Genomic DNA, 72,089 nt, shown 5'->3' on the forward strand with positions numbered 1-72,089 from the left:
CACAAACATGTGCCTCCTCTTATTACTGCTCACTCTGTACTGTGAATCGTCAGCTCTGTGTGTTTTCATTAAGACTCCCATAATGAAAGTCAATCTAATAAGGTACATTTGCATCTATTCATTTAGCCGACGCTTCAAAACAACTTACAAATGAAAAAGCAAAGACAAAAACGCAAAGAAATAGTCAAGCAATTCAGAATCAACAGTTTCTGCGATATCATTTATTATTAATTATATTAATAAACGTTTTTTCTTTTCAGTAAACAGTCTTTAGTGTGAACACAATAAATTCACATTGAGATACACTGTGGCATATTAGGCAGGGGTGTTTGTCATCTGTGTAATGTTGTATTTGAAACAATGGCATCTATATTATTTACCTTTTCATTTTTGATGTTCATAGATCTTTGTGTTTCTTTTCCAGTAATTGTTTACATTTTGTCTTTTCCTTTATTGTGACAACTTACCCTGTAATGTGACAAAAAGGATGCTTCTGTGGAATCCTCCCCAAAATATAAAAAAAATGAGTTAGTCAAAATGTAAAACGTTATTATAATATAACAATAAACAACTGGTCAAATGGTAGCTTAATTTAGTGTTAAAGAGAAACGTATTTCGCTTTAGGTGAATGTGTGTGTGGGTTATAGGGAAGGGGGAGTCGCCGGGTGCTGGGACACTTCGCTGCTTGAGCTTGCACTTTTAGCGCTTGCACGAGAATCCAGTCGCTGGCTTTGACGCGCTTTTATAGCAGCTGCAGGTGTGTGAGTTTATCACTGCATGAACCGTACGGCTGTTACCTGTGGAACCAGTGGACTGTCCTGTCCGGCAATGTATGGCGCGTAATGGAACTGAGGAGGGATGCGCGTGGAGAACACAGAAACGACCATGAAACGGACAATAGTCATTCTCGTTTGCATTTTTCCTCTCATCCACAGTAAGTAAAGAAGAACTATTGTGCAACGCTTAATGTACAAAACAGTCAAAGTTAAGATTGCGAGAGCTTCAAATAAAGTAGTGGCGTTTTCGTTATGTCTGTACCCGTTTGGGTTTCTAGCTTGTAAAATTGGTTGTTGCTAAAATTATCTTGAAAAGGTTCCGGTTTAAATTGCGTTTTAGTAGAGTCAGTCTTAGGAGTTTATCGAAGGCTTTAGTCTGCCTTTAAATCATATGTGTCTGTGTGTAATACCATAGGTTTTGAGCAGCGCAAAACTGAGCAACTGAAATATGAACACCGACAGAGGCACTATAACGCACGAGAGTTATACTGAAGGCTGATCATTTATCACACGTTACACTTTTGGCCATTTGTGGGTGGTGGTCGGAGGCCATTTGTGGCTGCTGTAGCATGTGATCCACACTTAAACACATATAAAGTGTGCTGATGTCACTTGCATTTGCTTTTCTGTAAGCCATCAGGAGAATATTGACATCTTATTTCTATAATGGCTGTTGTTCTTAAGCAGGGCCACAACCGCCTTATACATTTAAAGATATAGTTCACTCAAAAATAGAACTCATTTATTACCCTCGTGTCGTTTGATACATGCATATTTATTTTTCTTCTAAAGAAAAGAAAATGTATATATATTTTAAATATCTCAATGGTTTTGTGTCCAATAGAAGTCAATGGGGCCAATGTTGTTTTGTTACCAACATTTTTCAAAATATCTTCTTTTGTGTCGCGCAGATTTGGAGTGACGTATTGGGTGGATCAATGATGCAAACATATTTTAAAGTGTACCATCCTATTTCAGATTAGTGAGTTGATTACTGAGTTGAACAATACATCCTTGGTCCTGATTTCTGGTCTAGACCGTTGATGTTATGGCAGGAAAGAGAAAATTAGATCACGACCATTACTGTAGTTCTAATGGATAATCTGCTTATATTTTGAATCTGTTACATTCATACATGTTGAAACTTATAAAAAGAGACCACTGTCATAATTTTATAGCAAGTAATTAACAAAACAATAATTAAATTTCAGGGCATTCAAATTTTGTATTGTAATACTAGCTATAGAGTCCTTATATAATCACTGTCAGTTGATCTGTGATGAGACCACACCCACAAGTGAGCTATTTGCGACATCCAGTTTCTGCTGGTTTTGATAGGACTATGTTGAAGTTCAGCTCTGCTTGTTTATTGCCTTGCTTGTTGTTAATTTATTATGCCCTATATACAGTATCTTCAATCAGCATTACAAAGGTGCTTACAATGTGGCTTTGGGTGTTTCTGATTAACGCGAATCGGTGCTCATTAATATTAATTAATCACAATTGAACCTTTAAGGCTCAGTGATCCATCCATGGTATGCACACTCTTTTAAAAACCCAAACACTTTACAGGTTAGGGGATGAAAATGGCCCTTTTTCAGAACTGTAACAAAGCGAGGCATAGGGAAAATTAAGAGTCTTCTTTGGCTCTAAAGGAAGCTAAAAGAATGATAACAGTGCCAGACTTGGCATTCCTTAAGTAAAAGCCAATCTTTAGATGCTAAAGTGCATATTGCTGCATGGCTCCAAATACGTAAATATGTTTTTATATAACAGTTGAGACTTTCAAAGAGTAAATTTTGACCCCTCCTTCCGAAAATCACATCGTCTTGTGTTTAATCTTGTTGGCTTCGGGTTCTGAAAGAAATTCTGTTTTGAGGTACACAGACCGCTGACTCAGCAACTAGTGGTCTAGCATGGTAATAAATAAACTTCAAAGTAACAACGTAAACAAACATTAGAAAGAAAGTGATTGTACTTCATGAAAACTGCATTGATAAATATTTTTGGGTTTTAATAATTGTGTTGTGTGGTAACCGTTTTATAAAAGCAATAAGGCACTAGTGGTTTATTGTAAATAAGTCACAGCTTCTCGTACCTTAATGCTTACTTACAGTATATGTTATAAAATGTTAGATTATACTAGAGATATCATTCCCACTTTTCTTATAGAAAAACATGTTTTTGATTCAGATATGAATGACTCAAGGGTCTGATCTTTCTTTTTGGCACTCTATAGTTGGGGTCTGTGCTGACTCAGAGGAACGTTTAATGAATTGGCTTCTGGGTAAGAACCGCTATAATAAGCTTATCAGGCCTGCTATGAACAGGACAGAGAGAGTGACTGTTCTTCTACAAGTTTCTCTGGCCCAACTGATCAGTGTGGTGAGTTGAAAACATTTGAAAGTATGAACAATCGGATTCTTTTGGTAAATTCGAGGATTTTATATGGCACATTTTTGCAAACATAATTTCTCTCTGCTTCCAGAATGAAAGAGAACAAATCATGACGACAAACGTCTGGCTCACTCAGGTAGGCCCATTACTTTTCAATTATGGAAATATTAAGGCCAACATAAACTCAGGGTGTCCTTGCAGTTGATCTTGAATTTACCCATGGACACCCATAGACCGTCCTCTCTGATCATCAGTGCCAGTCGGTACCATTTATTTAACCGGTAATCAAGTGTGTAATTCTGAATAGTCTGACTGAGGGACAGCCCATATACGAAATAAGACAACATTTTCCACATTATCCACAGAACTGGAACGATTATCGACTTTCATGGGACCCGGCTGAGTATGAGGGAATCGACAAGCTTCGGATCCCCTCCAGACACATCTGGCTGCCTGATATTGTGTTGTATAACAAGTGAGTAAAGTCCAAAGATGTAATTCAATTACAATATTTAGTCCCGAGACAACAATAACGCAAAATATTCTATCTGTTCATAGTGCCGATGGTACTTATGAGGTGACAGTCTTCACCAATGCCATTGTGCTGTTTAATGGAAGCATTGCCTGGCTCCCTCCTGCTATATATAAGAGCGCCTGTAAGATTGAGGTCAAGCACTTCCCCTTCGACCAGCAAAACTGCACGCTTAAATTTCGCTCCTGGACATATGACCATACCGAGATTGATCTTGTGTTAAAATCTGAGGTGGCCAGCATGGATGACTTCACTCCAAGTGGCGAATGGGACATCTTAGCTCTGCCAGGCAGGAGGACGGTCAACCCTCATGACCCCACTTATATCGACCTGACATACGACTTCATCATCAAGCGCAAGCCGCTTTTCTATACCATAAATCTCATCATACCCTGCGTGCTCATCACCTCACTGGCCATCCTTGTTTTTTACCTCCCATCGGACTGTGGTGAGAAAATTACTCTATGTATTTCGGTTCTCCTTGCTCTTACGGTCTTCCTTCTTTTGATATCTAAAATCGTGCCACCTACTTCCTTAGACGTACCCTTGATTGGAAAATACCTAATGTTTACTATGGTACTGGTGACATTTTCTATCATCACAAGCGTCTGCGTGCTAAACGTACACCACCGCTCTCCAAGCACACACACCATGCCGGCCTGGGTGAAGCTGGTCTTCCTGGTCAAACTTCCGGCATTGCTTTTCATGCAAAGGCCTAGAGGGAACTCGTCTCAACAGCGGCTGCGCCAGAAAAAGCATCTGCGGGACCCGAGGTCGCTGTTGGGCCTCGGTTACGTGGCTCCTCGCAAATCTGCTATTTCCTCCTCTGCCTCTGTTTTGCTGACTGGGCCGTCAGCGTCTGCTCTCTCTTCACCAGGACACTTTTACAACAACAAGGGAGCAGCTCTTAATTTCGGTTACGGCTCTCGGAAAGCAGATTTACGGCCAACAGAATTTCTGCCCAATTGTCACAACTCTACTCAAGACCTTAGGGGCTGGGGGGCCGACATTCAGGAGGCTGTGGATGGGGTTCGTTACGTAGCTGATCACATGATGGGAAATGACGATGATCAAAGTGTGAGTTACATTTTACATATCTGGTGTAGTATTAACTAAACCAAATTCTCTATGAGTTTACAACATTCGAATTAATTAAACAGTTAATTCATCCATTTTATATTAAATAAGTAAAATTAAAAATACAATTTATAAAGATTGCAAAAATGTGTTCATTTGCAAAAAACAAATTATGTTTCTATTGTGCATTCCAATGAATATAAATCAAACTGCAGTAAACGGCTGGTTTTGATTATGTAAAAACCAAATTAAACCAAATTAAGCTAAGAAGCACAATGAGATTGTAAAAACAAGCTAAAATGATTAACATGAGTTTTTGCAAATAGTCATCATTTATTCCAGTAGGAATACAATTACGTAACAAAGGTGAGATAAAAAGTTAACCCTAATACTTTGGCCAAACCACATTGTCGGACTATCGATTTGTTTTTCTAAATCAATGTTGAAGGAGAAAGAGCAGTGCTGAATAATGGTTGCTATCAAAAAGTGCAGAGAACAGCAATCTAAAAGATGGTTGAGGTACATGGTCAATAGCTGTTGCGCAGCACTTGTTAAACTGAAAATTGTGTACATGGTGTTTTAACCCATTCTCTACACTGCAATTTACTTTTGTTTCCTGCTAAATAAATGTTCCCCCTGTTGGTCTGCTAACAGGTCAGTAGATTTAGTACTGATGTTATCTCTGCCTCTCCCTCCTTAGGTCATCGAGGACTGGAAGTATGTTGCCATGGTGGTGGACAGGTTGTTTCTCTGGATCTTTGTGATTGTTTGTGTAGTGGGCACTTTAGGTCTTTTCCTCCAGCCTCTCTTCCAGAACCAGACTGTTCCTATCCAACAGCCTATTACAGAATCATAGAGACAGGATGGAATTTGACAAAATGTGTAAGGTCTTCTTTAAGTCTACTGGAGCCACCATCACCAGCTGCCAATATCTAAACTATTTCTTTCTATAATCTAACACACAGACATCAAGCATTCATTTATTGTCTTAATATTCATCCGAAATTCTTCTTCCTAGAGTATGGCAGCAAAACATTAAAGTGTTTACCTTCTTATTTTATGCAGCATTACACTACAGACAAGGGAAACTTCACCCAGAAATGGAAATTCTGTCAACATGTACTCACCCTTAGATTGTTCCAAACCTGTATAAATGTCTTTGTTCTGCTGAACACAAAGGAAGATATCTGGAAGATTGTCAGATGTCAAATAGTATCTAATGGTCTTAATATGTTGGTTCAAGGAGTTGACCCGCCATGTAAAATAAAACAGCTTTTATCAGGCTACTGGTATGACTGGAGTCCCATGTGAGTGAAAAGGCCTTCGAATGAGGTTAAAGAAAATGGAAAAGAACAGTGTTCCATGTATGTTTAGTGACTGTGTTGAGTGTGTTTGTTGTTTTCCTAATGAGTAAACAAGGTTTAAACCAGTGCATAACATTTTCAGTCACCTGAGGAAAATTACTTTATTTAGCATAAACATTTACAGCTCGCCATGTTGAATGCCACAGATTTGTAAGTACCTGATGTGTCGGATGTAGAGGGAATACATCAGCTGTCAAATAATGGTGGGAAGCATGCTATTTCTGCAGTCCTTTTCATAATGCTAGTCATGAAGACAATGAAAACACTGGATTAACTAACGACTAAAGTTCTTCAAGCAATGCTTATATTTAAATAAAGACATTTCATATTTTCGTGTATATATTTTGTGTTCTCTTTTAGCCAGATGTATGCTTTTTTTCATGTTTAAAAAAATGCATCGCTACCGAAAACTTGCACAAGCTCATATAGGCCAGACGCGCAGTTGTCATTTAATGCTGAGCTAAGATCAAGTCTTGAACTTTACATATAAATAATGGCCTGATGATATAACTTGCAATGATGTGGCAGGGCAAAAATCATTTTCTGTAGTGTGCCACCTGGTGGCTATTCAAACCATTACTGAATTCTATCTTTACACATGCACACGACGTTGAGTAGCCGGCAAATTGTGCTAAATTTGAATATGATGAGATGTCTAGACCAGATTGCAATGTATCGCCCTTATTCACATTATAAAATGACGTGGCAGGGGTCGAAGCTGTTTAATAATTTTCAATTTCTTGAATACATGCTATAATTTAGTTTTGGGTATATTCAAATCAAGGTAATTCAACTTTAACAACCCGTCTACGTTCTCTTTTATAAGCGTTTAGAAACTGAAGACTGAATGCTTAAGCGCTGTCCGAGGTGCTGAATGCAGGAATATCGCTTTAGACGCGTGGAATGGGAAAATACATTTTTTCAGCTTAAGCATTAAGTTAAATTCAAAAGTATCTCCACAAAGAAGTGTAGTTGTTTTCATTTTAAGCCAGCTAATGTTTTTCAATAAATACCATCGTTAGTGATGAATATCAGGCACCTTCGCCCTGCTTGTTGACCCTGCACGAGGGCTTATTTCCATCCTCCACAGTGACTGACGATTGCGCGCTCCCACCTCACTCTCTCTCTCTCTCTCTCTCTCTCTCTCTCTCTCTCTCTCTCTCTCTCTCTCTATACCACTCTTCATCCGCGCACGGTTATGTTTCCATCTTCCCTTCTTTCTGCCGCTCTGTCTCGTCCCCGTTCGGACCCTTTCGGATTATTTTAAGAGAAATTCACTGGACCTTACAATGGACGCCAGATCTCTTCTCGTGATTTACACTGGTCTCTTTATGCTTTTTGACTTGTTTGGTAAGTAGAGGAAGACTGGAAACGTTTTAGTTTTAGTAGAACTGTACGCTGGCCTGAAGCTTCGCTACTTGTTGCTGTTTATTGAAACGTGCTTTGTTGTTTCAGAAAGGTTTAACTTTAAATCAAATGAATGATTTACATATAATGTTCCGAGTGACGGGGGACTTACTAAGTTGGTCATTTGTTAAAACACATCGTCTTTTCAGAGTTTTTAAAAACCCCATTGTCATTTATGTGTGAAACCAGTTTCTGCATGGCTGAATATAAAGCCTGTTATAATACATGCGATGTTTCAACGACCTGTTGTATCAGTTTTACATGTTACAAATGTAAAAATCAAAGGCAATGGAAGTCAAGATAAGGATTGTATACAAATATATTAGTTTTGACTCATTTCATGTTCTTCTAGCTTATCATTCCAGTGAATGGGTATATATTGTGTGTTTAAATATCATCCTTTTGATTTAGGTGTTACATGCTTTGAGGCGGAGCACAAACTGTTCTCTGGGATCTTCTCCAGTTATAACCAGTACATCAGACCAGTGGAGAATGTGTCTGACCCAGTGATAGTTCAGTTTGAAGTGTCCATGTCACAGCTTGTCAAAGTGGTGAGTGCCTGTCAAGGACAATTTTGTTTGAGATAATGTTTGAGGAATCATGTCATGTTGGAAGTCATGTCAGAACAGGTCTTTTAAGGGTGTCATCAATTAAACAGTGAAGAACAAGGGTTTTGTTTTGGGTTATTTTGTAGTCATTTTATACATTCTTTTGTACATGCACATCAAACCCATAATGAGTTTTCATGCTTTTATCAGCCACACGATGAGTCCAGGTTATCTTCAAAGAAATTGCATTTCAGCATGCTACCGCATGACATACTGAAGCTTGAAAGGCTCAGTGCAGGCGGTTTCGAGCTCTCTCTGAATTCTGGATGGATCTGTCAGTATAAATGACTCTGTAAGCATATGATTTCACTGGAAAGTAAATAATATATGTTTATTTCCCCCTTATTCCTTAGTGATCTCCCCAATATTATTTTCAACCACTTCCTCTTAAGAAATATAGAGCTTACAACAAGAATAACACAAATTCATTATACTCTTTATGACTTGTTTCAAAGTTTTAGATTGCATGAAAATGCATATGAAAGTCTACATTGTTTTAAATGTCTTATTTTAGGAGGAAAAAAATATAGCTGTTCCTGTAGTTTAACTGTTGTGAATGGGGGTTTTGACAACAAGGTCGTGAGTTTAGCTCCTAGGGAACACACATAATAATAAAATGTACATGTTATATTCACTGTATTATACAGTACCTCACTGTGGGAAACTGGGTCTGCCAAATGTGTTGTTTAAATCTGTGGTAAATTGTGTAGTGTAATTCTCTCTAGTCAACATTTTCAGTGAGCACTTTATTTGATTAAAATTTTGTATCCTATAAACTAAGAACAACCGTTAATCAGTTCTATCTCTAAATGGGCTACGTCCTAGAATAGGATACGTTTGGGATTACCTTCATTTCTTTCAGGAAACGTTTATATTTCTTTTAAAAAACATAAAGGTTTAAAGACTCCTAGCTCTACATACTGTCAGAAAATAGGTTGTATCCGTGACGTGTACCTTTTCTGTCACTGGGGTGTTACCTTTAAAGGTTGTTTCTGGAACTTTAAATATATACAGCACATAACATGTTGTACCTTTTTTGGGTACCTTAATTGTACCCTAAAGACTAATTTTGTATCTTATGGACCTATTGCGTAAGTGAAATATTAGGGGTACAAACTGTAACTGTACCTTTAATGGTACACAAAAGGTCCTTAGGGTAAAAATAATGTACCACAAAAGGCACAACAGAAAGACAGGGTACCGCTCACTCGTTTACTTGTTCACTATTCCTTTTATAGCGTATGACATTTGACTCCACTCTATGGGGAATAAAGTGAACAAAACAACCTTCACATTTATTTGCTGGCATCCTTATTTATTGAATATAAAACACTACTGTTTATCTCATTCATTTAATCTAAATTTTCTTTAAAAGTAGAAAAAAACTGTTAACAAGAGGAAACATAAGTGTGTATAATCATACATTCGTGGCATTGTTGGTCAGTGTCCTTCAGCTGATTCTAATCAAGCAGTCGTCTCGTGTGGTATCATGGGAAAGAGTGAATGAGCGGATGTACACTCAATGTGGATTATGGGTAAAAAAGGGTAAACGACTGTTGGGAATGAAGTTGTTCACTCAGGTTTCGGACACCACTACAAAATGGCAGACACCCGATATAGTGCACTTTATAGGAGATAGGGAGCGGTTTTACACAGTTTTTGTGTGCTTTATGGAGAGCCTTTTGGCAAGAGGTCTCAGGTGGTCTTCAGTATCCTTCGGATCAGAGCACATCTGTGAGGACACATCCCCCCCTACCCCCACGCCTGGAGAATGACTGCTTCTTCTTTAATATTTATTTAGGGTGGGCTGGCATTTCCCAGCAGGTGATATATCTGTCCCACTTACAGACTCTCTGTACCTATTTCTGCAGGATGAAGTCAATCAGATTATGGAGACAAATCTTTGGCTTCGACATGTAAGTTAATACATTATTTACTGATTCATTTAAATGCTGGTTTAATCATGCAGTTTATTCATGTTTAAAGTGTTAAAGTGTTTCAAATTCACCCAAAAATGTATCATTATTTTGAATTTTATCATTTTAGATATACATTTCTTTGTTTTGCTAAACACAAATGAAGATAATTGAAAGAATGCCAGTAAGCAAACAGACCCCCCCCTCCATTACATTTACTGCTATAGTAGGGAAAATAAGTCAACGGAGGATGAGATCTGTTTGCTTACTGACATTCTTAAAAATATCTTCCTTTGTGTTAAGCAGAAGAGATGGATTAATACAGAACTTGGACGAGTAAATGATGACAGAGTTTTAATTATTGGGTGAACTATTCCTTTAAATAACCAAACGATTATCAAATACATATATTTTATCAAGTTCAATGTTCAATAGACCTTCAGAACAGATAACAGGAAAAAAATCTGGAACTATTGTAATGTCTATTAAAATGTCCCTTGAAATGGCATTTCCTCCAAAAGTACATTAGTCAGACTGTTCTCTGTAACTGTACTTTTTCATCTGTCCTTTCTGCAATGGCAAAGCTGCTATTTTTTTGTCAAGACTGTGTACAAACGTAATGACCAGACCTTACCTGAGAAAACCTGGAGCATAACAAACACAGCCATGGCTTATGGCCAAGCCATTGAAACGTACATGCTGTATCCTTTGAATACCAAATTCAATCCACTGTTAAACATTTTTACAATTCATACTTCTACATTTTTCAAGTCCGCACTACCATCGATATCCCATAATGCCATTAAAGCTGAACACACGTCTCGTCTATGTATTTTTTAATGAATTTTAAGAGAAACATATATTTCTAAATGAGACCTAACTATGAATGTCTAATGAACTATGATAATCTTTTTAAGATATGGAATGATTATAAGCTCAGGTGGGATCCCAAAGAGTTTGGAGGTGTTGAGTTCATCCGTGTGCCCTCTAAAAAGATCTGGAAGCCAGACATAGTGTTGTACAACAAGTAAGTATTCTCCATTAAACCAAAGACTTGTGTTTCATGGATTGTCTGTTTATAATAATAAACGTTTTTTGTAAACCACAGTGCAGTTGGAGACTTCCAGGTGGATGATAAAACGAAAGCTCTTCTACGCTTCAATGGAGATGTAACGTGGATCCCACCAGCCATCTTCAAAAGCTCTTGCAAGATCGATGTGACATACTTCCCATTCGACTACCAGAACTGCACCATGAAGTTCGGCTCGTGGACCTACGACAAGGCCAAAATCGACCTGGTGCTCATCGGTTCCACCATAAACCTGAAGGATTTCTGGGAAAGTGGAGAATGGACGATTATCGATGCTCCTGGGTACAAGCATGATATCAAATACAACTGCTGTGAAGAGATCTACACGGATATTACGTACTCTCTCTACATTCGCCGTCTGCCTCTTTTCTACACCATAAACATGATCATTCCCTGTCTGCTCATCTCCTTCCTGACCGTTCTGGTTTTCTATCTTCCTTCTGATTGTGGTGAAAAGGTGACGTTGTGTATTTCCGTTCTTCTCTCGCTTACCGTGTTTCTTCTGGTTATCACAGAGACCATTCCATCCACCTCTCTTGTCATCCCTTTGATCGGAGAGTATCTTCTTTTCACTATGATATTTGTTACTCTTTCCATCGTAATCACAGTCTTTGTGCTCAATGTACATTACCGTACCCCTAAAACGCACATCATGCCACGTTGGGTGCGTCACGTCTTTCTTAGTCTCCTCCCTCGGGTCATGTTCATGACACGGCCTGAGAAAGATCCAGAGAGACCCAGCTGTACCGGAGCTCCTCCACGACCTTGCACTCTTCACGCACCGGGCTCCATTACCTCACACGTTCCAACGCAGCACAGTCGGCCGGGAATCCGCCCTCAGCTCCTCCTGTGCACTGAGCTCACTAACCTGGGCGATGCTTCCAAAACAGGGTCCAGCTTCTTGTGTAGAGAAGGACGATGTACGTGCTGCTGGAAGCAGAACACCACTAAACTGTCCATGGAGGGGGGAGCAGCTGGGATCATGGGAAGCAGAGAAGGAGGAAGCAGTCCACGCTCCAGCTCAGAATCTATGGATGGAGGGGTTTTGTGTGTGTCAAGTCTCTCACCTGAAGTCAGAGATGCTATCGAGAGTGTGAAGTACATCGCAGAAAACATGAAGTTACAAAATGAGGCCAAGGAGGTAAGAATGTTGGGGGATTCTCATGAAATCTTGCATATAAAGATATCAAATGTGATTGTTCTAAACACTTGCATCAACCAATTTCCTTTTAAGGCATCAAAAAACTTTTAAAATTGTAGAATTGGCTAATTCAACATTAAGTTTAATGTGAAAATAAAGCTTATCTTATAGAAATAGTTGTTTTTTTCCAAAACTTTATTTTTATTTTACATGAATATTCTGTCAATGATTTTTTTTCTTTTTGAGAAGATCTCGAAAGAATGTGTTATGGTAATATATTTTGGGCAAAAATACAATAATAATTTATTCTCACATTGAAATGATCCTTTGTACATTGTAGAGAACACAACTGTTTTATTATAATTTTGTTTTGTCTTACTAAATTATATGTTTTATATTAAAAATCATTTCATTAGAATTGACCTCTTTTAAATGAAACTCTCACTCTCTTACTCATTGCAAAGCCGAATGCTGTTTTCCCATAGAAACAAAGTAGAGATTTGTAAGAATGTTCATGCCATGAATTCTCATTGACCATGAATTGTCATGCTCCAAAACAAAACCTTTCACTCTGTTCCTTGTGCAAGAAAAACAATGCGGGTTTGGCACAACACAAGAGCAAGTAAAGAGTTTTTGAATTGTGTTTTTTTAGCAATTGCTCCCATATATTTCTATTCTTGAAAAGTTGAATTCTGTTACAAACCCTAAGCTAGGTGTCTTTGTGATTTGCTTCCTCACTTTTTGAACGCCTTGTTCTTTCAACCCTTTAAAGGTCCAAGACGACTGGAAGTATGTTGCCATGGTGATTGACAGGATCTTCCTGTGGGTCTTTGTCCTTGTGTGCATTCTGGGTACAGCTGGACTCTTCTTGCAGCCCCTGCTGGCGGGCGAGGACATGTGATTTCTTCATAGACATTGACACATATGTTTTGTGCAGAGATGATTTAAAATAAATTGCTTTACAGGAATAATCCTGGAATCTCTGAGAGAAACAATGGAGCAATGACTGGCTTCATTATAGACTGTTAATACATGAAACTTATAGTAAATTTGTCACACATTTATGCTTACATCCTTTTAAAAGACTCACTTCAGGGTAACATAATGTGCATATATTTAATATATTTAATTTAATCTACCTGTTAATAGGTTTTTTTCGGTAGTTTTATAATGCTATGTGTTTGTTGCATAAAAATACTTTTCAGTTTTGATTTGAAATGAAAAGGTTGATGTTAAATCCAATTAAAGTATTTTTAACAGACCATCACCATCTTGTGGGTGATTTGAGGAAGTGCAAGCCAACCTGTCATATCCCTAGCACATTACAGATCTGGACCAAGCCGCTACAATCCAGGCTATGTTGGCACCCTAGGTGAGATCTTATACCCACCCCAACAGTTAAACACTGGCACCTATTCTTTTTATTGCAAAGCTAGATGGGATGGCTTGTTGGACAAGCACATCATTATTAAAAAAACTAGACAGCCATGCAGCTTTATAAAAACATCTGGGTAAATAAATAATCATTTTTTAGTTTTTTACATTTATCTTTTAAGGGGATCTAAATGAGACACTTAAATAGCAAATAAACATGATTGATTGATCATTCTTAGGTCTAGATTATTTATTTTCTAATTTCTGGCTACAGTTTGGTAGGGTTTTGACAAAACAACTAATTCATGATATCACACCGTGTTTAGGCCAATATATTGTTGGGTTAGGATGATCATGGTCAGTGTCTAGAAAGTTTATTGTTATTTGACTTTTCGTCAATGATATTTTAACCATTTATGAATGTTAAATATGTTAGTGTCACATTTAGTGCTACACAGTTCTAATTTGAGGATGCATTTTGACAATAAATAACATTTGTGCCTCAACCTCCTGTCATTTTTCACCAACCGCTTTTATATAGCTAAAGCCCTTGAGCTACAGTATCCAGCTCAATCCAGTCAAATGCTTTCTGTGCTTCTACAAAGCACTTTTTTTTACTTACTAAACTGGTTTGTGTCTCAGTGTGTGCAAAATGATGGAAACATTTACACAAGTGCAGTTATTTTAATTACAGCGGTCAGTAAGATACAGTTCTTCAAATGACTCAAGACTTAACGAATAGCTGCCTGTCGCTTAAGCAACAATAAGAAATATCAGGATTTTGCTTTTATTCTTCATGTAATGGGCATGTGTTTACTTTATTGATGATAACCATGATACCAATAACTGTATGGATAAGAGGTACTGTACATATGATAATATCGTAAATAATCCAGCTGCAGACTTGGTTTAAAGGTGGTGGTTTTGCACACAGTTAATATTTGTATTAATAATTTGGCCGAAACACAGAAAACACAAAATAAACGTATTTATTAAAAACAATGAACATATCACAATAATATAGTTATCCCGAATAATTTTGGCCATGACAATAGCGTACTGAGAAGCTGCTGTCTGTAAATTGTCACAAGCCTATTGTTATAACGTGGTTCTGATAATAACTTAAATACACATTTCTCAAAACTCTCAATACTGTGAATAAAAAGCAGGCTGAAGGATTTATCTGTCAAAATATCAATTTTGGGTGCATTTCCATGTCAAAAAAAAGATTTGCCCCTAGCTGCTTTCCCATCTCCCACGGGCAGTATCTGTTTTATAATATGTTGTAAATTATATTTTAATGAAAACTGTCACGCAACTTTATCTGAACATATTACTGAGTGTTAATAACACATATGTATGGATCAAAACAAATCTATAATTTTGCTTTACTTAAACTTTCATGTTGTCAAGATATACAGTAACTGTACAGTGTAACTGACATCAGCATTCTCTCTATTGGATTATCCCCGGGGCTCAGTTAAATAACATCAAGTTTGTTTAAAAGTACAACTACACAGGTTTAGAAATTCATTCACCAGTTGGCTGGTTATTGTTATATAATATTAAATGCAATAAGAATGTAATTTTTATTAAATGCATTAGTTGTAGATTATATGGTATCATTTAATATAAAACATTGTTTTGGCTAATGAGGCACACCTAACTTGGCGTGCTTATCTGATTATTTGAGTATCAGAGGAGTCATGTCAGCACTGGTGAATTAATAGGAAAGCCTGGGTGAAATGTCCTGAAACAGCAAAATGTCTACAAAAATGGTCTGACATGGTTTATGTCATTGTTATTTATAAATATTTTTGATACTTAAGCATTTTCTGTTATAGGGTTACCCTAATACAAGGTAAAACATTTAAGCATACACTTTGAGTTTGAAAGATTTTTAAGATACAGATACTGTATATATAAATTTAGATATAGTATGTATAACTTTGGTGTACTTCATTTTCAAGCATTTACTAAAAGATTTTAATGCTAGCATTACATTTTCCTATGAAGGTTACATCTACTTAAGGTGTAGCCTATTACATGGTTCAGGGCAATGGTTTATATTGTCTAGTCTGTACTTATTTATTTGTTGTCATGAGTAAAAGTTCCAACCATTTGACCTTCAGTGGAAAAACTTAAATATAATATAAGTCTTATACAGTATGTGATATTGAATTTTTAATTCCTGAGAATACTGCAGACTGAAAAAAACTATTTGGATAACCAAATAGGAAGTGTTTGCCGTTGACTCCCTTGAAATCTATCCAGAATAGGTTTATTTGCAATTGCATTACATGTCACGCTGCTTGCTAGGGTGAATTCAGGTTGAATGGGACACTTTGTGACATTGATATCAACCTGAATTCACCATTAGGTTTTCATTCAAATCACTGCTGTGGCTAGATAACTCTACAATAAAACAATAACAAGGTTAAGTCTAAAAAACATTAACAGCTTATTTTACTTTTAGGCCAGTTTCTCAGGTAAACTCAAACAGCAGTTGAAATCTGTAGTATATCTGTATATAATCATGCCGTGCAGACTATACTTAGCATTATATATACTGTTGTTTTACATATGATTACTTTTAAAATGTAAACTGAGTTTAAACTTCGAACAATGTTGGTTGCAAAGTGCGGTTATGGTTTTGGGCTAAACTGTTACAAGAATGCAAATGATTAGATTTGGTTTCTCATGCCTTCAAATTTGCCTATGGGCTGCTAAGCAAAATCTAGTCCAATTTATCTAAAAATCCCTCGTGGCTCAAGGTACTCTGACGTCTGGACCACTCCCAACCGCTGAAAGTATAAAACCAGGATCACCACACTACAACACCCGTTCGAAATCTAGGATCTACCCATCCATCGATACATTTCTACAAGTGACAGACAATATGAGCAGTTTTGTGATTGAATCTGGTTTCCAGGCCGCCAGCTTTGTGAGTGACCTCTGTGCCTTTTCTCTTACTTGCTCTTCTCACCATTATTAACATTTCTGTTACTTTAAAGTTTGTAGAATTTCATAGTTGAAAATTGACTAAATGTGTTTGCATGCAAACATTATCAGACATTTGGAAATGTGCAGCTTCTTTTATTGTTTGAACTGTGCAGAGCGTCCCGTATGTCAGTCCTATCGCTGGAGGACTACAAGCTGGAAAAGCCATCTTCATTCAGGGAGCTGTTCCCCCTCAATGTGATAGGTGAATACTTACTGTTCAAGACTGCAAACTTGAAACTACAAACATCATCTGTTTTTGCGTCACTGATTCCCTCCTTTAATGTCCCTTTTATCGTTTTAGCTTTGCGGTAAGCCTGAAGTGTGGGGAGTCTGATGGAGATGACATTGCCTTTCAGATTAAGACTGTGTTCAGCAGCAACAGCTTGATCTTTAATAGCAGACAAAAAGGAACATGGGGAAAGGAGGAGAATATAGCTTCACCGTTAACAAAGGAAAGCAGTTTCGATCTGATTATTGCTGTGAATTCTGACAACTATCAGGTGCTTAAAATTATTTTGGTATAAGATCTATAGTTTGTTTTGCCAAATGGTCATATGTTATGTTATTTTCTAAAGGTGTTCTTGAATGGAGGAGAAATTGGCCAGTTTAAGCATTGTATTCCTCTGGAAAGAGTCACTGTTCTTGATATCAGTGGACAGGTTTCTTTAACAAATGTGCTGTTCACTGGGGTGAGTGATCCTTTCTTTTTCAAATGTGTTTTCACATTGACAGCAGAAACAAAAAAGCTGTTACCGGTGTTATTCTTACAGCAATTTAAGGCAGGATAGGCATTTCTTTCTAAAAATAGGTTTTGTCATGCTGGTCGAAAGTCTTCTCACGCCCTAATCGCTACGTAAAATGGTCTAAATATATTTATATTTTAAAAAAGGTGCTTAAAAGGTTCTTTACAGCAATGCCATAGAAAAAACATATTGGTTCCGCAAAGAACCATTTCTTTCTTTTACCTTTTTGGAACTTAAGAACCTTTTTTACCAAAGGAACCTTTCGTGTAACAGACGTTAAAGGTTCATATGGACCCAAAAGTTTCTTCTCTGGCATCGAAGAACCATTTGCAGTTTTTTAAGAGTGCATGACCAAAACATCTTCCCCCATTCATTGCATTTGTCCAAAAATGTTGTCATCATACAACATTGTGCTCACATGATGCAGGTTCCCCTTGAACTGACTAAGTGGCACCCAGAGGACCAACAAAATACAGAAACTCCTACGACCAGTGATAAAAGCGGAATTAAGCTTCTGGTCTGCGTGTTCGTGTGTTTTGGAGGACCTTGGGTGGAGATTTGCAGGGAGGAGGGATCATATGATTTCACTGCTAGCAGGCTAAAGTTAGCATTTTCTAAAACGCCCACTCCACCTTTAAATCAGAGCATGTGGTAACTTTAAGACAGATAAGTCACCAGAAGCTGAATTTATGAGCTTTTTAATTTTGGTAGTTTATTTTCAGACTTGAAGACATGTTTATAGCTGTAATTTAGATAATAGATAAGAAAAAAAATATCATGGAATGGATTGAAATTTGTAAAGATATATATATATATATATATATATATATATAACATGCATACATCTGTGATGTTGGTAAACACTGCAGTGTCGAGACCAAATATCCATACAAAGATAATAATACCAATCATATTTTACTTTATGGGGATTTTTGTTCCCTATAATGAAAAAAGCTTATAACGCAAACTAAATGTTAAATGGAAATGCAAATAGTTTGAAGGATATGGAATAGAATATATAAAAAATCATTATATCTATAGAAAGTCACCATAAAACATGGAAAGCCAACTTGGTTACTATTCATGTTCAGTTTTTTAAAGACATCATTTAATTGTTTATGTAACTAACACAAAAATATTTTCTCATCATATTTGTAAAACGGACTACAGAGCTTGGCTGGCTCTGGCATCGTTGGGCAGGGTGAAATGATGTTCCAGTCACAGGGAGGCATCATGACTTTTGAGCAAGGTCCGTTCGAAATGAGTCAAACCATGTCTTTTGGCGGGGAAATTTGCTCAACAATGCAGACAACAAATGTGATTGAATACCAGACAATATTGTGTCCAACTGTTCAATCAGAATTTGAATTTTCAATTCTCAATCCAGTACAAAATCCTGTGAGTAACATTTTTCATTCACAGAGCAAAACTAATTCTAATTTCATGTTTTTGTTTTAATAGAAAGTACACATTTCACATGGCTTTCTTTTGCACTCTTTGCAGATACTTCCATACACTGGCCCAGTTTTAGGTGGACTGAAAGCAGGAATGGCCATAATGTTGCAGGGCACTGTGGCTAGTAATGCTAACCAGTAAGCATTTCTTTGGTTACCTGAATGTATGCAAAATATGTATAGACACAATGTATGTACATATACATATATGGTAGTTGATCCAATTTGCATGAAGTTAAATGTGCCTCAACTTCCATACAGGTTTGCAGTTAATTTTAAGACGGGGCCCTCAGACAAGGATAACATTGCTTTTCACTTTAAGCCCCAAATAAAGGGGAAGGTGCTTATGAACATTTTCGGGGATGGAAAATGGGGGACTGAGGAATATGCCACTATTAATCCCTTTAAAACAGGGGAAGCTTTTCAGATGTTCATTGTCGCCAAACCTGAGGGTTATGTGGTATGTGGTATATATCATAAAAACTAGGAAACCACTTTAAAAGAGATAAGAACATGTCTTTACACTGACCCTTTCACTTTATTTAATCAGTTGTACATTAATGGAATGGAGTACCACCTGTTCAAGCACCGAATACCACTGGACAAAGTGTCAGTGGTGAATATTGCTGGGGACATTGATTTGCACATTTTGGGCTTCATTGAGGTGAGTTGGAAAATTGATTTGTAGTGTAAAACTTAAGTATTAATACTGTGTCAGAATTAAGTGAGAATGATATAGAAAATACACACTCTCTTTAGAATTGGAGCCTTCCTTCTCAATTCACAACAACAATCACCAGTCAGACTGCCAGCTTGGGTCCTCCCATGGTAAAACAAGAGCTTTTACTTCCACTACAAAATCCTGTAAGTGACATGTCCTTTCATGTGAATCCTCAGTGTGTAATAAACATTGTTTCAAACAATTTACAAAGTGTAGTGCAATAAATGTTATGCCGCCAGAGATGTGAAAACCTAGAAATAAGGTTTCAGTTAACATAGGATTGATGCCTTTCTGTCTGTGTCAACATCAGGCCCTTCCCTATGTGGGCCTAATACCAGGAGGACTAAGAACTGGCATGGCCTTTTACCTGAAAGCAGTTGCTGGTACAAAAGGTGACCGGTAAGCAATGCTTTTTAATCAAAAGATAGTGTGTTGCTAGTAGTTGTACTTGGTCAAAAGCTGCATCCTCCAATCTATGCTAAACAGTTTTAAATATAAAGAGATTAAATTATTGGATTAAAAATATGTTTTTTTTATTTGAATTCACTTGCTTTATCATTAATCCCACCACCATGCAGGTTTACAATAAATTTCAAGACTGGGACATCTGAAAATGATGACATTGCTTTCCACTTCAACTCCAAATATAATGCAAACGTGGTCATGAACAGCTTCAGGAATGGTGGATGGGAGGCTGAGGAATTTTTCCCTGACAATCCTTTCAAAATGGGAGAAGCTTTTGAAATTATAATTGTAATTATACCTGAAGGATATCAGGTATGTGCTTTGTGACGAAACTCACAAGATGCCCCAAACACAGCTAAAAAGATGTTTTCACGCTATATCCTTACTTTTGATTCATCAGGTATATGTCAATGGCAAGGAGTACTACCTGTTCAAGTTCCGCCTTCCAGTGGAAAATGTGTCAACATTGAACATTAAAGGAGATGTTGTTGTGAACATTTGTGGCTTCATACAAGTACGTCAAAGATTATGTTAATATTTAACAGGCTCAGACTCAAACTATCTGGATAATATATTTTTAAATAAACCCTCTTTTCCCCTTATTAGACCTGGAGTACATCAACTTTTGCTACGACAGTCCAGACTACAACCTCTAGTTTAGGCTTTTCACGCTGGTCTCCTTCCACCATACAGTCAGAGCTCCTGAATCCAGTCCAGATCCCTGTGAGTAGTATAATATTTTTGGTCCAGTAGATAGATTATTTCTTGGTCGTCTAAAGTCTGGGATCAGGTAAAGAAACAGTGCATTAAATGGTTCTTTAATGTAATACCCTAATGCATTTAAAAATTACCATTTAAAGAAGTTAAAATATTTCTTTTAGAACACAGTACTAATTCCTCCTGTATGTGCTCTATTCAGGCCCTTCCCTATGTTGGCCAAATTACTGGAGGATTGAAAGCAGGAATCGCTTTATACTTGAAGGGAACTGTGGGTACTAAAGGTCCCGGGTAAGTAATATTTTTAGCAAAACCAAAATAATAGGCCGTAGGAACGCATGACTGAAAAAAATGGTTGGCATTTGAATTCAGTTGCTTTGATACATTTTTACTTACACGCAGGTTTTTTATAAACTTCAAGACTGGGCAGTCTGACAAGGATGATATTGCTTTCCACCTCAACCCCCGACACGACTCAAATGTGGCCATGAACAGTTGCGGAAGTGGAGGATGGTGCGCTGAGGAATTTGGCCCTGACAACCCCTTCAAAGCGGGAGAAGCTTTTGAGATGTTTATTGTCATCAAACCTCAAGGGTACCAGGTACAGTACATGCTTCGTGAAACCAAAAGCACGAGATGCCTTAATTGCAGCAAAGAAGTTGTCTTCACATCGTCCCGTTCCTTTTGATCCATCAGGTACACGTGAATGGCAAGGAGTACTACCTGTTTAATCATCGCATACCGCTGGAAAAAGTTTCAGCGTTACAAATTGGAGGAGATCTTTCCGTCAAGCTTTTTGGCTTCATACAGGTCAGTCAAAAAGCTCTTTAGAAGTTATGCTTATTCTTTTCATTATTAGTGTAAATAATTATGTCTTGTAAGTCAATGAAAATAATGTGGAGAGTAAAGATCATTCTAAATAAACAAATTTTCCCCTCTGATTAGAACTGGAACAGGCTGAGTTATTTGCGCTGGGGCCTTTCCACCATCCAGTCAGAGTTCTCACATCCAGTCCAGAATCCTGTGAGTGACAGAACCTTTACTGTAACTTCTCAGTGTACATTAACGTGCAAGTACTTAAAGAAACAGTTGCAAATGAAAACAGTGTTTCAACACAAAAAGCAAATATCGCACCAAAATGTCAGAAATGCGATGCCTAACGAGAAGTTTTACTTCAATAAATACAAACATACCACAGGGTCTTGGTTAATACATGACTGATGCCTATTTTTTGTGCCGGCTGCAGTCCCTTCCCTATGTAAGGCCGATTCCTGAGGGGCTGAAAGCAGGACTGGCCTTGTACTTTCAGGGAGTTGCTGGTGCTACAGGTGACGGGTAAGCAATACTTTCCGTAGCTTCATATCTGCAATCATATCAACAGTGTATGTTCTCCTGGAATGTCGTCTAGGAAACAATGTATCCATCAGTATGTGCTAAGCATTAAACCATTTGTGATCTGAAGTGAGGTAAGATGTAAGAATGCATTGTAGGAGTCAAAAGAGTAAAAACAACAGCCTGCTGTCATTTGGATTCAGATGCTTTGACCTGCCTCAACTTTCTTTCAGGTTTTCGATAAATTTCAAGACCGGGCAGTCTGACAAGGATGACCATGCTTTCCACTTCAATCCCCGATACAACTCGAATGTGGTCATGAACAGTTGCAGTAACGGAGAATGGGCGGCTGAGGAATTTGGTCCGGACAATCCCTTCAAAATTGGAGAAGCCTTTGACATGTTTATTGTCATCAAACCTGAAGGATATCAGGTATGTTTTTCATGAAACCAAACCCTCAAGATGCCCCAAACACAGCTAAGATGTAGTCTTCACACCGACCCCTTGCTTTCCATTCATCAGGTATACGTGAACGGCAATGAACACTACCTCTTCAAGCACAGGATACCACTGGAAAAAGTGTCTGCAATAACAATTGACGGACATGTGACTCTAAACCTGATTGCCTTTATACAAGTATGTCAAATGTCTTCGACAGATCTGCTAATACTCAAACTTGAACGATACTGTGTGAGAAGCCGATGGCAATCATGTGTCGAATAAAGATCTTTGTATGTACATTATCTCGTCTTTCTCATTAGAAGTGGAGCACATCTTTATTTGCTAAGCAAGTAAAGATGGGCATCTTGAGCTGGACGCCTTCCACCATACATTCGCAGCTCTCACTTCCTGTCCAAACTCCTGTGAGTAAAAGATCCTTTCTAGTGACTGCTTAATTTGCAATCTAGAGGAAGCATTAAATAAAACAGCGATGGATGAAAACTGTGTTTTTACCAAACAGTAAATTTTGTAATGCAGTTGCAAATCTGGGATGCCTCAGGAAATTCCAAATGCTCCATGTCATTGTGTTCAAATCCCACTGCAAGGTCCTTGTTAAGATAGGTCTGATGCCTTTTTTTGTGGTTACTACAGGCCCTTCCTTATGTGGGTCCGATTTCTGGGGGACTGAAAGCAGGAGTGGCCTTGTTCTTGCAGGGAGTTGTTGGTAGTAAAGGTCCCGGGTACGTAACATATTTAGCGAAACTAATGTCATAATAAGTCATCAGAGTAAGATTATTTTCATCAATACACAGCGAATATTAAACCATTTATGATTGGAAGTGCAGTACTTTTAGCCTGTAGGAATGCATGATTTAACCTGAAGAATTGAAAGAAGTTTGCCGGCATTTGCATTCAGTTGCTTTGACACTCATCAACTTCCACGCAGGTTTTTTATAAACTTCAAGACAGGGCAGTCTGACAAGGATGATATTGCTTTTCACCTCAACCCCCGACACGACTCAATTGTGGCCATGAACAGTTGCGGAAGTGGAGGATGGTGCGCTGAGGAATTTGGGCCTGACAACCCCTTCAAAGCGGGAGAAGCTTTTGAGATGTTTATTGTCATCAAACCTCAAGGGTACCAGGTACAGTACATGCTTCGTGAAACCAAAAGCGCGAGATGCAATAATCGCAGCAAAAAGTTGTCTTCACATCGTCCCGTTCCTTTTGATCCATCAGGTACACGTGAATGGCAAGGAGTACTACCTGTTTAATCATCGCATACCGCTGGAAAAAGTTTCAGCGTTACAAATTGGAGGAGATCTTGTCGTCAAACTTCTTGGCTTCATACAGGTAAGTCAAAAAGCTCTTTAGAAGTTATACTTATTCTGTAGTGAAAATAATTTCGTCTTGTAAGTCAATGAAAATAATGTGGAGAGTAAAGATCATTCTAAATAAACAAATTTTCCCCTCTGATTAGAACTGGAAGAGGATGAGCTATTTGCGATGGGGCCTTTCCACCATCCAGTCAGAGTTCTCACATCCAGTCCAGAATCCTGTGAGTGACAGAACCTTTACTGTAACTTCTCAGTGTACATTAACGTGCAAGTACTTAAAGAAACAGTTGCAAATGAAAACAGTGTTTCAACACAAAAAGCAAATATCGCACCAAAATGTCAGAAATGCGATGCCTAACGAGAGGTTTTACTTCAATAAATACAAACATACCACAGGGTCTTGGTTAATACATGACTGATGCCTATTTTTTGTGCCGGCTGCAGTCCCTTCCCTATGTAAGGCCGATTCATGAGAGGCTGAAAGCAGGACTGGCCTTGTACTTTCAGGGAGTTGCTGGTGCTACAGGTGACGGGTAAGCAATACTTTCCGTAGCTTCATATCTGCAATCATATCAACAGTGTATGTTCTCCTGGAATGTCGTCTAGGAAACAATGTATCCATCAGTATGTGCTAAGCATTAAACCATTTGTGATCTGAAGTGAGGTAAGATGTAAGAATGCATTGTGGGAGTCAAAAGAGTAAAAACAACAGCCTGCTGTCATTTGGATTCAGATGCTTTGACCTGCCTCAACTTTCTTTCAGGTTTTCGATAAATTTCAAGACCGGGCAGTCTGACAAGGATGACCATGCTTTCCACTTCAATCCCCGATACAACTCGAATGTGGTCATGAACAGTTGCAGTAACGGAGAATGGGCGGCTGAGGAATTTGGTCCGGACAATCCCTTCAAAATTGGAGAAGCCTTTGACATGTTTATTGTCATCCAACCTGAAGGATATCAGGTATGTTTTTCATGAAACCAAAACCTCAAGATGCCCCAAACACAGCTAAGATGTAGTCTTCACACCGACCCCTTGCTTTCCATTCATCAGGTATACGTGAACGGCAATGAACACTACCTCTTCAAGCACCGGATACCACTGGAAAAAGTGTCTGCAATAACAATTGACGGACATGTGACTCTAAACCTGATTGCCTTTATACAAGTATGTCAAATGTCTTCGACAGTTCTGCTAATACTCAAACTTGAACGATACTGAATGAGAAGCCGATGGCAATCATGTGTCGAATAAAGATCTTTGTATGTACATTATCTCGTCTTTCTCATTAGAAGTGGAGCACATCTTTATTTGCTAAGCAAGTAAAGATGGGCATCTTGAGCTGGACGCCTTCCACCATACATTCGCAGCTCTCACTTCCTGTCCAAACTCCTGTGAGTAAAAGATCCTTTCTAGTGACTGCTTAATTTGCAATCTAGAGTAAGCATTAAATAAAACAGCGATGGATGAAAACTGTGTTTTTACCAAACAGTAAATTTTGTAATGCAGTTGCAAATCTGGGATGCCTCAGGAAATTCCAAATGCTCCATGTCATTGTGTTCAAATTCCACTGCAAGGTCCTTGTTAAGATAGGTCTGATGCCTTTTTATTGTGCTTACTACAGGCCCTTCCTTATGTGGGTCCGATTTCCGGGGGACTGAAAGCAGGAGTGGCCTTGTTCTTACAGGGAGTTGTTGGTAGTAAAGGTCCCGGGTACGTAACATATTTAGCGAAACTAATGTCATAGTAAGTCATCAGAGTAAGATTATTTTCATCAATACACAGCGAATATTAAACCATTTATGATTGGAAATGCAGTACTTTTAGCCTGTAGGAATGCATGATTTAACCTGAAGAATTGAAAGAAGTTTGCCGGCATTTGCATTCAGTTGCTTTGACACTCATCAACTTCCACGCAGGTTTTTTATAAACTTCAAGACAGGGCAGTCTGACAAGGATGATATTGCTTTCCACCTCAACCCCCGACACGACTTAATTGTGGCCATGAACAGTTGCGGAAGTGGAGGATGGTGCGCTGAGGAATTTGGGCCTGACAACCCCTTCAAAGCGGGAGAAGCTTTTGAGATGTTTATTGTCATCAAACCTCAAGGGTACCAGGTACAGTACATGCTTCGTGAAACCAAAAGCGCGAGATGCCATAATCGCAGCAAAAAGTTGTCTTCACATCGTCCCGTTCCTTTTGATCCATCAGGTACACGTGAATGGCAAGGAGTACTACCTGTTTAATCATCGCATACCGCTGGAAAAAGTTTCAGCGTTACAAATTGGAGGAGATCTTGTCGTCAAACTTCTTGGCTTCATACAGGTAAGTCAAAAAGCTCTTTAGAAGTTATACTTATTCTGTAGTGAAAATAATTTCATCTTGTAAGTCAATGAAAATAATGTGGAGAGTAAAGATCATTCTAAATAAACAAATTTTCCCCTCTGATTAGAACTGGAAGAGGATGAGCTATTTGCGATGGGGCCTTTCCACCATCCAGTCAGAGTTCTCACATCCAGTCCAGAATCCTGTGAGTGACAGAACCTTTACTGTAACTTCTCAGTGTACATTAACGTGCAAGTACTTAAAGAAACAGTTGCAAATGAAAACAGTGTTTCAACACAAAAAGCAAATATCGCACCAAAATGTCAGAAATGCGATGCCTAACGAGAGGTTTTACTTCAATAAATACAAACATACCACAGGGTCTTGGTTAATACATGACTGATGCCTATTTTTTGTGCCGGCTGCAGTCCCTTCCCTATGTAAGGCCGATTCATGAGAGGCTGAAAGCAGGACTGGCCTTGTACTTTCAGGGAGTTGCTGGTGCTACAGGTGACGGGTAAGCAATACTTTCCGTAGCTTCATATCTGCAATCATATCAACAGTGTATGTTCTCCTGGAATGTCGTCTAGGAAACAATGTATCCATCAGTATGTGCTAAGCATTAAACCATTTGTGATCTGAAGTGAGGTAAGATGTAAGAATGCATTGTGGGAGTCAAAAGAGTAAAAACAACAGCCTGCTGTCATTAGGATTCAGATGCTTTGACCTGCCTCAACTTTCTTTCAGGTTTTCGATAAATTTCAAGACCGGGCAGTCTGACAAGGATGACCATGCTTTCCACTTCAATCCCCGATACAACTCGAATGTGGTCATGAACAGTTGCAGTAACGGAGAATGGGCGGCTGAGGAATTTGGTCCGGACAATCCCTTCAAAATTGGAGAAGCCTTTGACATGTTTATTGTCATCCAACCTGAAGGATATCAGGTATGTTTTTCATGAAACCAAACCCTCAAGATGCCCCAAACACAGCTAAGATGTAGTCTTCACACCGACCCCTTGCTTTCCATTCATCAGGTATACGTGAACGGCAATGAACACTACCTCTTCAAGCACCGGATACCACTGGAAAAAGTGTCTGCAATAACAATTGACGGACATGTGACTCTAAACCTGATTGCCTTTATACAAGTATGTCAAATGTCTTCGACAGTTCTGCTAATACTCAAACTTGAACGATACTGTATGAGAAGCCGATGGCAATCATGTGTCGAATAAAGATCTTTGTATGTACATTATCTCGTCTTTCTCATTAGAAGTGGAGCACATCTTTATTTGCTAAGCAAGTAAAGATGGGCATCTTGAGCTGGACGCCTTCCACCATACATTCGCAGCTCTCACTTTCTGTCCAAACTCCTGTGAGTAAAAGATCCTTTCTAGTGACTGCTTAATTTGCAATCTAGAGGAAGCATTAAATAAAACAGCGATGGATGAAAACTGTGTTTTTACCAAACAGTAAATGTTGTAATGCAGTTGCAAATCTGGGATGCCTCAGGAAATTCCAAATGCTCCATGTCATTGTGTTCAAATTCCACTGCAAGGTCCTTGTTAAGATAGGTCTGATGCCTTTTTATTGTGCTTACTACAGGCCCTTCCTTATGTGGGTCCGATTTCCGGGGGACTGAAAGCAGGAGTGGCCTTGTTCTTGCAGGGAGTTGTTGGTAGTAAAGGTCCCGGGTACGTAACATATTTAGCGAAACTAATGTCATAGTAAGTCATCAGAGTAAGATTATTTCCATCAATACACAGCGAATATTAAACCATTTATGATTGGAAGTGCAGTACTTTTAGCCTGTAGGAATGCATGATTTAACCTGAAGAATTGAAAGAAGTTTGCCGGCATTTGCATTCAGTTGCTTTGACACTCATCAACTTCCACGCAGGTTTTTTATAAACTTCAAGACAGGGCAGTCTGACAAGGATGATATTGCTTTCCACCTCAACCCCCGACACGACTCAATTGTGGCCATGAACAGTTGCGGAAGTGGAGGATGGTGCGCTGAGGAATTTGGGCCTGACAACCCCTTCAAAGCGGGAGAAGCTTTTGAGATGTTTATTGTCATCAAACCTCAAGGGTACCAGGTACAGTACATGCTTCGTGAAACCAAAAGCGCGAGATGCCATAATCGCAGCAAAAAGTTGTCTTCACATCGTCCCGTTCCTTTTGATCCATCAGGTACACGTGAATGGCAAGGAGTACTACCTGTTTAATCATCGCATACCGCTGGAAAAAGTTTCAGCGTTACAAATTGGAGGAGATCTTGTCGTCAAACTTCTTGGCTTCATACAGGTAAGTCAAAAAGCTCTTTAGAAGTTATACTTATTCTGTAGTGAAAATAATTTCATCTTGTAAGTCAATGAAAATAATGTGGAGAGTAAAGATCATTCTAAATAAACAAATTTTCCCCTCTGATTAGAACTGGAAGAGGATGAGCTATTTGCGATGGGGCCTTTCCACCATCCAGTCAGAGTTCTCACATCCAGTCCAGAATCCTGTGAGTGACAGAACCTTTACTGTAACTTCTCAGTGTACATTAACGTGCAAGTACTTAAAGAAACAGTTGCAAATGAAAACAGTGTTTCAACACAAAAAGCAAATATCGCACCAAAATGTCAGAAATGCGATGCCTAACGAGAGGTTTTACTTCAATAAATACAAACATACCACAGGGTCTTGGTTAATACATGACTGATGCCTATTTTTTGTGCCGGCTGCAGTCCCTTCCCTATGTAAGGCCGATTCATGAGAGGCTGAAAGCAGGACTGGCCTTGTACTTTCAGGGAGTTGCTGGTGCTACAGGTGACGGGTAAGCAATACTTTCCGTAGCTTCATATCTGCAATCATATCAACAGTGTATGTTCTCCTGGAATGTCGTCTAGGAAACAATGTATCCATCAGTATGTGCTAAGCATTAAACCATTTGTGATCTGAAGTGAGGTAAGATGTAAGAATGCATTGTGGGAGTCAAAAGAGTAAAAACAACAGCCTGCTGTCATTTGGATTCAGATGCTTTGACCTGCCTCAACTTTCTTTCAGGTTTTCGATAAATTTCAAGACCGGGCAGTCTGACAAGGATGACCATGCTTTCCACTTCAATCCCCGATACAACTCGAATGTGGTCATGAACAGTTGCAGTAACGGAGAATGGGCGGCTGAGGAATTTGGTCCGGACAATCCCTTCAAAATTGGAGAAGCCTTTGACATGTTTATTGTCATCAAACCTGAAGGATATCAGGTATGTTTTTCATGAAACCAAACCCTCAAGATGCCCCAAACACAGCTAAGATGTAGTCTTCACACCGACCCCTTGCTTTCCATTCATCAGGTATACGTGAACGGCAATGAACACTACCTCTTCAAGCACCGGATACCACTGGAAAAAGTGTCTGCAATAACAATTGACGGACATGTGACTCTAAACCTGATTGCCTTTATACAAGTATGTCAAATGTCTTCGACAGTTCTGCTAATACTCAAACTTGAACGATACTGAATGAGAAGCCGATGGCAATCATGTGTCGAATAAAGATCTTTGTATGTACATTATCTCGTCTTTCTCATTAGAAGTGGAGCACATCTTTATTTGCTAAGCAAGTAAAGATGGGCATCTTGAGCTGGACGCCTTCCACCATACATTCGCAGCTCTCACTTCCTGTCCAAACTCCTGTGAGTAAAAGATCCTTTCTAGTGACTGCTTAATTTGCAATCTAGAGTAAGCATTAAATAAAACAGCGATGGATGAAAACTGTGTTTTTACCAAACAGTAAATTTTGTAATGCAGTTGCAAATCTGGGATGCCTCAGGAAATTCCAAATGCTCCATGTCATTGTGTTCAAATTCCACTGCAAGGTCCTTGTTAAGATAGGTCTGATGCCTTTTTATTGTGCTTACTACAGGCCCTTCCTTATGTGGGTCCGATTTCCGGGGGACTGAAAGCAGGAGTGGCCTTGTTCTTACAGGGAGTTGTTGGTAGTAAAGGTCCCGGGTACGTAACATATTTAGCGAAACTAATGTCATAGTAAGTCATCAGAGTAAGATTATTTTCATCAATACACAGCGAATATTAAACCATTTATGATTGGAAATGCAGTACTTTTAGCCTGTAGGAATGCATGATTTAACCTGAAGAATTGAAAGAAGTTTGCCGGCATTTGCATTCAGTTGCTTTGACACTCATCAACTTCCACGCAGGTTTTTTATAAACTTCAAGACAGGGCAGTCTGACAAGGATGATATTGCTTTCCACCTCAACCCCCGACACGACTCAATTGTGGCCATGAACAGTTGCGGAAGTGGAGGATGGTGCGCTGAGGAATTTGGGCCTGACAACCCCTTCAAAGCGGGAGAAGCTTTTGAGATGTTTATTGTCATCAAACCTCAAGGGTACCAGGTACAGTACATGCTTCGTGAAACCAAAAGCGCGAGATGCCATAATCGCAGCAAAAAGTTGTCTTCACATCGTCCCGTTCCTTTTGATCCATCAGGTACACGTGAATGGCAAGGAGTACTACCTGTTTAATCATCGCATACCGCTGGAAAAAGTTTCAGCGTTACAAATTGGAGGAGATCTTGTCGTCAAACTTCTTGGCTTCATACAGGTAAGTCAAAAAGCTCTTTAGAAGTTATACTTATTCTGTAGTGAAAATAATTTCATCTTGTAAGTCAATGAAAATAATGTGGAGAGTAAAGATCATTCTAAATAAACAAATTTTCCCCTCTGATTAGAACTGGAAGAGGATGAGCTATTTGCGATGGGGCCTTTCCACCATCCAGTCAGAGTTCTCACATCCAGTCCAGAATCCTGTGAGTGACAGAACCTTTACTGTAACTTCTCAGTGTACATTAACGTGCAAGTACTTAAAGAAACAGTTGCAAATGAAAACAGTGTTTCAACACAAAAAGCAAATATCGCACCAAAATGTCAGAAATGCGATGCCTAACGAGAGGTTTTACTTCAATAAATACAAACATACCACAGGGTCTTGGTTAATACATGACTGATGCCTATTTTTTGTGCCGGCTGCAGTCCCTTCCCTATGTAAGGCCGATTCATGAGAGGCTGAAAGCAGGACTGGCCTTGTACTTTCAGGGAGTTGCTGGTGCTACAGGTGACGGGTAAGCAATACTTTCCGTAGCTTCATATCTGCAATCATATCAACAGTGTATGTTCTCCTGGAATGTCGTCTAGGAAACAATGTATCCATCAGTATGTGCTAAGCATTAAACCATTTGTGATCTGAAGTGAGGTAAGATGTAAGAATGCATTGTGGGAGTCAAAAGAGTAAAAACAACAGCCTGCTGTCATTAGGATTCAGATGCTTTGACCTGCCTCAACTTTCTTTCAGGTTTTCGATAAATTTCAAGACCGGGCAGTCTGACAAGGATGACCATGCTTTCCACTTCAATCCCCGATACAACTCGAATGTGGTCATGAACAGTTGCAGTAACGGAGAATGGGCGGCTGAGGAATTTGGTCCGGACAATCCCTTCAAAATTGGAGAAGCCTTTGACATGTTTATTGTCATCCAACCTGAAGGATATCAGGTATGTTTTTCATGAAACCAAACCCTCAAGATGCCCCAAACACAGCTAAGATGTAGTCTTCACACCGACCCCTCGCTTTCCATTCATCAGGTATACGTGAACGGCAATGAACACTACCTCTTCAAGCACCGGATACCACTGGAAAAAGTGTCTGCAATAACAATTGACGGACATGTGACTCTAAACCTGATTGCCTTTATACAAGTATGTCAAATGTCTTCGACAGTTCTGCTAATACTCAAACTTGAACGATACTGTATGAGAAGCCGATGGCAATCATGTGTCGAATAAAGATCTTTGTATGTACATTATCTCGTCTTTCTCATTAGAAGTGGAGCACATCTTTATTTGCTAAGCAAGTAAAGATGGGCATCTTGAGCTGGACGCCTTCCACCATACATTCGCAGCTCTCACTTTCTGTCCAAACTCCTGTGAGTAAAAGATCCTTTCTAGTGACTGCTTAATTTGCAATCTAGAGGAAGCATTAAATAAAACAGCGATGGATGAAAACTGTGTTTTTACCAAACAGTAAATGTTGTAATGCAGTTGCAAATCTGGGATGCCTCAGGAAATTCCAAATGCTCCATGTCATTGTGTTCAAATTCCACTGCAAGGTCCTTGTTAAGATAGGTCTGATGCCTTTTTATTGTGCTTACTACAGGCCCTTCCTTATGTGGGTCCGATTTCCGGGGGACTGAAAGCAGGAGTGGCCTTGTTCTTGCAGGGAGTTGTTGGTAGTAAAGGTCCCGGGTACGTAACATATTTAGCGAAACTAATGTCATAGTAAGTCATCAGAGTAAGATTATTTCCATCAATACACAGCGAATATTAAACCATTTATGATTGGAAGTGCAGTACTTTTAGCCTGTAGGAATGCATGATTTAACCTGAAGAATTGAAAGAAGTTTGCCGGCATTTGCATTCAGTTGCTTTGACACTCATCAACTTCCACGCAGGTTTTTTATAAACTTCAAGACAGGGCAGTCTGACAAGGATGATATTGCTTTCCACCTCAACCCCCGACACGACTCAATTGTGGCCATGAACAGTTGCGGAAGTGGAGGATGGTGCGCTGAGGAATTTGGGCCTGACAACCCCTTCAAAGCGGGAGAAGCTTTTGAGATGTTTATTGTCATCAAACCTCAAGGGTACCAGGTACAGTACATGCTTCGTGAAACCAAAAGCGCGAGATGCCATAATCGCAGCAAAAAGTTGTCTTCACATCGTCCCGTTCCTTTTGATCCATCAGGTACACGTGAATGGCAAGGAGTACTACCTGTTTAATCATCGCATACCGCTGGAAAAAGTTTCAGCGTTACAAATTGGAGGAGATCTTGTCGTCAAACTTCTTGGCTTCATACAGGTAAGTCAAAAAGCTCTTTAGAAGTTATACTTATTCTGTAGTGAAAATAATTTCATCTTGTAAGTCAATGAAAATAATGTGGAGAGTAAAGATCATTCTAAATAAACAAATTTTCCCCTCTGATTAGAACTGGAAGAGGATGAGCTATTTGCGATGGGGCCTTTCCACCATCCAGTCAGAGTTCTCACATCCAGTCCAGAATCCTGTGAGTGACAGAACCTTTACTGTAACTTCTCAGTGTACATTAACGTGCAAGTACTTAAAGAAACAGTTGCAAATGAAAACAGTGTTTCAACACAAAAAGCAAATATCGCACCAAAATGTCAGAAATGCGATGCCTAACGAGAGGTTTTACTTCAATAAATACAAACATACCACAGGGTCTTGGTTAATACATGACTGATGCCTATTTTTTGTGCCGGCTGCAGTCCCTTCCCTATGTAAGGCCGATTCATGAGAGGCTGAAAGCAGGACTGGCCTTGTACTTTCAGGGAGTTGCTGGTGCTACAGGTGACGGGTAAGCAATACTTTCCGTAGCTTCATATCTGCAATCATATCAACAGTGTATGTTCTCCTGGAATGTCGTCTAGGAAACAATGTATCCATCAGTATGTGCTAAGCATTAAACCATTTGTGATCTGAAGTGAGGTAAGATGTAAGAATGCATTGTGGGAGTCAAAAGAGTAAAAACAACAGCCTGCTGTCATTAGGATTCAGATGCTTTGACCTGCCTCAACTTTCTTTCAGGTTTTCGATAAATTTCAAGACCGGGCAGTCTGACAAGGATGACCATGCTTTCCACTTCAATCCCCGATACAACTCGAATGTGGTCATGAACAGTTGCAGTAACGGAGAATGGGCGGCTGAGGAATTTGGTCCGGACAATCCCTTCAAAATTGGAGAAGCCTTTGACATGTTTATTGTCATCCAACCTGAAGGATATCAGGTATGTTTTTCATGAAACCAAACCCTCAAGATGCCCCAAACACAGCTAAGATGTAGTCTTCACACCGACCCCTTGCTTTCCATTCATCAGGTATACGTGAACGGCAATGAACACTACCTCTTCAAGCACCGGATACCACTGGAAAAAGTGTCTGCAATAACAATTGACGGACATGTGACTCTAAACCTGATTGCCTTTATACAAGTATGTCAAATGTCTTCGACAGTTCTGCTAATACTCAAACTTGAACGATACTGTATGAGAAGCCGATGGCAATCATGTGTCGAATAAAGATCTTTGTATGTACATTATCTCGTCTTTCTCATTAGAAGTGGAGCACATCTTTATTTGCTAAGCAAGTAAAGATGGGCATCTTGAGCTGGACGCCTTCCACCATACATTCGCAGCTCTCACTTTCTGTCCAAACTCCTGTGAGTAAAAGATCCTTTCTAGTGACTGCTTAATTTGCAATCTAGAGGAAGCATTAAATAAAACAGCGATGGATGAAAACTGTGTTTTTACCAAACAGTAAATGTTGTAATGCAGTTGCAAATCTGGGATGCCTCAGGAAATTCCAAATGCTCCATGTCATTGTGTTCAAATTCCACTGCAAGGTCCTTGTTAAGATAGGTCTGATGCCTTTTTATTGTGCTTACTACAGGCCCTTCCTTATGTGGGTCCGATTTCCGGGGGACTGAAAGCAGGAGTGGCCTTGTTCTTGCAGGGAGTTGTTGGTAGTAAAGGTCCCGGGTACGTAACATATTTAGCGAAACTAATGTCATAGTAAGTCATCAGAGTAAGATTATTTCCATCAATACACAGCGAATATTAAACCATTTATGATTGGAAGTGCAGTACTTTTAGCCTGTAGGAATGCATGATTTAACCTGAAGAATTGAAAGAAGTTTGCCGGCATTTGCATTCAGTTGCTTTGACACTCATCAACTTCCACGCAGGTTTTTTATAAACTTCAAGACAGGGCAGTCTGACAAGGATGATATTGCTTTCCACCTCAACCCCCGACACGACTCAATTGTGGCCATGAACAGTTGCGGAAGTGGAGGATGGTGCGCTGAGGAATTTGGGCCTGACAACCCCTTCAAAGCGGGAGAAGCTTTTGAGATGTTTATTGTCATCAAACCTCAAGGGTACCAGGTACAGTACATGCTTCGTGAAACCAAAAGCGCGAGATGCCATAATCGCAGCAAAAAGTTGTCTTCATATCGTCCCGTTCCTTTTGATCCATCAGGTACACGTGAATGGCAAGGAGTACTACCTGTTTAATCATCGCATACCGCTGGAAAAAGTTTCAGCGTTACAAATTGGAGGAGATCTTGTCGTCAAACTTCTTGGCTTCATACAGGTAAGTCAAAAAGCTCTTTAGAAGTTATACTTTTTCTTTAGTGAAAATAATTTCGTCTTGTAAGTCAATGAAAATAATGTGGAGAGTAAAGATCATTCTAAATAAACAAATTTTCCCCTCTGATTAGAACTGGAAGAGGATGAGCTATTTGCGATGGGGCCTTTCCACCATCCAGTCAGAGTTCTCACATCCAGTCCAGAATCCTGTGAGTGACAGAACCTTTACTGTAACTTCTCAGTGTACATTAACGTGCAAGTACTTAAAGAAACAGTTGCAAATGAAAACAGTGTTTCAACACAAAAAGCAAATATCGCACCAAAATGTCAGAAATGCGATGCCTAACGAGAGGTTTTACTTCAATAAATACAAACATACCACAGGGTCTTGGTTAATACATGACTGATGCCTATTTTTTGTGCCGGCTGCAGTCCCTTCCCTATGTAAGGCCGATTCATGAGAGGCTGAAAGCTGGACTGGCCTTGTACTTTCAGGGAGTTGCTGGTGCTACAGGTGACGGGTAAGCAATACTTTCCGTAGCTTCATATCTGCAATCATATCAACAGTGTATGTTCTCCTGGAATGTCGTCTAGGAAACAATGTATCCATCAGTATGTGCTAAGCATCAAACCATTTGTGATCTGAAGTGAGGTAAGATGTAAGAATGCATTGTGGGAGTCAAAAGAGTAAAAACAACAGCCTGCTGTCATTTGGATTCAGATGCTTTGACCTGCCTCAACTTTCTTTCAGGTTTTCGATAAATTTCAAGACCGGGCAGTCTGACAAGGATGACCATGCTTTCCACTTCAATCCCCGATACAACTCGAATGTGGTCATGAACAGTTGCAGTAACGGAGAATGGGCGGCTGAGGAATTTGGTCCGGACAATCCCTTCAAAATTGGAGAAGCCTTTGACATGTTTATTGTCATCAAACCTGAAGGATATCAGGTATGTTTTTCATGAAACCAAACCCTCAAGATGCCCCAAACACAACTAAGATGTAGTCTTCACACCGACCCCTTGCTTTCCATTCATCAGGTATACGTGAACGGCAATGAACACTACCTCTTCAAAAACCGGATACCACTGGAAAAAGTGTCTGCAATAACAATTGACGGACATGTCACTCTAAACCTGATTGCCTTTATACAAGTATGTCAAATGTCTTCGACAGTTCTGCTAATACTCAAACTTGAACGATACTGTATGAGAAGCCGATGGCAATCATGTGCCGAATAAAGATCTTTGTATGTACATTATCTCGTCTTTCTCATTAGAAGTGGAGCACATCTTTATTTGCTAAGCAAGTAAAGATGGGCATCTTGAGCTGGACGCCTTCCACCATACATTCGCAGCTCTCACTTCCTGTCCAAACTCCTGTGAGTAAAAGATCCTTTCTAGTGACTGCTTAATTTGCAATCTAGAGGAAGCATTAAATAAAACAGCGATGGATGAAAACTGTGTTTTTACCAAACAGTAAATGTTGTAATGCAGTTGCAAATCTGGGATGCCTCAGGAAATTCCAAATGCTCCATGTCATTGTGTTCAAATTCCACTGCAAGGTCCTTGTTAAGATAGGTCTGATGCCTTTTTATTGTGCTTACTACAGGCCCTTCCTTATGTGGGTCCGATTTCCGGGGGACTGAAAGCAGGAGTGGCCTTGTTCTTGCAGGGAGTTGTTGGTAGTAAAGGTCCCGGGTACGTAACATATTTAGCGAAACTAATGTCATAGTAAGTCATCAGAGTAAGATTATTTTCATCAATACACAGCGAATATTAAACCATTTATGATTGGAAGTGCAGTACTTTTATCCTGTAGGAATGCATGATTTAACCTGAAGAATTGAAAGAAGTTTGCCGGCATTTGCATTCAGTTGCTTTGACACTCATCAACTTCCACGCAGGTTTTTTATAAACTTCAAGACAGGGCAGTCTGACAAGGATGATATTGCTTTCCACCTCAACCCCCGACACGACTCAATTGTGGCCATGAACAGTTGCGGAAGTGGAGGATGGTGCGCTGAGGAATTTGGGCCTGACAACCCCTTCAAAGCGGGAGAAGCTTTTGAGATGTTTATCGTCATCAAACCTCAAGGGTACCAGGTACAGTACATGCTTCGTGAAACCAAAAGCGCGAGATGCCATAATCGCAGCAAAAAGTTGTCTTCACATCGTCCCGTTCCTTTTGATCCATCAGGTACACGTGAATGGCAAGGAGTACTACCTGTTTAATCATCGCATACCGCTGGAAAAAGTTTCAGCGTTACAAATTGGAGGAGATCTTGTCGTCAAACTTCTTGGCTTCATACAGGTAAGTCAAAAAGCTCTTTAGAAGTTATACTTATTCTGTAGTGAAAATAATTTCGTCTTGTAAGTCAATGAAAATAATGTGGAGAGTAAAGATCATTCTAAATAAATAAATTTTCCCCTCTGATTAGAACTGGAAGAGGATGAGCTATTTGCGATGGGGCCTTTCCACCATCCAGTCAGAGTTCTCACATCCAGTCCAGAATCCTGTGAGTGACAGAACCTTTACTGTAACTTCTCAGTGTACATTAACGTGCAAGTACTTAAAGAAACAGTTGCAAATGAAAACAGTGTTTCAACACAAAAAGCAAATATCGCACCAAAATGTCAGAAATGCGATGCCTAACGAGAGGTTTTACTTCAATAAATACAAACATACCACAGGGTCTTGGTTAATACATGACTGATGCCTATTTTTTGTGCCGGCTGCAGTCCCTTCCCTATGTAAGGCCGATTCATGAGAGGCTGAAAGCAGGACTGGCCTTGTACTTTCAGGGAGTTGCTGGTGCTACAGGTGACGGGTAAGCAATACTTTCCGTAGCTTCATATCTGCAATCATATCAACAGTGTATGTTCTCCTGGAATGTCGTCTAGGAAACAATGTATCCATCAGTATGTGCTAAGCATTAAACCATTTGTGATCTGAAGTGAGGTAAGATGTAAGAATGCATTGTGGGAGTCAAAAGAGTAAAAACAACAGCCTGCTGTCATTTGGATTCAGATGCTTTGACCTGCCTCAACTTTCTTTCAGGTTTTCGATAAATTTCAAGACCGGGCAGTCTGACAAGGATGACCATGCTTTCCACTTCAATCCCCGATACAACTCGAATGTGGTCATGAACAGTTGCAGTAACGGAGAATGGGCGGCTGAGGAATTTGGTCCGGACAATCCCTTCAAAATTGGAGAAGCCTTTGACATGTTTATTGTCATCAAACCTGAAGGATATCAGGTATGTTTTTCATGAAACCAAACCCTCAAGATGCCCCAAACACAGCTAAGATGTAGTCTTCACACCGACCCCTTGCTTTCCATTCATCAGGTATACGTGAACGGCAATGAACACTACCTCTTCAAGCACCGGATACCACTGGAAAAAGTGTCTGCAATAACAATTGACGGACATGTGACTCTAAACCTGATTGCCTTTATACAAGTATGTCAAATGTCTTCGACAGTTCTGCTAATACTCAAACTTGAACGATACTGAATGAGAAGCCGATGGCAATCATGTGTCGAATAAAGATCTTTGTATGTACATTATCTCGTCTTTCTCATTAGAAGTGGAGCACATCTTTATTTGCTAAGCAAGTAAAGATGGGCATCTTGAGCTGGACGCCTTCCACCATACATTCGCAGCTCTCACTTCCTGTCCAAACTCCTGTGAGTAAAAGATCCTTTCTAGTGACTGCTTAATTTGCAATCTAGAGGAAGCATTAAATAAAACAGCGATGGATGAAAACTGTGTTTTTACCAAACAGTAAATTTTGTAATGCAGTTGCAAATCTGGGATGCCTCAGGAAATTCCAAATGCTCCATGTCATTGTGTTCAAATTCCACTGCAAGGTCCTTGTTAAGATAGGTCTGATGCCTTTTTATTGTGCTTACTACAGGCCCTTCCTTATGTGGGTCCGATTTCCGGGGGACTGAAAGCCGGAGTGGCCTTGTTCTTGCAGGGAGTTGTTGGTAGTAAAGGTCCCGGGTACGTAACATATTTAGCGAGACTAATGTCATAGTAAGTCATCAGAGTAAGATTATTTTCATCAATACACAGCGAATATTAAACCATTTATGATTGGAAGTGCAGTACTTTTAGCCTGTAGGAATGCATGATTTAACCTGAAGAATTGAAAGAAGTTTGCCGGCATTTGCATTCAGTTGCTTTGACACTCATCAACTTCCACGCAGGTTTTTTATAAACTTCAAGACAGGGCAGTCTGACAAGGATGATATTGCTTTCCACCTCAACCCCCGACACAACTCAATTGTGGCCATGAACAGTTGCGGAAGTGGAGGATGGTGCGCTGAGGAATTTGGGCCTGACAACCCCTTCAAAGCGGGAGAAGCTTTTGAGATGTTTATTGTCATCAAACCTCAAGGGTACCAGGTACAGTACATGCTTCGTGAAACCAAAAGCGCGAGATGCCATAATCGCAGCAAAAAGTTGTCTTCACATCGTCCCGTTCCTTTTGATCCATCAGGTACACGTGAATGGCAAGGAGTACTACCTGTTTAATCATCGCATACCGCTGGAAAAAGTTTCAGCGTTACAAATTGGAGGAGATCTTGTCGTCAAACTTCTTGGCTTCATACAGGTAAGTCAAAAAGCTCTTTAGAAGTTATACTTATTCTGTACTGAAAATAATTTCGTCTTGTAAGTCAATGAAAATAATGTGGAGAGTAAAGATCATTCTAAATAAACAAATTTTCCCCTCTGATTAGAACTGGAAGAGGATGAGCTATTTGCGATGGGGCCTTTCCACCATCCAGTCAGAGTTCTCACATCCAGTCCAGAATCCTGTGAGTGACAGAACCTTTACTGTAACTTCTCAGTGTACATTAACGTGCAAGTACTTAAAGAAACAGTTGCAAATGAAAACAGTGTTTCAACACAAAAAGCAAATATCGCACCAAAATGTCAGAAATGCGATGCCTAACGAGAGGTTTTACTTCAATAAATACAAACATACCACAGGGTCTTGGTTAATACATGACTGATGCCTATTTTTTGTGCCGGCTGCAGTCCCTTCCCTATGTAAGGCCGATTCATGAGAGGCTGAAAGCAGGACTGGCCTTGTACTTTCAGGGAGTTGCTGGTGCTACAGGTGACGGGTAAGCAATACTTTCCGTAGCTTCATATCTGCAATCATATCAACAGTGTATGTTCTCCTGGAATGTCGTCTAGGAAACAATGTATCCATCAGTATGTGCTAAGCATTAAACCATTTGTGATCTGAAGTGAGGTAAGATGTAAGAATGCATTGTGGGAGTCAAAAGAGTAAAAACAACAGCCTGCTGTCATTTGGATTCAGATGCTTTGACCTGCCTCAACTTTCTTTCAGGTTTTCGATAAATTTCAAGACCGGGCAGTCTGACAAGGATGACCATGCTTTCCACTTCAATCCCCGATACAACTCGAATGTGGTCATGAACAGTTGCAGTAACGGAGAATGGGCGGCTGAGGAATTTGGTCCGGACAATCCCTTCAAAATTGGAGAAGCCTTTGACATGTTTATTGTCATCCAACCTGAAGGATATCAGGTATGTTTTTCATGAAACCAAACCCTCAAGATGCCCCAAACACAGCTAAGATGTAGTCTCCACACCGACCCCTTGCTTTCCATTCATCAGGTATACGTGAACGGCAATGAACACTACCTCTTCAAGCACCGGATACCACTGGAAAAAGTGTCTGCAATAACAATTGACGGACATGTGACTCTAAACCTGATTGCCTTTATACAAGTATGTCAAATGTCTTCGACAGTTCTGCTAATACTCAAACTTGAACGATACTGTATGAGAAGCCGATGGAAATCATGTGTCGAAAAAAGATCTTTGTATGTACATTATCTCGTCTTTCTCATTAGAAGTGGAGCACATCTTTATTTGCTAAGCAAGTAAAGATGGGCATCTTGAGCTGGACGCCTTCCACCATACATTCGCAGCTCTCACTTCCTGTCCAAACTCCTGTGAGTAAAAGATCCTTTCTAGTGACTGCTTAATTTGCAATCTAGAGGAAGCATTAAATAAAACAGCGATGGATGAAAACTGTGTTTTTACCAAACAGTAAATTTTGTAATGCAGTTGCAAATCTGGGATGCCTCAGGAAATTCCAAATGCTCCATGTCATTGTGTTCAAATTCCACTGCAAGGTCCTTGTTAAGATAGGTCTGATGCCTTTTTATTGTGCTTACTACAGGCCCTTCCTTATGTGGGTCCGATTTCCGGGGGACTGAAAGCAGGAGTGGCCTTGTACTTGCAGGGAGTTGTTGGTAGTAAAGGTCCCGGGTACGTAACATATTTAGCGAAACTTATGTCATAGTAACTCATCAGAGTAAGATTATTTTCATCAATACACAGCGAATATTAAACCATTTATGATTGGAAGTGCAGTACTTTTAGCCTGTAGGAATGCATGATTTAACCTGAAGAATTGAAAGAAGTTTGCCGGCATTTGCATTCAGTTGCTTTGACACTCATCAACTTCCACGCAGGTTTTTTATAAACTTCAAGACAGGGCAGTCTGACAAGGATGATATTGCTTTCCACCTCAACCCCCGACACAACTCAATTGTGGCCATGAACAGTTGCGGAAGTGGAGGATGGTGCGCTGAGGAATTTGGGCCTGACAACCCCTTCAAAGCGGGAGAAGCTTTTGAGATGTTTATTGTCATCAAACCTCAAGGGTACCAGGTACAGTACATGCTTCGTGAAACCAAAAGCGCGAGATGCCATAATCGCAGCAAAAAGTTGTCTTCACATCGTCCCGTTCCTTTTGATCCATCAGGTACACGTGAATGGCAAGGAGTACTACCTGTTTAATCATCGCATACCGCTGGAAAAAGTTTCAGCGTTACAAATTGGAGGAGATCTTGTCGTCAAACTTCTTGGCTTCATACAGGTAAGTCAAAAAGCTCTTTAGAAGTTATACTTATTCTGTAGTGAAAATAATTTCGTCTTGTAAGTCAATGAAAATAATGTGGAGAGTAAAGATCATTCTAAATAAACAAATTTTCCCCTCTGATTAGAACTGGAAGAGGATGAGCTTTTTGCGATGGGGCCTTTCCACCATCCAGTCAGAGTTCTCACATCCAGTCCAGAATCCTGTGAGTGACAGAACCTTTACTGTAACTTCTCAGTGTACATTAACGTGCAAGTACTTAAAGAAACAGTTGCAAATGAAAACAGTGTTTCAACACAAAAAGCAAATATCGCACCAAAATGTCAGAAATGCGATGCCTAACGAGAGGTTTTACTTCAATAAATACAAACATACCACAGGGTCTTGGTTAATACATGACTGATGCCTATTTTTGTGCCGGCTGCAGTCCCTTCCCTATGTAAGGCCGATTCATGAGGGGCTGAAAGCAGGACTGGCCTTGTACTTTCAGGGAGTTGCTGGTGCTACAGGTGACGGGTAAGCAATACTTTCCGTAGCTTCATATCTGCAATCATATCCACAGTGTATGTTCTCCTGGAATGTCGTCTAGGAAACAATGTATCCATCAGTATGTGCTAAGCATTAAACCATTTGTGATCTGAAGTGAGGTAAGATGTAAGAATGCATTGTGCGAGTCAAAAGAGTAAAAACAACAGCCTGCTGTCATTTGGATTCAGATGCTTTGACCTGCCTCAACTTTCTTTCAGGTTTTCGATAAATTTCAAGACCGGGCAGTCTGACAAGGATGACCATGCTTTCCACTTCAATCCCCGATACAACTCGAATGTGGTCATGAACAGTTGCAGTAACGGAGAATGGGCGGCTGAGGAATTCGGTCCGGACAATCCCTTCAAAATTGGAGAAGCCTTTGACATGTTTATTGTCATCAAACCTGAAGGATATCAGGTATGTTTTTCATGAAACCAAACCCTCAAGATGCCCCAAACACAGCTAAGATGTAGTCTTCACACCGACCCCTTGCTTTCCATTCATCAGGTATACGTGAACGGCAATGAACACTACCTCTTCAAGCACCGGATACCACTGGAAAAAGTGTCTGCAATAACAATTGACGGACATGTCACTCTAAACCTGATTGCCTTTATACAAGTATGTCAAATGTCTTCGACAGTTCTGCCAAATCTCAAACTTGAACGATACTGCAGCCGATGGCAATCATGTGGTGAATAAAGATCTTTGTATGTATTTTATCTTGTCTTCCTTTTTAGAAGTGGAGCACATCTTCATTTGCTACTCAACTGAGCAGCTTCCTGCTTCGGTCTTCCACGACAAAGTCGCAACTCTCCTTTCCTGTCCAAAATCCTGTGAGTGAAAGATTCAGTTATTGTTCAATGCAAAGGAAACATTTTATTAAAAATATAGTATTTTTGTATACTGTAGAGCCATAATTGTGATGACATTGGAAATTTCAGATATTCCATTTCAGTGAGTTCAAAACAAGGTTGCTGCATGGTTCTGGTTAAGATATGTCTGATGCCTTTTTATTTTGCTTACTACAGGCCCTTCCTTATGTGGGTCCGATTTCCGGGGGATTGAAAGCAGGAGTGGCCTTGTACTTGCAGGGAGTTGTTGGTAGTAAAGGTCCCGGGTAAGTAATACAAGTCATACAGAACACTATAATGGATACACTATCAATACACATTGAATTTTAAACTTCTGATTTCAAGAAATATGGTTTGTTTTACATATTCAAATGTAGAAGGTTTATGCTGTAGGAACTTATCATTAAACATGAAAGGTCTTTTACAATAAATTGCTTTGACACATCTCAACTTCCACAAAGGTTTTCAATTACCTTCAAGACAGGGCAGTCTGACAAGGATGACACTGCTTTTCATTTCAATGCCCGATACAACTCGAATGTGGTCATGAACAGTTGCAGAAATGCAGAATGGGGGGCTGAGGAATTTGCTTCTGACAACCCCTTCAAAATGGGAGAAGCATTTGCGATGTGTATTGTCATCAAAACTGAAGGATATCAGGTATGTGCTTTGACACACAAAACATTTATAAGATAGACACAATGTTGTATTCATATAGACCCTTTGGCTTTGATTTATCAGGTATATGTGAACAGCAACATGATTTACCTTTTCAAGCACCGTATACCACTGGAGAAAATATCAGTGTTGAATATTGCGGGAGATGTTGTCATGAATTTTTGTGACTTAATTCAAGTAAGTCATTTTTCACATTTTCACACAGTCACGGTAATATAAACTCTGAAAAATATTTTCTAAGTGAAACATAGCTTTCTTAATACTTTCTTAAGACCTTTCTTAATACACCCTTTCTTTTACCTCATCAGGACTGGAGCACATCCTCACTGGGCAGGAAATTTTTGAGTCTGGGAAGCTCGCAGTTTGAACTTATCAGTTTCCAGTCAGACCTCTTACTTCCAGTCCAAAATCCAGTGAGTGACTTATAATCTGCAGTTACCTCTCAGTGCACACTAAATGCAAGTAATTACTTGATGCCTGAAAACGGTTTAATCAACAGTTTGTAAAAATGTAAACATTACTATTTGTTTTAAATCGTGCCACAACATTCCGGTAGACATGATGGGACTGATGCCATTTTGTTGCTTTTACTACAGAAAATTCCCTACATTGGCCCAATTTCTGGGGGAGTGAAACCAGGCATGTCCTTCTTCATGCAGGGTGTTGTTGCTAGTAATGCCAAGCGGTAAGTACAGACCCAAAAGCACCATGGATGAATCAGAAGTTAATGTTCAATTAAACAATTGTAGAAACAGTGTGTCATGTTTAGTCTTAAACGGTTGTTTGCATCCTAAATAGTGCATTTACCACAAGGAAAAAAAACAACAACAATTAGCACAGATTATCGACACTATACCAAGATTTTTATAGCACATGCTGGTGTATACTGTATATTGTATTATCAGATCTGAGAGAGACGCATTGCTGGATAATGAATTGTTACCAGTTGCAAAGTAGGATTTCAATGAAATAATTATTGTTTAGTCATAAGAACTGTCAGTCCATATCTCTCTGACATGGGGATCCTTTGGAAGGCTGTGCAAAGAGGCATGTTTTCCTCAACCAGGAACAGGACAACGTTCGTGGGACATTGCAATCTCACTGGTATTACAAGCTTTTGGTGAATGTAAACAAGTCTTGCTTCTGATCCACTCGCTCCTCAGACTGAACATTTTTGGGCGGAGCTAACGATGCAATGATGTAAAAGTAGTAGGCGTTGTTATCTTTCTGTAGGCAGATCTAAGTAAAACGTATCTCCTGAGTGACATCCCTTATCCAGCCAATGATCGTATAAATGCATATGTTTTTAATGAGGAAGGTATTTCGAGATATGAAACTCCCTTGAATATTATAAATGATACCAATATCTGTTATATGTCAAAAGATCAAGGGAAATAGTATCATTCAGGCCATATCCCCAGATATGTAGAGTGTACCTGAAAACCATACTTGAGTAAAAGTATACATACCTTGCAGTGAAAATGACTCCATTACACGTTACAAGTCACAAATTCCAAAACAACTTGAGTAACAGTCTTAGAGTATCTGATTTTAACAGTACTTGAATATTTTACTCATACTGAATGTAGTCTCAAAGCAGCTCTTGTCCTCAAGACTTAAGAGACATGTCAGTGAAAACAATTTACAGTTGATTCGTGAGCAATTGCATCAAACTGAACAGCCCAAAATTGCCACTAATAATGGTCGACACCATAGCCTATGTCTATTACAAACAATTAAGCTCAGTTGCTCATAAGGAAACCAAAATCCTTCTAAAAGCTCTCTTCAGTAAAACCGATAAATTATTTTTGAACTGGACGTGCTGTTTTTGGCCTTATTGCCGGCTGCAGTCATGACCTCTTCAAACATAAAACACCAGCGATGTCAACTGATAATGCACACGCATTCGCATAAAGAATGTTGATACGTTTCAGTAAGTAAGGGCAAAAATGCAGTGACATTATACATACTTAATTTTCTCTCCTTCTGTCATTGACTGGAGCCTTTAGTCAGGACGTTGTGTCATCAGATGGTTACCCATGATCCTGAAGTGTTTTGACCCCTAACCATAACACGCTCCTGTTGGCGGGTCAGCAGTGGTGGCCAGTCATTTCTCACTTCCTCCTGGATGCAAGCTCAGCTCCTCCCTCCTGCTCCAAATCCAGCAAGAAACCCTCTCTGCTGCCTCCCCCAGTCTTCAATCTGCCTTCTTTCTCTCAGTCCCCCTAAATCCAATATCTGTCATGAGCTTTCAGGCTGATTGGGCTGCAAAACCCCTGCATCCCCCTCGACTGGATACAGCTACTACTTCCCATGCCTTGCCTTCCCATGCATGGTGTTCCAATGATATCTTTGAGTTTGAGATTCCCTTCTGCTAGAGCCAGAGATGCTGACGCCTTCCACTTCCATCTTGATCTGGTTTTGTTCTCACTTCTCTGAAGATCGTGGCCACCCTACACTTTGCTACTTGAAACTCCTCAGAAGAGAAGAGAAAAGTAGTTGTAATTGCTCAGATCTGGTGTACAGCCCATCTCATGTAAAACCTGAAGAGATGCTCAGCCACTTTCAGAGGTGTGAGTTGATCTTACGTTCCACTACTTCCTCTACTGTGAGTGGAATGCCCCATAAATGGCAATATGGCTTTTTCTGTAGAAGAAATAAACTGCTGCACAAAAAGTGAAAAATGTATTGTGTAATTGGATCAGTAAAGAGTACATATACTTATTAAAAAATGTAGTCAAGTAGAGAGTAAAAGTTGCTAATATCTTTAATACTCAGTACAACTACAAAGAACACTCCTACACCCCATCAAGAACCCTGCGTTCAGAAAACGAGCGGCATCTTGTATTGCCTCTCAAAAGGGCAGTAAATCGCTTGCCCGCTCATTCTCCTTCACAACTCCTTTTACATTCTTCCTAACTCGGTCTGGTCAACCACATATGTTATATTGAAAAAAATGCTTTAAGTGAATTCAGAATACAGTATGATTTATAATTGTATCTGCTCAGTTAAAAATACAATTTGTGATAGAAATATTGAATTTAATTTACTAATCTTAATACCATAACTTCATTTAGGTTTGAAATAAACTTCCAGACTGGGTCATCTCAGAACGATGACATTGCTTTCCACTTCAACCCACGATTGAACTTAAAGGTTGCCATGAACACCCGTAAGAAGGGAACTTGGGAAATTGAGGAGCACGGCTCAGTCAGCTGCTTTAAAATGGGAGAAGCTTTTGAGTTGGTCATTTTCTTCACGCCCGATGGCTACAAGGTGTGTTGCATACGAACCCCCATAAATGTACATACCTTTACGAAAAAATGATTGCTAAAAAAAATTTAAATAGTTACACATATTTATTAAGGATTGTTAGTATTTTTCTGAAAAAGTGTACATATGCATTTTTAACTGTCATTTTGGCTTGATGTGGCAGGTGCATGTGAATGGCAAAGAACTCTTCATGTATAAGCACCGCATGCCTTTGGACAAAGTAGCTGGACTTTCTATCAATGGGGATGTCTCTGTTGGCATTTTCGGTTTTATGATGGTGGGTAATACAGACATATGCTAAATGTGTGCATCCACATTTTTTTATAGTTTCCATCACCTCTCTTCTTTGTAGCTCAATCCTCAGGCTTGATTTCATAGCCTTTTTTTGTTGTTTTACAGGGTAAGGAAGGCATCAGGGTTTCTCTTCCCACTGTTCAGCTCACTCATGGGGATATGGGAGGCGCTTGTATTACTTCTATCAGTCATCACCGTGGTCATCACCATGGTCATCACGAAGGTCGTCACCTTGGTCATCACACTAAACAGGATCCTGCTCCTCAGGCCCATAAACACTGTCACAGAAAGTGATCAGTTTTGAAAAAGATGTGAAAACCATGCATGTCTTCATCCTAAAATTCACACATTACGCATGTGAATGGTCTCAGCCATAACATCACAGTTACGTTATGGAAATGACATATAAATCAAATAAAACTTTACCACATAATTTGTATTAATAGTTTTGCTTCACAATACAAAAACTGCCACTATATCCATACATTGTTGATTGTGGAAATCGAAAAATAATTTTGATACTGAAATCTAATGATGTGATAACTGATACGACTTAAGAAAATGAGGGATCTAGCAAACAGTCCTACAGCTGAATCCTGAGATTCACAAAAAAATTATGTTAACAAAGAAAGACGGACAACATATTTCAATCTATCTAAAAAAGAAAATGTTGGTCAAGAAAACGTATTTTCACTAATGGCCACAAGGTGGAACTCTTTCTACAGCTTCTTAAGTGAAATCAGTGAACCCTATTTACTGTATGTCTGAAAGTGAAGTGATGAACTGAATACAGAGAATGTTTTGTAATTACTACACAGTGAACAACTGTCATTGCCAAAATACAAGATGGAAAAAATAAAATACAGAAAATCAAGTCACTAAGAAAAAAGGTCATTCCAGCAGAGCAGAATTGTAGTCAAACACTTTCACAATGAAAGCGACAGAGCACTCAAAAATACAAATTCTGTCATCATATTTGAAAGCATTCTACCAAATATATTTCTCTGTGCTCATCAGAACAAAGAAATTCTTCCAGATTTGGGACAATTGAGGATGAGTAAACGAATACTGAACTTTCATTTTGGGCTGTTCCTTTAAGGACAAAATTAGTTTAAAACATGAAAATCAGTCGTATGAACATTTAACTCCAAATTTGAAGTGTTTGTTTCTGGACTCTCTGTCAGGAGTACATAGCTGAATTTGTAAAATAGTTCCAGTTTTGCATATAATGTTTAATGTAGCCTAAGGGTAATGTGCCACCAATGACAGATTTATTTGTAGTGGAATGTCTCAGGACATATTGAAAACAAATGAAGGATCACAAAAAATAAAACAACGGACACAAATAGTTTCCATGTACATTGTACCTGCAGTATTTTCACCATGCAGAAGAAAATTGGATATTAGGTTTGTCATTTACAATAAGACACAGATAAATACAGATAATGTATATAGAGTAACTATATTATATAGCTATTGTGAAAGATTGCCTATGCATTCAACAAAACCTTATCTGAGTTAACCAGTTCAATTGCTTGACCTTGGTGCCACATTTAAAAAAGCAGGGAGGAAATAAAGCCTTAACAAGATATCCTCACCTATTCAGCACTCTGTTCTCTCTCAGGCTTTGTTTTATGTGATTATAATCATGCACTGTGAGAACTTTGTATCAAAGCTACAGCTAAGAAAGTGGATCATTGGTAATCAGTTTCTTTAAGAAAGCGTTCTGCTGAAAGAGAGATAGCGTGAAGGAAATAAGTATACAGAAAGTGAAACAACACAGTAATATCATTGTGCAGGGTTTAGGTAAAGCACAGCCAAGCCTCTGCTCACTCGACAGTACAGTAGCAACAACTGTGACGTGGGTTTGAAGATGATGTAACTACATTGCAGTAAATTCTGAACCCAGTACAAGACTTATAATTTATCTGTTGTTGGGTTCCTCTGTGTCCCTGCACACTTTTTAACCCCATACATTAGACTAAAGCAGTGTCAGTCCTCCTGCTTGGAGGCTGTGAAATTGTGTTTAATAGTGCAGGCCTGCCCAAGCCATTTCACAGATTAGCCACCTAGGAGCTTGATTTACAGAGCTCTGTGATGCTGAGTATGGTACATGTACCCTGTGAATGTAAATGGGATTCCGGCAACCTGTTGCTTTGCCCTTTTCTTTTACCTTTGTTTTTACATACCATATTAAACAATGTTTTGCCAGCTTTCATGGCTTCAGTTCTGCTCAAACCATAGTTATTCCCATTATTACATCCTTAAGAGCCAATCAATGATTGTGTTTAAGTCTGTTGGGGTGAGTCTCTGCGAAGTGAAACTGTTCACTGTAGGAGTTTTGGGATCAGCCTTTTAGGATTTGTAGATTGTTTTGGTTTTAAACCACAGTGACTCAACGAATGCCACATGCCAGAACAACTAAGGAGCAGGCTTTGGACTGTCGTTGATGCTCAAGGACGCAGTGCATGATTTGTTTACATTTTAAATTTGTATGCATTTGGCTGACACTTTTATCCAAAGCGACTTACATTGCATGGTACTATTTGTGTATGACTATGTGCGATCCCCCGGGATCAAACCCATGACCTAACCACTGAGCCACTAATTTATAGTAAAGAACAAGGACAATAAAGTATTTTCATAATAGTAGTTAAAAATAAAAACGGTTTAAAAACATATTACAAAGTTGAGTCACAGCTGTATGTGTAAAGAAATGTGTAGACCTATATGTGTATAGATCCTTCCTCAGTCTGTTCTTAAATGGTTTCTGTATCCTGGAGTATAAAGCAATATCTTAAAGCAAACACTGGCTGGTCAAAGTGCAAGGTTTGTGACTTGATATATTGTGAAGTCTATGCAGGAGTTTTGATTTGAGTTGAATTGACTCTCCCTCTGTAGTTCTGTGTCCATGTTTGGGTCAGTCTCAACAAGCTGGCCCAATTTTAGTGCTATTTCCTGTCGTTGCCCCCGATCTAAAGACATGTATTCTCTGCATTCCCACAACCAAACATTCTCCCTCTAATTCTTATCACAAACACAATTGTAAAGATGAATGATTAAGTAGCAAAGTCCGACATTAATGTTTGTTGTTGCAAGTTTAAGTAATTCTTTTTTGAGACAGTTTAATAGTAATTTCATCATAATTGCCGAATTGTAAAGTGTGTGTTTGGAGCCAAACTTTACAGATCCAAGAAAACAGTCCCCAAATGGAGTTAGGCGTGCGAATAAGGACTCAAATGCAGGAGGTGAAGTCACAAAAAAGGGTTTATTGATCCAACTGGTTAGAAATCCAGTACACCGTGAGACAGGGCACTCCCGGCTCGAAAACAGCAAACATACAAAAAAACAATAATCCAGAGAAGGCAAGCAAGCGCCAGGTCCGTCTGGTAAAGCAGGGAAAACCGAATGAGAGAGATAACGTCCAAACCGGCTTCAACAAGACTGCTTAGAAAACACGAGAACAAACCGCAGACCGGAAACCAACACGAGAACAAACAGCAGACCGGAAACCAACACGAGAACAAACAGCAGACCGGAAACCAACACGAGAACAAACCGCAGACCGGAAACCAACATGAGAACAAACCGCAGACCGGAAACCAACATGAGAACAAACCGCAGACCCGAAACCAACACGAGAACAAACCGCAGACCGGAAACCAACACGAGAACAAACCGCAGACCGTGTGTGCAATGAACAAAATGATAATTGGGTAAACCAGTGACCAGGCGGGAGGAATGCTGGGAATAAAGCCATATGTTATGTTTAAAAAGTGTATAATTGAAGTCCATGGATAAGAACTTTGGAAAACTTTTCTCATAAAAAAACACACGGACAGCTTGTATGACATGAAGTACAGTATGTATTGTGAGTGAATTATCATAATTTCTTTAAACAGCAGCAATGAACTTTAACTGTAAATTGCTGGCATGTAATTTCATTTCAAAGGAATCTAAATCTAACATTTTTTTAGACTTACAGATTGTTATTTTCTGTTCATGGTTTACAGAATTAGGCATCATGAGGTAGCATGTTAGGACACATAGCTCTCTTTGAAAGACGAGTTCTTGCTTGAATGACAATAAAAAAAGAGTTTGTTGCAGCAAGTCTGATTTCATGTGAATCGGTAAAACACCCAAATGTTGGAAGGGCACTGGTACTTACCAATGCATCGTATTGACAATTCTGCGTTATGTATTTCACAGTACTGGGAATTATTCTTCTGAAAAGACAGCTCCCATAAACTATCAGTGAGCTCTCTTAGCCCCCTTTGACTGTCTGCACTCCTTCGCAGTAGACCATAGACGTTAATCTCTTAAACCAAGGTTTTGACATGTTTCACCACATTGTAGTTTTTATGGCCAGGAACTATTTAGATGTGAAGTGGATTAAATTCTCACACACTTTGGCAACTAATTCTTTATCATTGAAGCAGCCAAGAATATATATATATATATATATATATATATATATATATATATATACACTATATTTAAATGGCCATGGCCTATGTATCAAGTCTGGAAATAAACTACTTTTTGGTATTTTACCATTAAAACAGTTGTCAACAGGGTCAAATTAAATGAATGTGCTAACCTTGTGAAATTAAGTCTAATGCATATCATTTGCACCTCAACTACGGTAGTATGATGCCATTATGTTCCCTCTCAGCAATGCTGCACATTTACACTTTTCGACCCTACATTTTATGCTCTTTTTAAACTTTAATAAATGTTGGACAGGGGTTGGTGGTGTGTGTGGGAGGGGAGTTACTATGAACAGAAAAATAAAAGATGAAATATTTTTATTCAGGTGGCGATGGAGGAGAAAATCAATTCTTTGGGCTCCAGGAAAGCTGGATACAGTCCATTAGGAGACCTCTTATGCAACTCAGCTTTTTTCCCTGCATAGCTGGAAGTTAAATGCTTTAATGCACCATTAAGTCATGGCTCTAACTATTAGCCAGCTTTCTCAAGCTGTCAGAACAGTCCAAGAAGACAATCATCAAGCATACATCTTGAACCGACAGTATTTATTTATAAGGTTGTGTCACAGATGAAAATGTTAAACATTCCTCATTCTCAAAACAACCTTAAAATAGGAAATTAATAACAATGCTTGTTTGCCAAGTCATGTTTTGGCACATTTCGGACTAGTTTTAAAACACGTGTAATAAGGTTGTGTCAGACATTTCTGGGACAATATTTGATGCCAACATATTTGGAAGTTGGCTGAATAAAAATACACCTCAGATCAAATGTGTAGCGTCTATAATATCATTCTTTATTTGAGTCCTGTCTAAGATAACTATTTCAATTCAATGTTGATAAAAACAATTAAGTGACCTATTGTTATCAATAGCTTGTCATTCAGTGTTTAAGCGAGCATGTGCATATAACCACAAGGATCAGGACACACTGTATGTAAAGATAGAAAAGCGAGCAAAAAATATATAGTTTTACAGATTCAAAATGTCTGATGCATACTCTCTGGACTACTTGATTTTGATTCGTTAATTGCCTGCAATGTTCAAATATTTTTGTATATGACTACTGAGAAACGGTAGTTCCCTTTCTGTCGGTCTCTCGACGTTGTGTCGAACCGACAGATGGGGTTCGCCCTTGAGAACCAATCATCTTCTGACTATTTTGAAAAGGCCAATGAAATTGGCGAATGAAATTTGCATGCCGGGCTCCGCCCCGGATATCCGGGTATAAAAGGGGAGCCGGCGTGCTCATTCATTCACCTTTTTGTTCTTCGGAGCCTTCGCATCGAATGACTAACGAAGCTGATATCTTGACGTGGTGCAGCGGATTGTCCCTTCCAGTGATCATCCCCCCCGGCGTTTCAGCAGTTCCAGTGGTGTTTGAGAAAGAGATAATTTCTAAAAGAGCAAATTTCTTCAGCGTGGCATGTCCCGCTGCTCTCGTGGTTGCGGCTCCCTCATCGAGGAGGGGGACGGACAGGATATCTGCGTCAGGTGTTTGGGCATCCAACACGCTGAGGCAGCTTTCGTGGAGTCATGGATGACTATAGAGACGTTGCGGTCACGGGTGGCTGTGCTCCCTCCAGAGCCAGCCACCACCTTTTCTGCTTACCGCTTTGCAACCGCAGTGGCCACGGCCCTGCCGTCAGCGGCAGCGAGCAGCTTGGGTGGCATGGGGATTTCCGTGAGGGTCAATCCGTCAGCCGATGGCTCGCGGACCGTTCACGCCCCGTCTCGCTCGTCTGGCCGTTCGGGAAGGCGGTACCACACCGTCTTACTCGTCCGATCGTGTGACGACGATGAGATGTCCCTCGCAGCATCGGAGGGCGACCTACTGGCATCCGACCCTGACGATTCCTTCGAGCCGTCTCCTCCGGGAGATAAAGCTCAGGAAAAGGCAGACGTTGAGATGTCAGCCATGCTCCCTCGGGCCGCCGCTAGCATCGGGCTGCAGTGCACCGCACTGCCCACGCCCCAGAGCTCACGGCTGTATAATTGGTACATCGGGTCTGAGCGCGACTCCAAGCCGCGCACGGCCCCTGTGCCATTTTTTCCCGAGGTCCATGAGGAGATCAGCAAGACCTGGAGCGCCCCCTTTTCGGCTCGCTCCCATCAAGCTGACTCTGTCGCCCTCTCTTACCTCGATGGTGGGGCAGCTAGAGGCTATGTCGATGTCCCCCAGGTGGAACGTGCAGTCGCGGTGCACCTGTCTAAGCCGTGTAGGGTTTCGGCATCACTGGTGTCGAAATCCTACAACGCCGCTGGACAAGCTGCCTCAGCTCTTCATGCCATGGCCATCCTGCAGGTCCATCAGGCCAAGGCACTGAAAGAGCTCCACGAGGGTAAGACCGACCCAAAGGTCATACAGGAGCTCCGCACTGCCACCGATTTTGCCCTCCGGGCGACTAAGGTGACGGCGCGGGCTTCGGGTCGGACGATGTCCACACTAGTGGTCCACGAGAGGCACCTCTGGTTAAACCTTGCGCAGATGCGGGAAGCCGAGAAGGTTCGCTTTCTTGATGCTCCCATCTCGCAAGGAGGGCTGTTTGGTGACGCTGTCGAGGACTTCTCTCAGAAGTTTTCGGCAGTGCAGAAGCAGATGGAGGCCATCAGGCACATCCTGCCTCGCCGCGACCCGGACGCCTTTCCGCCGTCGAGGTCCCGGTGAACGTCTGCCTCCCAGCAGCCCCGGCCTTCCTCATCTTCAACTCCGGCTAAGGTGCGCTCCGTACCCTCTTGGGACCTCAATGTGGTCCTGGCGGGCCTTCAGAGGCCTCCTTTCTCATCTTACTATGAAGACGGCTCTCCTGGTGGCGCTCGCATCCATCAAGAGGGTGGCGGATCTGCAAGCATTTTCCGTGTCGACGGATTTCCTAAAATTTGGGCCCGGTGATTCTCACGTGATCCTGAGACCCCACTCCCTTCCGAGACCAGGTGGTGAACTTGCAGGCGCTCCCCACCGGGGAGGAAGACCCAACCCCGTCCGTGTTGTGTCCAGTACACGCCTTGCGCCTCTACATGGACCGCACGCAGAGATTCAGAAGCTCTGAGCAGCTCTTTGTTTGTTTCGGAGGTCAGCAGAGGGGAGAGCAGTCTCCAAACAGAGACTGGCGCACTGGATCGTGGACGCCGTCATGACGGCATACCGATCTCAGGACTGCCCGTGCCCGCTGGCAGTGAGGGCACACTCCACTAGGAGTGTTGCCTCCTCGTGGGCACTGGCTCAGGGTGCCTCTCTGGCAGACATATGCAGAGCTGTGGGTTGGGCTGCGCCCAATACCTTTGCAAGGTTCTACAACCTCCGCGTGGAACCGGTGTCAGCTTGAATCTTACAGGGTAACACCAGGTGAGACCGGCGGCCGGTAGGGCGTACGCCTGCGAAGAGCGCCATCCCCCTCTTTAGGTGGGTCAGTGCGCTATCATCTGCCTCCCTTCTTTCCCCTCAGGCGAAGAATAGGCAGTCCATCCATCGCTAAGCACTCAAGGCAGCGGGCTGAGCGGAGCAGCCTGCCACCTTTGGCGGGCCCAAGCTGAGTTACGCTCATGTAGCTCTAACCGACCTCAGTGCTCCAGACGTAGTAACCCCCCCAGCAGGGTGGTTCCGTCTGAGATTCCGTCATGAGTTAGTTCCCCTCCTGGAACCCATGACCTTCCCCAGGTGGACATCCACCTTGCGGCATCCCGCACATACCTCCCATGAGCTCTTCCCTGCTGGTAAGACCATTTTGATGTTTCCACTGTATTCCCCCCGAGGGTGGGAAGTGGTCTCCGTAGTGCACCTCCCCATTGAGGGAATAGCGCTTACCCAGGGGTCCTACGGTACCGGACGGCTCTCGCCAATGGAGCTGTCTGAGATGGCCGAGGGCAGGGGCTACCCATCTTTTCTAAAGCTCTGGGACCCCTGCCTACCTACTGGCAGGTTACAATCTCGCAACAGCGCTTACGTCTGACTCGCCTAGGCCGGTCAACGTCGCTGCGCGATAGATTGTGACACGGCATAGTGCTGTGGCGTTTTCAATAGGAACCCCATCTCGACACAACGTCGAGAGACCGACAGAAAGGGAACGTCTCGGTTACGTATGTAACCTCTGTTCCCTGATGGAGGGAACAAGACGTTGTGTCCTTCCTGCCACAACAATAGCCGTCCGCTGCAGCAGTCACGAGATGCTCTCAGGCTCCTCAGCACAAAAGGTGAATGAATGAGCACGCCAGCTCCCCTTTTATACCCAGAAATCAGGGGGCGGAACCCGGCATGCAAATTTAATTCGCCAATTTCACTGGCCTTTTCAAAATAGTCAGAAGATGATTGGTTCTCAAGGGCGAACCCCATCTGTCGGTTCGACACAACGTCTCGTTCCCTCCATCAGGGAACAGAGGTTACATACGTAACCGAGACGATTCATGTCTAGCTAGCTTAAGGCTCCTGTACCATCCAACAGACTTTGTCGTTTAACATAATACAACATTTTAAACTGAAATCAATAGCTGATGTCCATTTATTTGGTGTACCTTTTGTGAACAGCCTTGCAAAAAGCATGATAATATCAGCCTGCATTATTGCAAAACAGAGCCTTTCTAAATTAAAAACAATCACCATGGGGTTTGTTTTGTGGTAATGATAACTGACTAAATTATAGTAAATAAAACAAATAAAGTTTACAATATTAATAGTAAATATAGCTGCAAGCAGCGATTTGGGGCCAAGCACCCAAAGGCGCCACAAGAGCAGTCCAGAGCAAAAAGCAAAACACAGAAAAAAACGTGAAGAAAATCGGCTTAGAACTCACAAGCATGCCCACACCCAGCCCATACTTCTCCCAGTGTACCCACAGCACGCTCACACCCAGCCCACTATTCCCCCATATACCCAAACACTTCTCCCAGTGTACCCACAGCATGAAATGAGTCAGTAGAGCAAAAGTAGCAGAAATATGGCGTAGCCTACAAGAGAACAGATGTCAGAAGTAACCTCAGAGAAATAATGGCATTTTGTACTTACCTTGTTTCTGTGTGTATATATTTACATAAACCACATTAAGTTGCACTACATAAATCGCACTTTATTTTATTTCATTACTAAAATGACATTACATTTCGTTTGTTGACATTCTTGCACTATTTGTGCACATATTTGCAAGTTGAAATGTATAAATGCACAACATGAAGTTCGAAACCGCAACCTCTTGCTCCCGAGTGTCAGGAAATCGCTTTCCGACAAAGCGTTGGAGACTTATAAGGGATTTTATAAAATGTGATATATCTTACGATAGCTAGGTGGCGCTGTCTTTAGGCACTTTCGGGACACCAATTCAATAATTCTTACCGAATTAGGAGCTGATTTGTCACACAGTTCAAAAGATTTAGCGATTTATGACAAATTTCAAAATGGAGTCGAGCCGATCATTTAATCACGACATAATCGTACTCACCCGGCACGACTCGTCGAATCCGTAGACACCGAGATCTGACAAACGTTGCAAAAGTCATATGCAAAAATAGCCTTTTTCCAAATATCGAGACCCCGGCACGGACCCCCAGTCCCAGGTGTGAATCACACGTACCATGTTTCGTATCAATAATTGGAAAAATGGCAGAGAACTTTTTCTTGAAGTCTCCATGGAGAGCGCCATTACAGCGGGTGACATTCTGTTTGAGGCTCCGCACTTCCGTTTTGTATTTGTTACTATGTTAGAGGACCTCTCTGTTAATGGTTAAAAATGAAGTTTCTCGTAAAATATTTGTGGTAAAATGCTGTCACAACAGCCACAGAAAGTTCAGAAAACCTTACGAATGAGTGTTACCACGTGACACAATAAGAGCGTAAAGTAAATTACATTTAAAGACAGCTAGGTCTTAGCACTGACGGCACCTCTCAAAAACATCACAACATATTGTTTACTTCGTTATTTACTTTATTTTTATTGTATAGAATATCACTTTTAACACATGAAGCATACATCCAGGGGTAAGTGACATTACAATAATATCAAATGAAGTTAATATCATTAAATTAATATTACAGTTGCGCTGTATTAAAACATAACTTATGTGTTCATATTGGAAGACGCAGGAAATACACACTATTTAAAAGTATTTTGCATGTAATTTATGTATTTAAGCTCTGTAAATAAACGCTGTCACACTGGAGCATCCAGATGTCTCAAATACTGCGTTGTTTTATAAAAGATCCAACACGATGTTATCAGGTTTTTTTATATCTGGTGTGGGTATCAAAACCTTCCCATTAGATTATGACTCCCCTGTTAGGAACACTGGATTTAGCAACCTCCACTTTAGAAATGTGAACTGTTGATGGTTATGGCAAAGAATTCGTCCAATGTTAAGTGCTTTTAATCAATTTAAAGCTCTTGGCCGTCTAAATACATAAGACGATATATCAAATGTGCCTGCTGGCTGGAGTTCATAGTCATCATCCCAGTAGATGTCACTGTCCAACTTCTTATGGTGAGAAACGGTCTAGGTTAAGATCAGGTGAAAGGCGAAAATCACAACTCAGAATTTCTGTGCGGCTCGGTCCAAATTTCGTCTGAGACAATTTTGTGACAATTTACCCATATTTGTAGGAGGAGTAGCGAATAAACGATGCATCACAAGAGGAAGAGAGACTACAGAACCAAGAGATGGATGAACCGTGCTAATGTACAAAAATATAAACATGTGTGATATTTCAGCACAAGAAACGTTCATTTTTATAATGAAAGTTGACGATGAACAAAGAAGAAGCACATGATAAAAAGCACAAATGGTTGTCTCTTCTGCTCGGAAATAGGGATAAGCTTAAATTGTATAGCATGCAATTCAATTTACAACCAGACCACAGCAAATAGACTTCCATCATGTGGGGTGTTAATTTATGCATGAATTCCGCAGTCATTACCGGGTTCCTGTTATACATTAGATTACCTCTGTAATTATCTTGAGAAAAGAAATGAGAAAATGAATTGACATATATCACCATATAAAAGAGTAATAGTCTTTTTTGCACAATTAAGTCTAATGATGGTGGTTGTCTAGTGATTTGCACCCTGTAAACAAAGATTGTAAATAGTTTTAACCATTTCTGTCATGATTCTCGTGGTGAGACACGGAGAGAGGACCCAGGTGCAGACAGCGGGTAAGGGGTTAACATATTTTAATAATAAATAATAAAACATAGTCCCACGTGGGGGTAACAGAACAAAACAGGGATGCAATAACATGACAGGACTAAAACTAACTACACTTAAACAAGACTTAAATTAACTTTTGACATGAACTACAAATAACTAAACTGACAAGACATGAACTCACCAACCAAATCACATTGAACCAGCACAAGACAGAAGACACAAGGGCATTAAGTAAGGGAGCAAATCAAGAGGGAAACAGGTGTAGGGCATTAATCAACGAGAGGATGGGAACAAAGACGAGACCAGAGGGAGTGTCTGTAAGACCATAATAATTGCCTCTCTTCACATTAAACATGAGGTTCTGTCATGATCCTGCCACTACACTAAGAGAAACATGACATGATGCAGCAGAATCATGACAATTTCAGCATGAAAAAAGAACAGGTCATTACATATCTTCACAAATTGTAGTGTTGACTGCATTCATCAAGCCTTTTCCATCCTATCGTTTTTAGATTTTAAGTTCCAATTCAATACTGTTTACAGTCCTGTTATCCTTCCGGGGATTATTTATGTACATATTTGTTAATAAACAGGTTTAATAAAACGTGGAGACAGTCAGTAAAAATAAATGCATGAATAAACTCTCAATGCTATAAAATCAAAATATAACTAATAAATAAATAACTAATCAGGCAGCATTTATAAAAAAAAAATAGAAGTGCACATGCAAGAGACAAAAGGCTAAAACAAAAAAGAAATCTGGTCTAGCATTAAAATGCATTCATCCCTTGCACAAGCATCACGGAAAGGATTTTTCTTAATCCAGTCAATTAAAATACAGTCGAAACAGGTGCAGCTGGTTTCCATGACTTTTTTATCAACATTCTCTCTGCCAAATCCAAGCTCTACACAGCTGGCCTATTGGATTTGTATGTGTACACATGAACATAAACACATACTTGCACACACACATATTGAAAGTACACAGAGCAGTTCTGTATCCATTTCGTTGCGGAGCACATCTGCAAGCCTTGTCACAACCCAAAAAAAGGAAAATTTATAACATAACTGTTGAAAATTGACTTTGCAAGAAATTGTCTTCGGGAGTTTCAACATCATGATTCATGCCCATGCCTGCTATTTTATCAATTTAAAATTCTGTTAAAAACTAAAAATACAAAAAAATGTTTAATATATAATACATTGGTGTTTTGAAAACCAACATTTTTGTTTTGTACATTTAAAAAAAATCTATTTCTAAAAACTATTACCTAGGTTTATTATTGTTATTATATATTTATATTTTGTTATGTTTATGAATATAATATGATTATGTCATATTTTCAGTTGTTTTATACCATAGTCGGTTTGAATACTTGATAGCCGTGGATCATACCTTACATATGATATCACATTTTCTACAGATATAGGAATATACTACAATGCTTATAGAATGGCCTTTAATTTGCTTAAGCATTGTGCTGTAGAATTGTAAATAACTTATTCTCTTTTCGGTGTGTAAGTGTTTGTGGCTAACTCTTTACCATTTCTAGAGTCTTTTCCTCCCAGACATTATCACAGGTAAGTCTGTTTTAAGCATTGTGTGTGTGTAGTCCTGGTCCAGTGTCGGGACCAAATGACCCCAAATAGATAGTAAAGTATGGAGACCCCTGATATGTATAAATGTATATAGTGTATTGTATGGTATATCATCATGTCTGTTATGTCCCCATAAAACAAGGAAACCCAACTATGTGTGTGTGAGAACAGACAATGCATACCACTGTTTCTGCTGGCCAAAAAATGACCTTTATCTTGCACTAAGGTTTATAATATTCTCATTTAGCCCCGACTGCGACAAATACTTATCTGAAAAAAAAACATTTATTTCCTGTAATTTATTGCAATATCAATACAGTGACTTTCCATATAACTGTTAAAAGGCTACTTACATGGAAAACATTTTCTCTTCAGCACAGAAGGCTATTCTAATCTCAGATTGTATTCTAGATATTTTTGTACAACCTTCAAAGAAAAAGCATAAAAGTGCAAGCCATCGACACAAAAAAAGATCAGATTGAAGAGACATGAAGAGATAATGCGTCACTGTCATATAGCAGAAAACCATGTGACCCTGTTTGTAAACTCAGCCTTTCTGCATCATGGACATTCCGAAAATGATTGATGAGATTTCACCATTGTAATAAGATAAGAATGCCTATTGTGTGCAAATATTGCTTTCTTTCGGTTTATAACCAGTGCAGTTTGCATTAGACATAACTGCAAGTATTAGCTCAACTTCGCTGAAGAAAGTTTGATTCATCTCTTGGCTTGTACAAAACCTCTAGGGTTGCAAAACCTGATTTGGTCACCAGAACATGCACAGTTCCCGGTCGATTTTGTGCAAGTCTGGCGGTAAGTAAACTGTTTGGACATGGTCGGATTTGAAACAAGAAGCTAGTTAGTTTCGTTCACGATCTGGCCCCTCCTCTTTCCGGATCCAGCATAGTCAACAGTAGCTCAAACCCGAGTGAGATTGTAAAGCTCCTTGTTGTCCCTACAAGCGTTGAGATTCAATGCGAGCCGATTTGCTCGAACGAATCGTTGTAATGATTCGACTCATTCGAGTCTTTCAATTATTAACTTTATTTATTGGATTTAAATACTACCAAATGAACACAAGACAAACACCCAGAGGTTGCACAAAAATATTGTGTTCTTCTGTATAGTAAAAAGAACACTTGCTTTAAAGTACTGAGTAAACAGAAAAAGTAGACCAAGAACATATTGTGATAACATGTATCATATAAAACATATTATTATCATTATTATTCGTATCATAGCTGATATTTCCACATTAACAAATACTGCTTACACTATTTACTACGGTAGTATTTCTAGCAACCGTTGTTCAGTTTCGTAAAAACTACAGAATACCTACTAGGCTAACAACACTAGTATATATTAGGCTACTATAGTAGACAGACTAACAGCATTTCATTTAGTAGCCCAAATACTAGGCTGTATATAAAGATGTTGACAATTGGGTTCCGATTAATTTCCCCTATGCTCTATAAAGGACTGCAATAAAATGCATCACTTTGTTACCCTCACATGCCCTACAAGCGTTTCACAAACGTTTGTCGAGTCACTTCTTCCGATTCGTGTAAAAGAATCAGTCAATGCACGATTCGAGCATCAGTTCCTTCGGCAGATCATTTCACAGAGTGCGTCTGGCGCGCCCGCCGGTGTCAGTGGGAGGCAGTTGGCATAACCCGGAACGCTCGTATCCAAGGACCGTCGCGAACTAGAGACATCTTTGGCGGGAAAGCGGAGGATCTCACCTACATGCATGCTGCTGTTGATTCCAGTAAATGCGCTGGAGGAATTTGGGAATGTGGCAAAAAGGCGCGTCTCGGCGGTGAGTGAGATATCGACTTTTGCTCTGCCTCTTTCCCTCCAGGGTCTGGAGTTGTTGATTTCGCAATACGTTTGTTGCGCGTAAATAGCGACACAGAGGACAAATGACTCGCTTTAATCTCGTTTGCTTTTGAAATTGTCAATGAATCAAGTGAAGTGGAGGGCGCGCAGGAGGTTACAACATGAACCTAATAATGTAGTTGCGTGACGGATTTCTCCGTTGACCGCGCGCGCGCCAGCATTTTTCTCTTTCTTTACAAAGATCACATATAAATTGATCGTTTGCATCATGACAGCAGGGTTAAGTAACTTTACGTCACTCTTGAATAACGTGACTGAGCTTCAAAACCATACAAGAGGATGCAACTTAACCAAAACTGGTTTTCAGTTTTACTACTTACCCACCGTGTACATTATTGTGTTCATCACGGGACTTATTGGTAACAGTCTGGCCATGTGGATGTTTGTGTGTCACATGAGGCCATGGAGCAGCATCTCCGTATATATGTTCAATTTGGCCCTTGCGGATTTTTGTTATGTGCTCTCGCTACCTTTTCTCATATTCTACTACTTCAATAAAACGGACTGGATTTTTGGAGACGTGTTGTGCAGGTTGCAACGCTTTATTTTCCACGTGAATCTCTACGGGAGCATCCTGTTCCTGACGTGCATCAGCGTGCACAGGTATTCCGGTGTGGTCCATCCTCTGAAATCACTGGGAAGGCTGAAAAAGAAAAACGCGGTGCGCACGGTCGCCTTTGTGTGGTTCATAGTTGTGGTGGGAATCTCTCCAATCCTCTACTACTCACGCACGGGGCCAAAAAAGGGATCCACGACCTGCTACGACACAACGACGGAGGACGAGCTGCCCGGTTATTTCATCTACAACATGTGCATGACAGTGTTTGGTTTCTGCATCCCGTTTATTATAATTCTGAGCTGTTACGGATGTATTGTCAAGGCCCTCATTTATAATGACATGGACAATTCTCCGCTGAGGAAGAAATCTATATACCTGGTCATCATTGTTCTCACTGTGTTCGCCATCTCCTATTTGCCCTTCCACGTCATGAAGAACCTGAACATGAGAGCCCGACTCTACTTCCAGAGTCCGGACATGTGCGATTTTAATAATAGAGTGTATGCCACTTACCAGGTGACAAGGGGCCTGGCCAGTCTTAATAGCTGTGTGGACCCTATTTTGTATTTCTTGGCCGGGGACACGTTTAGACGCAGACTGTCCAGGGTCACCAAAAAGGCCTCCAGAAAAGGAGATCACACCCTTCAGTCCAAGAGCGAGGAGACGGCGCTTAACAGCTTGCCTGAGTCAGTCCAGAATGGGGACAATCGCATGTAATGGTGTTTGGAGGAAGTACATGAATTGTGATCTGTAACTCCTGTATATTAAGAATTAAACACAGTTCCTTATAGTGATGGTATTTAGACAATTCGAATGTACTGTACCTTTTACCAGTGTTAGTCATGAATTACTTTTATCGGGTATATTTTCGTATAATGTGATGAAAGGCGAAACAGAACTGATAAATAACTAAAACTAAACAAGCAAGCTTTTACTATCAACCTGTGTTTTAAGGGATAGTTCATCCAAAATTCATTTATTCACACACATGTTATTTCCTATCTGTATAATTACTCTGTTACGTTGAACACAAAGAAAGATATTTTGAAGAATGTTAGTAATTTTCAGTTCCGGGACATCATTGACTACCATAGTAGGAAGAATTAAATGGTAGTTGAAGGTGCCCGAGAACTCTTTGTTTTCCTAAATTCTTCAAAATATCTCATTGTGTGTTCAACATAACAAAGACTATAATATTTATTTTTTACTATGGTAATGGTTAATGTCCCAGAACTAAAGTTTCTAACACTCTTCCATTTATACAGGTTTGAAACAACCTGAGGGTGAGTTAATGATGACAGATTTTTCATTTTTGGATGAACTATCCCTTAAAGTATTTAACATTAACAATATTATTAGAAACAACAAGCGCTGTTATTTCGTTTGAGAATGCTTGAATGACGCTCAGGACATGTTAGTGCCTGTGTTGTGTTATGTTTGTTCTCGGTGAATATTTAAGATGCACTATAGATTCAAACTGTGTCAATAACTGTGTAATTGTCTTCCTATGAACTAGCATATTTAAGGAAGGATTGTACTAAATGTATTTGCCTGTTGCTCTGTTACTGTAAAATGTGTTTTGTAGATCACAGATTTGATGAAGGGACTATAACCATGTTTTAAATGATCCGTAATATCTGTATGTTTATTATGTATTTCCTCTTATTGTCTTGTGATATTATGACTAAAACAAATACAAAGACCTATCTGTATAACATCATTTGACATTTTAGTGCTGGCTTCCTTAATTTAGTCTTTATCTAACGGTCTGATAGAGGAATAGAATACTCCCCTCCAAAAACAATCGGTCATCATTTATTCATTTTTATGTCAGTTTAACTTGTATATTACGCTTCCTTCTGTGAAACACAAAATAATATATTTTAATGTTTTTTTGTCTATAGTAAAAACTCAAAAGTCTCCTTTATTGTCAATTCTGCCACATGTACAGTACATACATATAGAGGATTGAAATTGCGTTACTCTCAGACCCATGGTGCATACAAATAACACTAACACAGAATACAAATATATATATATATATATAAGAAAATACAGCTAAATACAGAATATACATATATCTCAAATACTTTAACAAGCAGATAAAGCTATTACAAGCAGTAAGATACAATGGAACTATACAATGGAACTCAAAAGTTGCCACACCAATGTTCTTCAGAAATCTTCTTTTGAGTTCTGCAGAAGAAAGAATGTTATGCAGGTTTGGAATGACATTAGAGTGAGAAAATCATTAAATCATTTTCAGTTTTAGGTGAACTATTCCTTTAAGGTTGTTTTATTTGAATTTAGGCTGATCTATAAAACATAAGGTTTAATATTTGCATTTTTATTTAATGGATTGCTTTGAATTAGTGTACTGAATTCTTATTCTAATATGCAGATGCTTTTATCCAAATCGACTTAAAATCCATTCTTTTGACAAGAAACCTCTTAACTATTTTTCTTTCTTGCTTTATTTATTACTGTTTTACTGTTTACAGTGTTTTGGCTCTCTGTTGTTTTCTCAAACCCTTCCATTTCAAGCCGATTGGTATCATGCATTGGCGCCAGTTTCACATTGCGCCGTTCTCAATTGCTTTTCCCTGAGAGGATTGACTCTTTGTTTCTCTCACAGGAAAGGACAAGGAAGGAAAGGGAATGAGAGAAGAATAAATAACACTGCATTTTCTTTTCCTCCCCGAGTTCTCCTATAGTCACTCTTTGTGAGAGGAACAAAAGCCGAATGGTTACAGATGCTGGACAGGATTGGTACAGGGCCTCACGTTGTGCAAATTTATAAAACAGTTTGATTCTGCATTAGACTGAGCTATGGAACTTCTTTTTGTGTGTTTGACACTTAACAGGGAAAATCTATATTAATGGCATGTGCTATTTCTCAGTTCCGAAATATTGTTTTTATCAATTTTACTCTGCTAAAACTATAATAAGTTTCCCACCTGGGCATGTTTTTGTCAATTCAAACGTGCTACTGCATGCTTTATGTAAGCTTGTATGTTTGCCACCGTGCGCTTTTGTGTTTGCAGGAAGGAAGAGGCCGCCACGACAATGCCAGCCTCCATCAGACCTGCTGAGGCACGAAAACCAGCGCGCCATGCCAGTCACTCCGCCTCTATCTATCTGCTGTTCTTTCATATTGTGACAACGTTTAAACCTGCCCTCTGTGAACAACTGAGAGGGGGAGAAAAAGAGAGGAGGGACAAGGAGAGAAAGAGAGCACAAATCTTTCTTGTTGCAGGAGAGGAACAGACCTTGCGGGAGGGTCAAGGCTATAACCATGGTAACAGGGCAAAGTGAAATTGCTCTTTTAACTAGTGGGTGCTGTGGAAGTCCATGACGCTTTTATGTACAAATAAATCCTGCCACCATAAGGAAGATTAGTGTGGAAATCCACTCCAGTGAAATCCTTAGTGTTTACTTCTCTTATTTTCAATTTTATTTTTATATTTATATGAATAGTTATCCATAAAGTGTTTAAATCAAAAAGTGGACACTTGGCATGAAATTATCTGAAGGAATATTGACTACATCTTTCATTTCCACTGTCTGTTTATTGAGTTATCATCTGTTTCTGAAGATAAAATCTTATCTCTCAAATGACCAGTTTCAAACCAATTTCTTTAGATCAATAGTACAGTATATGCACTGTATTTCTCACAGAGCAAGATTTACAGATAAAATGTAAAATTGTAAAACATGTAAATGATTTGTGTCAGAAACCAAAGCCTGATCTAAGCTGATTTCCATTGAAATTCATCATTTAACTGCTCAAGAAGTGAATCTTATGAACTCAGCATGGTGCCTTTTACAATGAATTATTCCCTTAATGAATTATATTATCACAGTATAATTCTCTAAGCGCATTAGACATTGGAAAGCGAAAATGGAAGTCTGAATAAAATCCCTGAACACTATTTTTAGTCTCATCTTTGGAGAATTACAGTTTTTCTCGATTGTTTACACACAAATATTGGTACTTGAGACACAATGACCACAACATGTAACTCATTCACCAACCCCCTGAACCAATTCTGCTAAACTACAAGCACAATTCCTGCTTTACACTCACATTGCAGATCTAAAACACACTTTTTTCAAAACACTACACACAATTCTCTGCATTTGGCACAATTTTCAGGCAGAAAAATATCTTGTTTTCACAAGGAACACACTGCCATTCAAATATGAACACTGACTCATCACATGTGTAAACACCTGTCACAAACACATATACCCCTTCTCCAAGCTATGGAAGACGCATGTGGAGATATAGCAGCTGATGCTTTTCATGACTGGACTGAAAAACATTGCTTGTGATGTGGATGAGGTGCTGTGGTCAGACCCAAACCGAAGAGAAGATGCAGCATAGTTTTTTATTGTAACTGTATACAGTAAATTCTTCTGTTGTTTTTTATGTACACCACTGTATGTGCAACTTTGCGTTGGTTGGGATGAACACTGTACATTGTTTTTGTTGGAAAAATAAAATATATGTGTTCTGACTATAAAATATTTTTTTTATATATATATAAAAAAAAATATTTTACAACACACTTATATATGTACCGTCTGTAGTAAGTGTAACACTGAACCAAATAAAGAGCAAAGTCATTATGATGAATGGAGAAGTGTTTTCCGCATTCATTATAGTGTTTTATAAAGAGCACATCAGTGTTCAACTGGTTCTTATAAATGTCTATTCCTATGATGGTTTGTGTGTGTCATTTGAAAACAAAATACCATTTTGGGAAGAGAGAACATTGTTTTGAATATAAAGTTTCATTTTGCAGGAGAATTGAGGGGTTTTGCCAAATGTGTTTGTGTTTTTGGATTTGTGTGTAGAGTTCTGAGAATATGAGGCATGCTTTCAGAAAATGTGTGTAAACAATTGAGAAAAACTGTATTACATACATGTTCGATCAGCCATCTTGTATGTCACCAAACAAAAGTCATTATGTTTATTCTTCAAGGCTCCTTGCTGCATTCTTTTATTTATACAAGGTTTGTTTGTGTAGGAAGAAGAGAGGAATGAGGCGTGTTCAGTCTATTTCTGTTTTGATATAAACCAGAATGGCCTGGGGTTCACCAGAAAGCTTGTTATGTGACATATCTGGTTTAGGGTATGTCACGGTTAAGTTTAAGTTTAGGGTTAGGTCAGCTGATAACCTCAACTGAAAACAGAAGTAACTTTCAGGGTATGTAAGTGACATTGCAAATCACTCTCCAGGTTTAGTTCATTTCACTGTGCTTCCCCTGCTTCAGGTATTGTTTGCTCATGTGTTTGCTTCTGATGAGCGTCAAGTGGGCCTGGAAGCACAGATTATGTATAATATATTATAATTTTACAGAAATATTACAATTACATTTCCAATCTCACCCATCATAATTCAGCATTCACAACCAATTGTATTACAGTTTTTCTCAATTGTTTACACACATTTTCTGAAAGCATGCCTCATATTCTCAGAACTCTACACACAAATCAAAAAACACAAACACAATGGGCAAAACCCCTCAATTCTCCTGCAAAATGAAACTTCACATTCAAAACAATGTTCTTTCTTCTCAAAATGATATTTTGTTTTCAAATGACAAACACAAACCATCATATGAATAAACATTTATAAGAACCAGTTGAACACTGATGTGCTCTTTATAAAACACTATAATGAATGGAAAACACTTCTCCATTCATCATAATGACTTTGCTCTTTATATGGTTCAGTGTTACACTTACTACAGACAGTAAATACATAAGTGTGTTGTAAAATATTTTTTTGTATATATATATATATATATATATATATAAAATAGTTTTTATAGCCAGAACACACAAATACACGATAACAAATATATTTTACAACCAACGCAAAGTTGCACTACAGTGGCGTACATACAAAACAACAGAAGAATTTACTGTATACAGTTACAGTAAAAAACGATGCTGCATCTTCTCTTGGGTTTGGGTCTGACCACAGCACATCATCCACGTCACAAGCAATGTTTTTCAGTCCAGCCATGAAAAGCATCAGCTGCTATATCTCCACATGTGTCTTCCATAGCTTGGAGAAGGGGTTTACACATTTGTGACAGGTGTTTGCCCATGTGATGAGTCAGTGTTCATATTTGAATGGCAGTGTGTTCCTTGTGAAAACAAGAGATTTTTCTGCCCGAAAATTGTGCCAAATGCAGAGAATTGTGTGTAGTGTTTTGAAAAAAGTGTCTTTTAGAACTGCAATGTGAGTGTAAAGCAGGAATTGTGCTTGTAGTTTAGCAGAATTGGTTCAGGGGGTTGGTGAATGAGTTACATGTTGTGGTCATTGTGTCTCAAGTACCAATATTTGTGTGTAAACAACTGAGAAAAACTGTATTAACTCTATAATTTAACCTTTTAAAATGAAATAATCTTTAAATAAAATGATCTATGCTTGTATTGTTAAAGGAATTTAAGGCTTTATGTATTTATATTGAATAGTGTATATACTTAAATTAGGTTTATTAAAACATCCTTAAAAATCCCTGGATGACAGTATATGCACAATTTCAGTTAAAGGATGTTAATAGTGAAGTGTTTTAAGTGCAGAACAATGTATTGACATTTGCATATCATTTCTCTTGTCCATTTATTAGGCAAGATATGCACTGGATCACGGATACTTGTGGCCTAATGGTCAGAGAACCAGATTTAAAACTCAAAGGTTGCAAGTTCGATTACCAGGCTGCAGGTTTCCAAGGCTTTTTTAGGTGACCCCCAATGGGATTATTGCATACTGTTCACATAATAAAATTCTTATTATAACTTTAAATCCATTTAAACCAAAAATGAAAATCAATATATTTGATACACATTCATCTAAAATGAATATATTACATGACGTAACGGACATATTTTACAACTGTGGGTCTAACGTTTCACTCTCGACTGCCTCTATCACAGCAGACCTTCATCCTCTAATTCACATGAATTATTACGGTCAGGGTGTACTGAAGTGTTTATTAGTGTAATTTTATATAAATCTAAAACTAGTTACTTTGTATAAGCACCTATTGTAATATTGCTCTTTTATGACATATTGCTTATTGCTCCCCAAACTCTTTGTAAGTCGCTAAATTGTAGAAACTGTTACAGTTATATAATTTACATTACATTTACATTTAGCGTCAACTAATTCATATAACTGTAGCAGTTTCTACAATTAAAAGAGTCCCCATTCATATCAGCAACGGTTCAAAATAAAGCTGATACATTGCAAAGTCAGTTTTTGCAAAACCAAATAAAAGTATTTTTTTAAGGAACAAAATAGAGGTTCAATATACAGCCTACACAATTTTCAATGAAATTAAATACATGTAAAATACACTGGTAGAAAACCATAAACATGGTAAAATAATGTTTACAAACATCTTAACAAATCTAACAGAGATAGCCATAATGAATATATATATTTTGAATATCTTAGTGTATACATAGTAGCTCTATCTAGTTGCTATCTTTATATTTAATAGCGTTTACAGTTTTATAAATTCAATTAATTCTTTTTTTAAATTTAGCACTTTATAAACCGATGCAGATGTAAAAATAATACTAATATTTAATGTACCCTAACCCTCTCTCTTTCTCTCAACAGGTAGTGGTCTAGCTTTTGTTGAAACTAGTAACTTTAGCACCTATTGTATTATTGCTCTTGTATGACATATCGCTTATTGCTCCCCGAACTCTCTGTAAGTCGCTTTGGATAAAAGCGTCTGATAAATGTAAAATTATTTTTAGAAAAAAACTATTTAAAACGTTGTTTCACAGTCAAAAACTTAAAGCTTCTTATCCGATTCCACAGTGACTCGTGAAATCTGTAATCCATTGGCAATGTCTTCATGTTGTTCCTCCGAGCGCGTGTTAACTCTGGGTAACTTGCTGGAGGTTAATTAAACTAACCTTTCAAACGTGTTCTGGAACCGACATACAGAGTAAGCAAGGTTTGGATTAACCAACCCAGAGTTCAGGGTTTAGCTGACCAGTTAACCCTGCTTTCTGAAATACACCCCTGGTTACCAACCTTGGTCTTTGATAGCCAACATAAGACAATATTTCTGTATTTTAGTTTTCACTGGCAGAGCTTGACCCACATGTTTTCACATCCCTAGCACTTCAGAATACAATTGAATTACGTCCCAGCTTCATTTGAACTAGAAAAGCTACGTATACACTCCCGTTGTTATTTTTTGTAGACTACTTTATGTGTGGTGTTTGTGTATCTTCAAGTGTTGCATAGGACTCCAAGGAGGTGCATCACATGTGTACATATAGACGCAATAAAATTTACCAAACAGCATCACCACTGGTGATCCTGTGTCCCTTAATGTAAATACGAATATCTAAG

General features: G+C 39.5%; 4 protein-coding genes across 4 annotated transcripts; all 4 read left to right on the forward strand.

The window, feature by feature from the left end:
* Window positions 1–3,023: 3,023 nt before the first annotated feature.
* Window positions 3,024–5,638, forward strand: chrnb4 (cholinergic receptor, nicotinic, beta 4 (neuronal); the record flags this gene model as incomplete). Its single annotated transcript, XM_079466601.1, has 5 exons — window positions 3,024–3,161; window positions 3,265–3,309; window positions 3,539–3,648; window positions 3,732–4,782; window positions 5,483–5,638. The coding sequence occupies exons 1-5, from the start codon at window positions 3,048–3,050 to the stop codon at window positions 5,636–5,638; spliced, it is 1,476 nt and encodes a 491-aa protein (XP_079322727.1). The 5' UTR covers window positions 3,024–3,047.
* Window positions 5,639–7,435: 1,797 nt separating this feature from the next.
* chrna3 (cholinergic receptor, nicotinic, alpha 3) lies at window positions 7,436–13,209 on the forward strand (the record flags this gene model as incomplete). Its single annotated transcript, XM_079465947.1, has 6 exons — window positions 7,436–7,496; window positions 7,965–8,104; window positions 10,033–10,077; window positions 10,995–11,104; window positions 11,186–12,308; window positions 13,081–13,209. The coding sequence occupies 6 exons, from the start codon at window positions 7,436–7,438 to the stop codon at window positions 13,207–13,209; spliced, it is 1,608 nt and encodes a 535-aa protein (XP_079322073.1).
* A 3,318-nt stretch (window positions 13,210–16,527) lies between these two features.
* On the forward strand, window positions 16,528–48,887 carry lgals4 (galectin 4). Its single transcript, XM_079465949.1, has 99 exons — window positions 16,528–16,626; window positions 16,799–16,887; window positions 16,987–17,185; window positions 17,261–17,374; window positions 18,599–18,826; window positions 18,932–19,020; window positions 19,144–19,342; window positions 19,433–19,546; window positions 19,642–19,746; window positions 19,914–20,002; window positions 20,182–20,380; window positions 20,469–20,582; window positions 20,675–20,791; window positions 20,988–21,076; window positions 21,188–21,386; window positions 21,482–21,595; window positions 21,731–21,808; window positions 22,032–22,120; window positions 22,351–22,549; window positions 22,640–22,753; window positions 22,879–22,980; window positions 23,210–23,298; window positions 23,505–23,703; window positions 23,798–23,911; window positions 24,340–24,428; window positions 24,659–24,857; window positions 24,948–25,061; window positions 25,187–25,288; window positions 25,519–25,607; window positions 25,814–26,012; window positions 26,107–26,220; window positions 26,649–26,737; window positions 26,968–27,166; window positions 27,257–27,370; window positions 27,496–27,597; window positions 27,828–27,916; window positions 28,123–28,321; window positions 28,416–28,529; window positions 28,657–28,734; window positions 28,958–29,046; window positions 29,277–29,475; window positions 29,566–29,679; window positions 29,805–29,906; window positions 30,137–30,225; window positions 30,432–30,630; window positions 30,725–30,838; window positions 30,966–31,043; window positions 31,267–31,355; window positions 31,586–31,784; window positions 31,875–31,988; window positions 32,114–32,215; window positions 32,446–32,534; window positions 32,741–32,939; window positions 33,034–33,147; window positions 33,275–33,352; window positions 33,576–33,664; window positions 33,895–34,093; window positions 34,184–34,297; window positions 34,423–34,524; window positions 34,755–34,843; window positions 35,050–35,248; window positions 35,343–35,456; window positions 35,584–35,661; window positions 35,885–35,973; window positions 36,204–36,402; window positions 36,493–36,606; window positions 36,732–36,833; window positions 37,064–37,152; window positions 37,359–37,557; window positions 37,652–37,765; window positions 37,893–37,970; window positions 38,194–38,282; window positions 38,513–38,711; window positions 38,802–38,915; window positions 39,041–39,142; window positions 39,373–39,461; window positions 39,668–39,866; window positions 39,961–40,074; window positions 40,202–40,279; window positions 40,503–40,591; window positions 40,822–41,020; window positions 41,111–41,224; window positions 41,350–41,451; window positions 41,682–41,770; window positions 41,977–42,175; window positions 42,270–42,383; window positions 42,511–42,588; window positions 42,811–42,899; window positions 43,130–43,328; window positions 43,419–43,532; window positions 43,652–43,747; window positions 43,943–44,031; window positions 44,227–44,425; window positions 44,507–44,620; window positions 44,752–44,856; window positions 45,040–45,128; window positions 47,521–47,719; window positions 47,880–47,993; window positions 48,116–48,887. Exons 1-99 carry the CDS (start codon window positions 16,582–16,584, stop codon window positions 48,302–48,304), a joined length of 12,477 nt encoding a protein of 4,158 aa, XP_079322075.1. The 5' UTR covers window positions 16,528–16,581; the 3' UTR covers window positions 48,305–48,887.
* Window positions 48,888–63,045: 14,158 nt separating this feature from the next.
* On the forward strand, window positions 63,046–65,609 carry p2ry1 (purinergic receptor P2Y1). The gene has a single exon (XM_079465309.1). It carries the CDS (start codon window positions 63,343–63,345, stop codon window positions 64,408–64,410), a length of 1,068 nt encoding a protein of 355 aa, XP_079321435.1. The 5' UTR covers window positions 63,046–63,342; the 3' UTR covers window positions 64,411–65,609.
* Window positions 65,610–72,089: the final 6,480 nt, after the last annotated feature.

Source organism: Barbatula barbatula (genome assembly GCF_947034865.1).
Source record: "Barbatula barbatula genome assembly, chromosome: 10".
NCBI lineage: Eukaryota > Metazoa > Chordata > Actinopteri > Cypriniformes > Nemacheilidae > Barbatula > Barbatula barbatula.

Excerpts from the sequence above, each read along its gene's own strand:
- lgals4 (XM_079465949.1), top strand. The coding sequence starts at position 16,582 with ATGAGCAGTTTTGTGATTGAATCTGGTTTCCAGGCCGCCAGCTTT. Across the intron at positions 36,834-37,063 it reads CACTTCCTGTCCAAACTCCT|GCCCTTCCTTATGTGGGTCC; the intron begins GTGAGTAAAAGA and ends TGCTTACTACAG. Across the intron at positions 45,129-47,520 it reads GTTGCTAGTAATGCCAAGCG|GTTTGAAATAAACTTCCAGA; the intron begins GTAAGTACAGAC and ends AACTTCATTTAG.
- p2ry1 (XM_079465309.1), top strand. The coding sequence starts at position 63,343 with ATGACAGCAGGGTTAAGTAACTTTACGTCACTCTTGAATAACGTGACT.